Genomic DNA, 60948 nt, shown 5'->3' on the forward strand with positions numbered 1-60948 from the left:
GGAGAGCTTGGATATCAGACCACTAACATTTCTACATATTAAAATTGTAGTTATGCTAAACAAGGTCAGAAATAAAGCACCAAAATGTTTTTCAGCTATGGGAATTACCGAATTCAAAGACAAAAAAGTTGAAGACATTTAGATATTTAAGTAGCTGAGAGTATCAACATTCACTGCTTTTGTCCTTTATTTCTCTGCCTAGGTCAGAAAAGCCTCTGCATATGCATTCGGCCTTGTTCTGACAAGCTGTTAAGGATAAATGCTTACAGACAGCTTTTTCTGAAACAGGTATTTCTTGTGTAACCCTCTCAGTACAGGAGTGTGTTATGACACCGAAAGTGCTGCTTCTTTCTACAGCTGACCACCTTTGTCAAGTTCTCTCCTCTAGAGTCTTTAAAAGTTTTCCCTTCCCAAGGTGCCCAGGGAAGGTGTTGCTTTGCCAGCTTGAGGCATGCTTGGAATGGGTAACGATGGTCTGCAAGACCTCTCCAGCAGTGCTTGCTGCGCTAACCTTCCCTCTCGTCTTCCCACTAAGACATACATTTACACATTTATGGGTATATTTATGAGAAAGAGTAGTTTATTATTCATGTCCAGCCTCACACACAGCTTCTCTGCTAAGCTAAAGATGCCAGGAATGGTCCTGTTTGAGACAACCGATGGCTCCCCAGGTGAAGGCTGGGGATGGCATCGTTTTCACAAGCAGCTCACAGGAGACATTCAACTTCAAGGGAGCTGCCCCTGGACCATCCAGACCTACAGCCTCAGGTCAGCATCTGAGCAACAGCTCCTGCAAGTCATCCTGCTGTTTCTTCAATGCAACCACGGAGTGTTTTTGTAGTGGTGAGATCATTTATTTGATAAAATTGCCTATGTCCGGTTCTTTCCTGATTACTGCAGTTCTTCACTAACAGCCTCATTTCCCCTTTTCCCTCTACATGTTGACTCCTCAGACTAGAGAGGTGCTTACTTTGCTTCATTCTTCACAGCATCTGCAAGAACTTGGGATTGGTGCAGCCATTATCTGGGCTTTCTATAGAGGTTTATTCTGACAAGCCTTCTTCAAAATTGTTGACATAGACCCAGTTTTGGAAAAGGCAATTTGTCTTCATTGCCAAGAAACAAAACATACCATGAACTAATCAGCACTGACGAATTCTGTGGCCTCATACTTTCACATCAGTCTGGCTGGGACAGCTGGGAAGAGATGTGTCTGTGCTAGTGGCATTTCCCCAATTAACGCCAGCCAAAGCCTGGCCCTGGCACATTCATCCAGGTGCAAAGGGAAGAGGAAAGCAAGAAGAGATATTTTAGTCATGGCAAGGCAAGTGTGATGCAACTGCTGCACAGAGATAGTTTAGCAATCCCTGGCAGCATCTGCTTGCCCTAGTACCCAGTCCAACTTAGTGTGCTGACAACCTACCATCAAAGGACACCAGAGGGACCCTCATCCTGCAGCCTGGTGGCCAGATACAACCCTGGCAATGCAACCGATGGGACCATAGGGCCCTCTGAATTTGAGAGCAACAAAGAGAACATATTTCTTTTATTACTGGAAGCCCCTCCCCACCCCCATCATGTTCAAATGAGCACTCAGTTCTGCAATCCTTCTAAAAGCAGAAATGCAACTGTGCCCGGTGCCAGAGTGATTTTGGGGAAGCACTGTGCCACACTAACCATTTAAGGTCAAACAGCTCATTAGCCAGCCCAGACAAGCACTCAGAGAGGGCTCAGCTCACATCTCAGCCTGATTAAATGCCATGATAGATGCCTTAGTAAGCACACGTGCATTTCTGGGGACGGCCTGGCTGGATCAGCACTCAGGGGCCGGGCTCCTGCGGTCTGCCCACACGGGCACCGTGCACGTGCTCCTGAGGCCGGCGGGCGTGTATTCCCACTCCTACTCCTTCCAACCACCCTCATGAGCCACACATCTTTCTCAGGCTTTCCTGAGCCCCAGGAACTCGAGCACTAGCGGCTGGGGAGAGGTAGAGGAGGTGCACACGGTGCGGGAAAGGCAGCTGGGGGGGGGGGGGGGGAGGGGGGGGGGGAGGGGGGGTGACCGGCAGGCACCCCCTGCGGGGCAGGGCCGGGCCGCGGCTCGCCCGGCGCCCACAGCCCGAACACGAGCGTCCCGCGCCACCCCTCAGCGCACCGCGCTTTGCCACCACCACGCGCCTAGCCGCCCTCTTATATAGCGCCCTAAAAATAGCTCGCCGCGCGCCGCCTCGCGAGCCTCGGGGAAGGGGCGGGAGCAGCGCTCCCGGCCAATCGCCGCCGGCGCCTGCGTTCCGGCCCCGCCTCCCGCGCCCCTCGCGGCTCCGCCATTGGGCCACAGCGTCTTCAGGCGCGCGGCGGGCCCGCCCCTCCCGCCCCGCCGTTTACCCTACATGGCCACGCGCTGCCTGAGCGGGGCCGCGCGGCTGCGCGCGCGGGGGGGCCGGGCCGGGCTTGCTGAGGGAGGGTGAGAGGGAAGCGGGGAGGGAAGCGGGGCGAGGGGGGGCGGGATGTGGGATGTGGTGTCCCGAAAATAAAGAGGGGAGGGGGCGGCGGGGAAGGCGGTCGCGAACGCGCATGGCCGCGGCGCGGGGCTGCGCGGAGCGCGGCGGGGACGTGCCCCGGTGCGGCGGCCGCGGGGTGCTCGGTGCGCGCCGGCGCCGCTCGTCCTCCTCGGCCCGGCCCCCGAACCTCGCCGTCCCTCCGCGCTGATCCTCTTTCTCTCTCTCTTTTTTTAAAGTGTGACTGAAACAAAACAAAGCCAAAGGGACGCTGGATCTATCATTGGTTGATTTTCCTCCTCCTTTTTTTTTTTATGACCAAAAACAACCCCCCACCCGAGCAAACAAACACACACAAAAGCAGAAAGAAAGGGTCTTGCTCAGCAGCAGCATGGATGTCTTGGCTAGTTATAGTATATTCCAGGAACTCCAGCTTGTCCACGACACCGGCTACTTCTCAGCTTTGCCATCCTTGGAGGAAAACTGGCAGCAGGTGAATCATTTAAATTACTCCTGTAAATCTCTTAAGCGCAGACAGTCGATGCATTGAGGCTGCATTTCTGACTTTATTTTATTTTTGTTCTTTAATTCAGGGTTGGGTTTTTTTGGTGGTTCTTTCTTTTTTTTTTTTTTTTTTTTTTTTTTGCCGCGTGGGTAGACCTTTAAATCTCTGTATTTTTTACCGTGACAAACTGAGCAGTCCATTCAAATCTGTCTGCCTTCAGTCCTTTCTGAGCACACCCGACAGTACCTGAGATCCGGTGGCATTCTTTAGGGTTTTGTTTTTTATGGCGACTACTATTTATTTTATTTTTGAGCTTAGATTTTTTTTATTTTTCTTTGTCTTGTTCTTTTAAACAATCCTACTCGCTTCTAGCCAGTGCTGATAACTGGCAGCTGGTGGAAATGGAATAGATCGTTCTTATTTTCAGGTAATTAGTATATGTCAATAAAAATCGTAGCTTAAGTCAGAGGTGGAGGGTGGGCAGGTGCCTGGAAGCACTAGCAGAAGCTTCAAGGCTAAGTTCAGTAACTAGGAATGTGACTTATTTTTCTTTTTCTTTTTTTTCCTTTTTTTTTTCCTTGGAAGATGAGTAGAAACGCACACTTCTCGCTGTCTTGAAACAATGACGCCTTAGGCTGGTTCCAGTAAACCAGTGTGTTTTGAGGCACTGTAGGGTTAATATGCAGAATAAAGAGAAAGATGGAAATCAATTCTTATGAATGCATTAAAATGATGACTGGCAGCATGAATACAAGTAAGACCAAGGGGAAGAGTAGGTTACAGAGAAGAGCTGTATAAAATACACGATGCACCCAGTTGTTAACTGTAAATAGTTATCAGCTGGGATATTGAAAGAAAAGGAAAGACAGCATTTCTATTTACAACCAAATCTTGTGAGGTAGTCCTGTTTCTTGATGTGATTTTCTGGCAGAGGTGAAACACCAGGTGAAATTCTGGAGACTGGTGTCTCTTTAAAAGAAAAAAAAAACATCTGCTGGTGGGTAGAAATAGTGGAGTGTGGCTGGGATGACATGTGGTGCTATTGCAGCGCACGGACCGTGGCACTATCAGTGTGAGAATAATGAGCCACAGGATTTCATCTTGCCAGCCTTCACCTGAGTCTTGGCTAGTGTAAGGGTAGCCTGTCAGTTTTGGGATGTTCATTTAATTTTTCCTCAGAAGTGTGCATGGGTAGAAGCGTGGATGGCAGAGCTGCTGGGGAGTACTCGGGCTGTAGCTTTGTCAGCCAGCTGGACGGGGCTGGATCTTCAAAGCTTTACCCATAGTAGAATCATTCTGGCTTCAGCTTTGTATGAGTGTGCACACAAAGCAGAGCTTCATTGTCAGCTACAGGGTGAACACATTCAGGGTTTATTTTGCAAAATGACCGAACCAACTTTGCTTTATCCTCCAAGGGGGAGGGGATGCTTTTTGTTATTAATATTCAGTGCACACATCCATGATGGTCACATCTGCTTTCCTTTTATATTTTTAACATGCTAATTAAACTGAAGAGGTTAATATAATTTAATTAAAAAAATATTTCATAGGATCGTTGTTGGATCGGTTGCATATTACTAACAGTCCAAGCAGTCCAAAGCGACATAGTGTGTTGACATAGCCAGCATGCTTCAGGCAGTGCTGCGAGTGATACTCTGTCTCCTTCTGCCTTCTTTTATGTGTGGAAGAGCAGCAGTTTGTTTTATACAGTAGCACGTACCTACTCAATCCCACGGTTACCATTGCAGAATTTAAAGTCCTACTCCTGGTTAAACCCCATTGATTCTTCACGTGTGTTAAAAAGAGAAGCTGAAAATAATTTGCAGCATTTTCCCTTATTTCCTCTGAAATCCTGCAACCAGTGCCCAATGTTTCATAATGCATCCTGTATTTACGGTTTGTTCCCCTGTTGCTGCCTGGACTCTCCTTGCAAACAACAGGCAGCAAAACTGATGTGTCAGTGGTGGGAGCAGCTGAAGCTGGCTGTGCAGACACCGTGCTGTTACACAAGCTTGGCAGACCCACTGACACAGAGACCCCAATTTAATTCTTCTGAATCACTTGCAAGGTAATCAAGTATTGGGGATTTACTTATTTTAGGCAAACTGTAGCAACTTGGAGACAAAGAATGTACGTGTTTCTAAAGTATCCTTTAAAACTAAAGGCTACAGTTGAGACTCCGGGGAAGAGAGCTGACAGGGTAGTGACTGATTCCTGTGGGATGTGTCAGAAGAGAGAAACAGCAGCTTCAATTTTGAGTAAAAACACTTGAACGAGTCCTGCCTCGGCTCCAGTGGTGCTACAGAGGCTCCAGAGCAGTGCTTCTCCCAGCAGCAGAGCAGCGCCCCAGGAGATTACTTCAGTCTCTTAAAAAGGCACGGGTTGAGGGGGAAAATAGATGTGTGGGTTAAGAGCAAGCTTCTTTATCACATTGTAAGCTCCAGTTTTGTGATTAGCAGCCACTAGTGTGTGATGTGCAGAGGCTGGTCAGGACCAGGTCCTGCTCTGACAAACGATGCTTACTGTGGTACCATGAAAGATGCACCTGCCCCACTGAAAATCAGAGCGTGCCTTGGGGTGAAAGTGTTGACACAGTCCTGTCTTCCTTTTCTCCTGAGCCTGGAAAACAGTCTGGTAGCTGCTGGCTGAGGAACATACAGCTGGGCCAGTTGCTCGTATTTCAGATTGTGAAACACCCATTACTCACAGAGGGCACTGACAGCACAGGCAGGTTGGTAAATGCTTGCACACAGTCAGCTGATCTCCCGTTTTCCCTTCCCACTGCTAGAGGAACGTGAGCAAGTTTGGTATCTGTGTTTTTGACAATTAGCGTTGGAGTTGAATAAGTGCAACCCAGCAATATGTACAAAACAAACAGATTTTGTGGAGGAACAAATTGTCTCCTTTTGTGTAGGTTTCTGTTTTAGAAGGCAAAAATGCAAACAAAGAAACCCTTATTCCACCCTGGACATAATTTGCATTGTGGAAGTAGAAATACCTGAAGTGGAAGCTGGAAATGAACCTGTGATGCGTTTGATGTTTTTTAAAAACACAGTTTGGGAAGGGAGAGCTTGATTTTTAGGCAACAAAAGCTGAGCTCCTCTCTGATCTTTGGGTGTACTCCTTCAGGTGAAACACTTTTGAGGTGAGGAGGATTTTTCTTGGAGTGGGGATGTCAGAATCTAACAAGTAATCAATAGCACAATTTCATCAGGAGAGAGAACTTTGTTTAGTTTTTCCACAGTGCTGAGCCTCCATGGCAGTGAGGAGGGATTTAAGGAAGAGGTGGGCTGTGTGCATTGGGAAATGAGTCGTTTGCTCTAAGTCAGCTGGCTGGTACCTCGTGTTTCTGCCTGGTGCTTCATCCTGACTCTGACTGAACCGTCCTAGTTCTCTCTGTCCCTGTGAGCTGACTCTGCAGTTCAGGACAGGGCGGGGGGAGATTTCAGCACCTGGTGGCTGCTGCGCTGCTGCAGGGGGACCTCTGGCCACATATGCCATTGCTCTGGGGTGGCTTTCTTGTGTGGCATCCCTGACATTGGAACCAGACTGCTGGGAGAGGCAGCACAAGGCTGAAGGGCACCTCATTACTCTGCAGAGGAAGGAAGTGGGTAGGAGGCTGGTTTTGAGGGAGATAACTCTGAGGAGTATAGCCTGTGCAGCTGCACGTGGTCCCACTTCGTGTGCCAGGCTGCAGAGAGGGGGAGAGCGGGGCTGAGAGTTTGGAAGGGGTGGACATGGGGCTTCCCTCTGTTCTTCCTGCTGGGCCTTCACAATGTCATTTAGGGGACCATTGAAAGATCAGGGTGCAGAAGGCATCTTTTGTAATCAGATATGCCTCTTCCTAGGGGTGACATTTTAGATAGGCCTATTGTCCTCTGTAGGCCCCTTGGTGGACTCAGAACTCACTGTGCTGTTGTGCAACAGGGGTCTGATCAGGACATTTTGGGGCTGTCTTCATATTCATGGGGAGCATAGGGCAGTGTCTACCATTGCAGTTCCCATAATGTCAGAGTATGGGAGCACAAAGAGCAGGTGGATGCACAGAGCCATCCTGTGTAGCTGATGCAGCTGCATGAAAGCAGCAGGGCTTAGGTGCCAAGCCCTGGTTTATTCCGGAGGAGATAGCCTTTCCCACGTGTCAGCAGGCAGCACAGGTCTAATTGGCTGGCAGAAGTGGAAATGGCATTATATTGTTTGCTGATAACCATTGCCTGATAACATTTCCTTTTGCCTTGGCTGACCCAGCTGCTCTCAGCTGCAGCAAACAATGATCCTTTCAAGAAAGATGCACATTTCCTGTAAAGCATAGGCTCGAGGAAGCCTTTGTTTTTCTGTTGATCCTTTCATATAGCCTTCTTTGCCTGTTTTTAATCAATTCTTCAAGCCTCAGTTTCCCTCTTTTCAAAATGACTGACAACAGCAATACTAAGGCCTAATGGTTTTTGTGGAGCTCAGAAGGCTGAGTTTTGACTTATCCTGGAAGAGGGCTTTGAGATCCCTGTGCTGTGTGAGAGCAGAGTATCCCAGGGTGACTAATCTAGTAGAATTCTTATATCTTAATGCTGACTTTTGTTTGGCAGACAGGGTCATTTTCAGGCCTATAGGAAAAATTTCCACTCCTACTGGAAAGGAATAAATCACACTGAAGAACATTCCTGCCTCCCCATCATCTCCATTGTTCTAGTTTAATGGCATAGTTGGCCACTACATAAACTAAACCATCTCTTTTAATATTGCTATTTCATCTTTGTTCCAGTCACAGGGTAACAGATTTCTTAAGTGCTTATAGTACATCATGCCTCTTGGGAATAACTTTCAGAAATGGTTGACTTCCAAGAACAGCCACATGTGTAATGCAGTGTATTTCAGACTCTGAACGCCGCTCCATTTATACCTGCCGTCCCTCTGCTTGTTCCATGTGCTGAAAGCATGCTCCTGTCACCTTACAGAAAGAGGTGGACAAAGAGAGGAAAGACAAACTTGAAACTGCTGTCTCTGTTGTTACATGATTTCTTAATTGTAGAATGTATTGTTAAAAGTGATTATTTTTTGGCATTCTGAAAGCATGGAGTCCTGCAATCCACGTTACAGGTCTTAAAATAGCAGATTATGTGAATGACTTGTATCAAGTGATTTTGAAATGGGGTAAATACCTTTAAGCAATGCACAATCATAATGTGGGTACTCAGCTAGAAAATATTTTCTCTTATTTGTTTGGGATGCTTAAATCTACCCTTCCCAAGCCTGTACATTTCCGTATGTCCTACTGAATAGGCAGTGCATAAATTAGAATAGGCTTCATGAAAATCATGGTATATAGCTAGTCTGCAGTGTGGTACTTCCATGTAGAAAGGGCAGAAGGTTTTCAGTTCCAGATAGTAATTTCATACTTAAGCTTTTCAGGGTTGAGGCAAATGCTATTTTCTGGATATTCTTAGGGGATATTTTGAGGGTTTGTCAAATGATTCTCCACTGAGAAACATCCAGTGTGTTGTTTCTCCATTCTGAGTTAGGAAACATTATAGGGAAACAAGAAGGAAGCTGCTTCTCTTTGATTGTAGCTGCATGTGAACGACCTTGATTGCAGTTGTCTTAATGAAACAAAGGGATTTTGCTCACTGACTGAGCAGTACTACTGTTTAGTACATTAAGCAATAGGTTAGTAGTACACCTTATCTCCTATCAAGTTTGTCACATTTTGCATAGGGAAGAAATATTGTAGACTTTTGATCATCATGCTCAAAACCTCACTAAAAGTTATGCTCAGGCATTGGTAATTGATGGTGGTTTTCTTTTTTGATGCTAAACCTGAATTTTTGGAGAGCTAATAAAGGTGTTTTCAAGAGTAGTCCTGAGTTCCTCTTTCTGCTTCCCTGGACTCTCAAGTGCCTCCTGTCCATTCCCTACATTTACAATGTCCCCACAGTTTCCAAACTCCTGGCAGTGCTCAGGAGCTGGGAGTGCCATTTTTGTGGTGTCTTTGAGACTGACGTTGCAGGAATCACTCACCTGAATTACTGAATTTCTTCTCCCCACATGGTCCTTTTTGTACTGTGGGTGCTTCTGCCCTGGTCAAAATTAGTGTGGATTCACTCAAACTGCAGAGTTCAGTGGATTCTGTAGCAAGCAAACAAAACAAATCTGCCAGCAAAAGAGCTTCCTCCCAACATTGCCACTGCGAGTTAAAAAATTGTGCCTGGTTCCCAAGACACTGAGATGGTCTTTAAAGTCACAGACCTTTTATTTTTAAATTTTATATTCTTTATACTTTCTTTGCATTTGAGCCACTGAAGACTTATTTTGTTGTCTTTTGTTATTAAAAAAAATCCCAAACATCCTTGGATTTCTGACTCTTCCTTGATTCCAGCAGCATTGAGAAAATGCTAGTAAGTGGCATTTATAGGTGTGTACATCAGAAAAAGCTTTGGTCACCAGGCTGTGTTTACCATTCCTGCTCTGGCAGCAGCTGGTGAGGAAGACTGCTTGGCTGCTCAGGTTGTTAGGCTGCCTGTGAGAGTAAGCTGCCTGTGAGTTCATGTTTCAGCCTTTATGCTCAAAGGTACTTAGACATCTTGGATTTAATCAGGACACCAAACCTTTGCTTCTCAGTTCTTCAGTTACAAGATGTGTTGGCAGCTCTTGTGTTCTGATCTGCTGCTCTGGGGATTCCTGCTCTGGGTTTGTGGTGCTTAGGCACAGTGCCTGGGGCAGGGGAGGGTTGTGTGAAGCCATGGGGATGTGGGCTCCAGCCCCCCTGGAGCTGCAGGCCCAGATCCTGCCACACCAGCCACCAGGACAGCTCCTGGGCAGAGAAGCTGTTGGTGGGCTGGGGTGTTGCCTCAATGAAAAAATCAAAAGAAGATTCTGGAAGGTAAGCTTAAATTCCCCTTCCCAGAGTTCTGGGTTGTCTTTGTGACAACCTGTGCGTGGCACTGATTTGACCCTTCTCAATTCTTTAATAGGGGTTGGAGTTGAGTGTAGGATGGTTGGGCAGAAGGTATTTAATTTTTTTTTCTTTTAAAGGTTTAATATATCAACTGTGATTTAGTAAGCTGCTCTGAAGCTGTTAATCCTTTTGAAGTAGGTACCCATCCACTCCTTGTTCTTGTATGTGAAGGATCCTTTCCAATCCACAGCATTTCCACTCAATGCAACTGTGTATTCATTACATGTGTTACTTTTTGGAGAAGTGTTAAGAGGTGTGTAGTGTACTGTACAATGCACACCAAAGAGTCCCAGTCGTTTACACAGGGATGTTTACATCATTTATGCTTGCTGAAGGCCCACCAACCATACTTAAATAAGTGTCATACTGGTTTTTTTGATCATGATGCTTACAGGCAGCATGTCACATGTCCTAATCCTCTTGTTATTTCCCAGCATTGTGGACCTGAGTGCAAAGCTGGAGTTTAAATCATACATGAGGTCAACAGCTCATACTCTGCAAGGGATAGAGAGGTAAACAGTGACACAGGCAAGCTTGGGAGACAGGGTGATTTATGGGAAAGGATGTGAAGGAGAAGGACACTGGCTTGTGAGAGGCTCTTCTGAGACATTCCAATTAGAGTCTTGATTTGCAAATCCTGCCCTTTAAACCTGTAGCCTCAGAAGATCAGTTTTAAGGGGATGCTGACATAGGGTTGATGTTTGACCATAAAGGACCTTTGTAAGGTAGCATATTCTGACAGAAACTGCAGTCAATGGAAGTATCTTCACCTAGATAATCCAAAAAGCCCTGGAGATAGGGTTTGTGTTTTTTGGACAGGATTATCTAGCCCACCTTCTGCCTTGCAGCTCTGTCACTGCAGCCTTTCTTCTGGTACCACTGAAGTGACTGGGAATCACAGTGAAAATAAATGCTTATTTAGATTGTGCAGTGAGGAAACAGGCATGTGTCAGGACAAGTAAATTAGATTTAAAAAATGCTTTCATTACTAATAGGCTACTGTGGTGTTAGGCATTTGGTTTTAATCCTGATTCTTGAGTGGGCAAAGTCAACTTCCATGTATAAGGAAAGTTCTTGAGGTCTTGGGAACATTTGCAATTTTTGCTGACTTGCCTTGCTCCAGCCCAGGAGGGGAATCAGCATTGTGCTGAATTGCTTTGTGCTGGTGGGGGTGAAGTATGGACTGCCTTTAATCGCCTGCCTTTGTTTTCCACCAGGGCTAGATGGAAAACAAAGGTTCTAGTGATCAAAGGCCACGGTGAAATTTGTTCTTTGGGTGGCAGAGTTGAAGGGGGTGAGAGATGCTGCTGTCTGCTTGCTTTTTACACTCAAAACACACATCACAGCCCTTAGGTGTGGGACCCAGATTTGAGTCACTGCGTGGCTTGATTCAAGTCTGCCCTTACAGATTACATCTTGGATGTATGACATTTCAGTGGATAGCATGTTGACTCCAAAATGAATATATATTCCAATAAAAGATTGGGCAAAAATGTAATTCTTTTCTGAGAACGTTTGGTAGAAATGTTTCAATGAGTTGTACTTACTAGAATTTCCTGAGGGCCTGGCACTTTTCCGTGTGAGAGACTCAGTTTGGGTGACATCTTCCACTTTGTTGTCAATTTTAGCTTTTCATTTCAGGTCTTGCACCCCTAAAAGTTGATTAATTTTTCCCAGCTATTAGCAATTTGGTTAGTCAAAGGTATCCAGACTCTCTGCATCCTGTGGCTGTTGCATCTTTGGAGAACTGCATCCACAGCATTATGTGATGCCAGGAGCAGTATCTGGATACTTCTGGTCTCTTACCTGGGTATGTGCTCTCCTTTCCTCAGGGCAAGGCCTGTTGATACACAAGATGCACAAAAGCAGTGCAGTCACACTGTTCCTTGTCTCCTGGCAGCTGCTGCTCTCTCCTCTCTCCTTTGCTCAGCTGCTGCTGCTGCTGAGATGCTGTGCTGGTTTGGAGTCAGTGCAGTTGCCCTGCCTTGGCACCTCTGGCTTACTGCTGGATTCTGGATCTGAGGTGCCCCACATCCCTGGATGCAGGGTGGGCTGAGTGGCTCAGGGGCTTTGTTCTTTTCCTGTGCAGTGGTTTGAAGTGTGCCAAGCCTGCAGAGCTTGCTGCCTGCTCCAAGCTGATGAAAAGTACTAAATAATTCTTGGTGGGGTTTTGTTTTTTCTTTTCTTTCTTTTTGCCTTCCCTGTCAGCCTGGAAATTTTGTGCTGCTTTGAAGAAAACATTTCGCTCATCTGCAACCTACTACAGCTGCTGTGTGAGTAATTAAGTATGGAAAGGAGGAATGCAGAGGGGAGAAGAAAGATGGGATCTAGTGTTTCATATGGAAAGCATCAGGCCAGAAGTGGCTTTGTTTCTGACACGTGGACGGTGGAGAGGCTGCATTTGCTACGCAGTGGAAAATCAGTGCTAGTGGAAAAAGCCTCCCTCATTAGTGTCTACATCAGATGGGGGTGAACTTCAGTGTCTCTTGGTTTTATTTTTAAATTTATCTACATTTTAAGGTAATAAGGGAGAAGCAAAGAGCAGTGGACTGATTTGAGAATACAGTCAGTTTGGGTAAAATATCTCTTTTCTGGCTCCACCTGATGCTGCTGTCCCAGTTCATTCTGATGGTGTCACAGTCCTCCCCCAATTGTTCATAAGCTATGCCAGCACCTCAGAGTGGTTGTGATCATCTGAAGGTTGCTGTCCATCAGATCCTTACCAAGGTATGTGTTTCTTCTATTTGTTTTTGCATTTTGATCTCTCAGAGTAGTGTCAGTTATGTTTGTAGGCTTTCCTGGACAATTACGAAACTGGGAGCTTGGCTTTGGTGCTGAGAAAGGTGCTTCTGGTGTAAGCAGAAGTCTCTGAGAGTTGGGGTTCTAAGAAACCTGTGAAAGAGCAGGGGGGTTCAAGTCAAATAGAGAGAGTAAGGCATGTTTCTGTCTGGTCAGACCAGAGGAAGAAAGCATTTAGAGTTTTGGAGGTCTCCAGTATCTTGGAGGACAGGGCAGACTGCTTTAAGTGATGTGACCCAGTGGAAGAGCTTGTAAGGTGCTTTTCTTTCAGGGTTGAGAGTCTCAGGGTAAGTGGATGTCACCCGGAGAAGTTTCCTACTTTTGACTGGAGGAAAACAGTGTAGACTTCCTTACTGGTGCTTCTCTTACCTCTCCTGTGTTTTTAAAGGACAAAGAAAGATTCTTTTAGGCAATGTTTGAAAATGGACGGACCTGGTTTCACCTGAGGGGCTTTTTTAGAGGGAATGAGTCAGTTAAGGTCAGTGGGAGCTTTGGTGCTTGTTACATTGGTTACAGATTGAAACCTTCCACACACAGGCTAAAATACCTGTCTCCAGTGCCTCCTGGATGAAGTTGTGTGCTTAAACCCCCTCAGAATCTGGGTATTTAAAAGATAGTACGAGGGCCTTGGCACCACATTGTACTTCTGAGCTGGCTGCAGAGCTCATGCTTCTCTTCAGGCAGCCTTGATTTCCTGCTCACTCAAGACAGTTTTCTGTTTTCAGGGAGTGATTTCTTTATTAATCTTTCTTGGATGCTGGCAAATAAAGGTGCCCAGTTTAAATACTCTTTACTGACTGTGCCTAGCTTGTCTTGGGCTTTCAGAGTTCTGGGGGTTTGTTTAAAACATGAATAAACCCCAGTAGTTTGAGAGAGAACAGAAGAATTCCAGTGTGGAGTTGCTTTTTGGTGTGAGAGGCTTGGTAGACAGGTGACTGTCTGGGTGACTTCCAGCATTGTTTCTGAGGGCTGAGAATGCCAGTAGGTGCAGAGAGCTCTACAAAGCTGCACTGGGATTGCTTTTTCTCACATGAGAAGTGCATTTCTTATAAGAATACATTTGAGGGAGAGCAAGGGAAGCAAGGTGTGGATGGCTTCTTACTCCCAAATACTCTAGTGTATGTGGTTCCAAGTGCTGAGTGCCATAGCTGCATACTGAGTGGATGCTCTAGGCTGAAGGCTTCTCCTCACTGAGACTGTCTCATGTGAATTATTTCATGCAGTGAGTGCTATGCCATATACCACTCAGTTTTGTTTGAGCAAGCTGCATCTCTGGTCAGGTGATGTTCCAGTATGGTGTAAGATGGGAATTTCTGTCTCATTTCAATTTCTTTAAGTAGAATAGGTCAGGGAGACCTTTGGCATTCAGTTGTGAATAGTTTTTCTCTTTGTAAATGGAAAGAATAGTATCCACATCACATTGGGGATTTCAGATCAGTCAGTGAGTGCAGATCTGCCAAAGTTACAGTGAATTTGCACTGGCCCAGTGTCCACAAAGTCACTTGACACCTTTCAGGAGAATAGATTATACAAATCCCAGATCTTGTCAGGACTTGGACTAAATATCAGGATGTAGGCAGAAAACAGCACACCCATGTTAATGATCTGATTAAAAGAATCTTGCTGCTCCATAGCTCTCATAAATGTATTTTCACTGGTGTTGGGGAGGAGATACTCTCAAGTGCTGTAATGAGAATGCATTTTTTAAAATATTGCACAATAGGCCACTAAGTTGTGCTGTAGCTATATTGACTTACTCTGTTTTATAGTGAGCATGGCCTTAGGCATCCTATAAATACCATTTCTCCCCCGACCTTCAGCTAATAAATAATGGAAACTGTACAGAAAGAAATTTTCTTTCCATGAAGGAATGAGAGGTCCTGAGCTGCCCTCTATAAAACTGAAGGTGAAGCATGATTTGTTTTCACTGGTTTTATAAATGAAGAAAATGTGGGTGTGGGAGGGAACTAGAAAATGCCTCTAAGAGCTAAATGTGGCCTCCCCAACAGTGCAAGGTAGGATAATGTCTGGTGTAGGCACAGCTTCCCCCAGGACAGTCATACCCATCTGTGAAATGATGACAGGTGAGAGAAGTCTCTTGAAAGTCTCAGTGCATGGATAGAAGGAAGGTTCCCATTCTGATTTTTTCCCATTCTGAAGGTTCCCAGACTTTCATATCTAACAGGGGAAACCAACCTGAAAGTGGTTATAAATGAGTGTTCAAGGCAGCTCTTTGTGCACTTCAGTGAACTATGTCATCCAGAGGTGAGACTAAATTACCAGAGTGGCCTTTTTTGACATTAAAATCCACTTCTGTACGCAAGTCCTTTTTGAGGCCTTTTTGCTCTGTTTTAATGATGTTGAAGTGCTGCAGTATAAACATGAGTCATGAAGGGTCCCTCTGTGTGCACACAAGGATGGCCAGACATGTTTCATTTTGAGAACCCATCACATGTGTGCTCTGTGTCAGGTTGGAAACGTGTCTCAGAGGAGAGACCAGGTTCATGGAAGCGGGGTCTTCCTCCTCTCCTGGCTGGAATCCAGCATGAGTCTGTGTCATGTTATGTTATATCATGGGGAAAAGCACACATTCACACTGCAGCTTGGTCTCTAAGGTTAGAGAAGGGTCAGAGAAGACCTTGTGTTCAGCACGTGGGTTTTACTGGCTAATTTTGAAGGCAAATGAGATTCAAGAGCAGGGTGCACATGATGAAAAGCATTTTTGGTCTGTCTTCATCCAGCAGCAATAAACTGCATATAAGCAGATCTCATCCAGAAAACCAACCAAATTCTGGGAATCGGCATTGTTAGATCATGAAATTCTGCCCGGGTAGCATTTCTTAATGTATGTCTCAGTGGTGCTTTCCAATGTCCTTTGAAATCTACCTGGTGTGAAGCCTTGTATTCCTTGGAAGCCTGTGCTAAAACCTAATTTAGGGGAGGGATATCTAACAGACTCTTGTCTTTTGCTGCCCAAGTCTTTTCCCTCACATATTCTCTCTGTTCTCCATGAGCAAGTCCGTTGCTTTGTTTGGATTCACTGTGTTTATAGTTGCACAAAGCTGTGACGCTTTTTCCCATCATCATCTATATCACCTATTTAATGGATTTTTTATCTAAATGTGAAATGAGACCCCTGCTCATTGACTGGAGATTACAACTCTGACTGCAGAACAGATGTGATAAATAGTAATAAAGGTGCATGTCCCTTGGAGTTTTGTCATACTTTCCATATCTCTGTTCCCTCCAGTTTTCCTGTGTATCAGATGCTTAGAATGTGTCCTCGAAGCTATATTGGTCTTCTCTGTGTCTTATCTGTTCTAGGACTCTTGTCAGCCTTACTGGATCTCTCCTTTGTGTTAGGGGTGCATGTTGTGTTGCTGTTTCTTCTATAAATGCATTAATTTGTGTTTTTCCAAATTCAGTCTCAAGGATTTATTTCCTGCCACTATGTGGTTTTCTTTATAAACTGCCTCTTTCTGCTGGCATCACAGAAAAATGTAGCATTTCCTCCTTAAGCCCTTTTCCCTGCTTTTCTTCACAATCAGAGCTTTTTATGAGTTTCCTTAGTTTTCCAATTTGTTTTTATTAAGCATGTTTTTATAACAAGGGCTGTGATCCATCAGAGTAAAGGGAAACAAAAAAAAATTATGCCAAATTTGTGTTTGTTTGTTTAATGAAACAGAATTTAAATGGGATGAAGTCAAATTGGTGTTGATGATTTGACTTGATGGTAGCTGGTTCTAAGTGCTGGCTTTTGAGAGTGAGTCATGAAAGATCTCAGCATTTCAAAGCACAAATATAACTGTGGGGTGGTATTAGTATTGGGGAAAACTGTTGGGGCGGCTGTGCATTGTTGATCTTTGTTTGGGAAAAAGTATCTTTGTGTTGGTTAGTTAGTTAAACAGCACAGGCTTTTTGGTGGATAGATTTGAAACAGTGTTTAACCTGGACCATAGTTGAAGAGTAAAGGCCCCTTGAATTTGGGTGCCCATCCAGCACACCTCTATCCTTCTCTTCACAGAATGACAGAGTGGGTAAGGTTGCAAAGGACCACAGTCTGTCATCTGGTTTAATCCAGGGTCATCCTGGAGCACATAGCACAGGACTGTGTCCAGGTGGTTCTTGAATATCTCCAGTGAGGGAGGCTCCCCAACCCCGAACTCCCTCAGCCTTTCCTCATAATAGAGATGTTCCAGTTCCTTGATCATCTTTGTTGCCATCCTCTGGACTGGCTCCAGGAGCTCCCTGTCTCTCTTGTGCTGAGGAGCCCAGAACTGGTCACAGCACTCCAGATGTGCCTCACCAGGGCTGAGCAGCGGGGCAGGATCACCTCCTGTGACCTGCTGGCAATGCTCTTCCTAATGCACCCAGGATCCCATTGGCCTTCTCAGCCACAGGGGCTCACTGATGGCTCAGGAACAGCTCATTGTCCACCAGGACCCCAAGGCTCCTTTTCCACAGAGCTGCTCCAGCAGGCAGTCCCCAGCCTGTGCTGGTATGTGGGGCTGTTCCTCCCCAGGTGCAGGACCTTGCCTTTGTTGAACTTCTGATTGTTCTTCACTCATTTGAAATGCTGAGATCTTTGTTGAACTTCTGATTGTTCTCCACCTCTCCAGCCTGTCCAGGTCCTTCCAAGGGCTGCACAGCTCTTCAGAAAGGGAGTTGCTCCAATGTGGGCAGGGAGCAGCCTGCCTGAAATGCTGTGTGGTCAGTAGTGGGGTCCCACTCTTGTCCCTCTGGAGGGTCCCCCCACTCTGCCACTGTGCACTGTAGTGGCCTTGAGCAGTGTGGCTCCCAGTGCCCTGGCCATGCACGTTAAAAGAGGGTTTGCCAAAGCCCCTCACATAAGGCAGAGGAGCCTGCCTGAGCCAGGGGAGGGATAGAAAGGGGACCCATGAACCTCAGCTGCTCTGGGCTGTGAGGTGCTCTCCATTTGCTTGTCGGGACACCCTGGACTCTGGGCCTTCCTACTGTGTTTGTCAACTGTGCTGCTTAACCATCCTTTGAATCAGCCTGGGCTGCTTGCATGACAAAGAAATATTTTCCTGGTGTTTCAGAACCTTCCTGGTGTTTCTTTCCTGTGTGGGGGGAAGCTGCTGACTCCATGCAGGATCTGCTGGGGTTATAACAAAACAATGGGGCCTCGTCAAACAGCAGGGAGGCACACAGCTGGCTGCAGGCACCAGGGCTCTCTGGGTTCTTGGTTCTGCCTCTGAAAACTTTTCTCAAAAACTGTAGTCTACCTCCCCTTTATTATGAAAGCTCTTAAACTGCGGGTATCTGTGAGGGATTTTTGTGTGGAACATAAGGACTGTAAAAATACAGGTCCTAAGCCATGTGCAATTGCTAATGATTCTGCAGGCCTGTAAAAAGCCAAATATTTTAACAGAAATTGAGGAGTGAAAACAAAGGACCTGCTACAATGAGAGATCACATGGCACCTTCCTTATGACTTGATCATGTGATTGCACTGGTCTGCATCCTGGGTATATTTTTTCATCTAATGGCTTCCTGAAAGAGTTGAATATGCAGAAAATTCACTGTCCTCCCAGATGCTAATCAGAACAAAAGTGGGAGTTCAGAAATATGAATGATAAAATTGTGGGAAAGCAGTACTCTCTGCCTAACTCTTACTTCAGTACCAGAACTGTGCTGGCAAGTTTGAGCAGTCTGTAGCAGCAAAAATCCTCACCAGTACCCCAATAAGTCGGAGAGCCTGACACCTACAGTCTTGGAAGCAAAACTTGCAAGTTGACTTTTTAAAGATCACATTTTCCAAGAGCAATGGCAGAGCTGTTTCAGCAGAGAAAAAATACATGCCCTTTCATCCAAGAGCTGGTGGTTAGAGCATTCAGATATCTGTTTGATTTGATGGCTGGGCTTTGAATAGATAGGATGCTTCACAGCCATTGTCCTCAGAAAGCAGAGAAGCTGTAGCATGCTGATTTTACAGGCTGGGAAACTAGGACACCCAAGCTCTCAGTTGTTGGAGAGACGAAGTCAAGAGCAGAGCTTGAAAAGGATACCAGCTCCCTGATCTCCATTTTAATTAAATTATTTCTGCAATTGTCTTCCCTGGCAGTTTGACTGGTGGAATGTGGTCTAGCAGAGGAATTTTTGGCTGCAAAGTTTACAGGAATATTTTTCTGCGCCAGATCCTTGCCCAGTGTAAATTAAGATGACTCCACTAGCTACGATTATGGCACCAGCTATTTACTCCTCCCTCTGAGAATCTGTCCTGCTGTGCAGACAGTGGGCAGTGTCATATAAGTTGTTCTTTTTAATTTTAGTCTGTCTAGACACTTCTGCAGCACCCCTTTCCGGAAGAACTTTGTGCCAGTAGCTCTAAGCAGCACCACACTTCTCTGGTGAGAAACACTTAGCAGATACAATGTGGAGGTGCTCTGGTGTGCTCAAACTCAGCATTTTTAGCCGTCATGGATCTGATGGTCTCAGTGTATTTTGGTGGAGAGGTGGCAGAGGGAAAGAACAGCAGCATTTCAGAGGGAGCGAGTCTGTTGTTTTCTGGTTTTTGACAATGTGTTGTTCCAGATGAGTGCTGGAGAAAGGTGGCTGGTGCAGATGCACCATTCCTATGGCAGGTTTTTCCCAGCAGTGGGTGACACCTCTGTGGGTAAGAAGGTCTTTTTCATGGTTTTAAAGGCTATTTGCTGGCCTTTTTTATTATTAGTCAGTTCTTCCTCCCATGCAATTTACTACCATTTAACCTTCAGCTTCTCTGATACAGTTTGAGTCACATGGCATATGGGGGTGGTACCTCTCCAGCTTTCTGCAAACTTGTCACCAGGCACACACAGGACCTAGTTTGTACAAAATTCTCAGGTTTGTTGGCTGTGGTGAAGCAGGTGATAGGCTAGGACTGTTTTTCTTTGCCTTCTCATTCTCTTGTCATTCCCAAGCTACCAGAACTGTCTATAAATGTGTTTCTCAAGAGCCAAACACAGAAAGGCCATGACTCTGGCTGGGGCTCAGAAGCAGCAGCAAGACATATGTATATGTATCTATATATATAGAGATATGCCTTTTTGCTACTAATACTTCTGCTTGAATCCAAATGAACTTAAGTGCTAATTCTCATAATAATTTAAAAATATTTGCTAACCATTAAGTCCTACCTTCTGTTGTTAACCACCTACATTTGTGTCTGTACCCAGCCCCCACAATGGAGGGTATTCATGGCTGCAGAAACAAAAGCCTGAAGATAGAGATCCTAAGTTGTTGAAAACAAAATTTCTTTTTGAGAAAACCATAAAGCACATACTATTTCTAGGATTCCACCCGAGCTTGATCAATACTAGTGAAGCAGAAAAGCAAAAAAGGCAGCTCCCAAAAAAGCAGCTTCCATGAAAATGGGTAAGAGATTCTTTGTGCAGGCTTAATGATTTTGAGAGAGACGTTTCCCCTGTGAATTGTTGTAGGAGTTTGCACCCCTTCCCCCACTCTCAGCAGAGGCAAGAACATATGACTATCCTCATGTAAGGCAGTGCAGTGTTAATAATGCTGCTGTATTGATCAAATTGGGCTGCTTTGTCACCAGGGACATCTGGGAGGATTTATTCTGACTCCTAAGGCTGTGCCTCCTAAAGTGCATTTTCCAGGCCTTTCACTAGTAAAGGGTGTGCTGTGCTTGTTGTCTAAGCCTGCAGGAGCAACATTTTCAAAAGATTTCATGGTGTCCCGTCATCCACTGCCTCTATCACAGGGCTCCCACCTCACTCCCACTCACAGCTGGATGTGGCTCAAGTTCAAAATTGCATTGTGGCAAGATCCAGTTGTTGTTTGCCCTTGGAGAGCCCCTGGAGGAGCAGCCACTGATTGCTGGAATGTGGATAAACATGGGGTGATGGGAACAGGAGAGGCTTCCTCTTTGCTTAGAAAGTGAGCAAAACCTCACTAAAAAAACAGCACAGAAGGGAAAACATGTGCAGGATGGTTTTATTTCTCCTCCTGTGCCCTCAGCTGATATCCATGACCTTGTTGAAAAGATCACGCTGCTTCAGAGACTGCACGTGGTCATTTTTAAGTGTAGGGAGAAACCGAATGTGGCTTTTATTTTTCCATCTGATAAATTGCCAATTGCAGGTTTTACTTACAGAACACTCTTGAGTAGTCTGAGAAGAACACAATCACCTTGATATTATATTTATGAGTAAAAATGGTATGAGACAAAGAAAGCTCTTAGCTCACATGTAAAGAGGACTTTTAATGCAGTTTTTGCTTCCAGGAATGCATCATTACTCGTGGCAGAGAAGGGACACATTAGCAAGCTTGACAGGAGGACTGAAATGCCTGGGGGTACTCAGAGGCCTGGAGGAGCAATTTGCTATCATGCTTCTTTGACAGGTGTCGGGAGCTTGATGCTGGGGAGTGATGGGACATCTGCAGAGCAGGGAAGGGTTAGAGACACTTGAAATGGAGGAAGTCCGTTGTAGATGTGGTCACGGTCAGAGCGCCTCCAAGGTGTTCAGAATTGCTGCCATGTATCCTGCAGGGGCTCAGAATGACAAAAGGCGTGCCTGGAAAATGATCCTGAATGCATAGGCTGCCGGTAGTGCTGGCTATAGCTAAAGAAACACACTTTGAGAGTGTTTCTGTCTCTCTCTGAGTTCCAGTTCCTGGACTGCAGGATCTGAAGCAGATCACTCCAGCAGACTAGGCCACCACAAGGCTTTCCCTTGAGCTGTAATATAATGCAGCTGCTTGGGAAGTGCAACTGCTTGGGAAGCTAAGCACTTGGGAAGCAGAGCTGTTTGGAGGTGAAGCAGTAGAGTACTACCAGGAATGTTCCTGTGATGCAAAGACTCAGCCTGTGGTCTCACATGTGGCTCCTCTCCCACCATAAAGGCTACCTTTGTATGTTTATAACCAAAATAAAATTGCAGTTCCTGAAAGCTGTAATTTGTACTTGGAGGAACATAATGTTTATGTTTGCAACTGCAGGGATTGTACCAAAGCATGGGGACAGAGGTCTGCAGTGTTTGGGATGACAGGAGCTGGCTGCAGACTCCACCTTTGAGGGCTACTAAAAAACAGCTTTAGATACACAGTGTTAATGATAAACAAAATGCCAGGAAGCATTGGCTGTACCATGAGAGGACCCCTCTCCTGCAGCTGGATAGAGGCTGTCCTTCCTCGGTTCCCACCCATCCCCTTCCTGCAAACCATGCCAAGGAACCTGGCTGTAGTCTTCCAAGTTGTGACATTGGAGACTTCCATCACATCTCAGAAAGACAATAGAGGGAAGGAGTGATATAAAGCCAACCCACAAAGGCAGGCTTATCTTGGGAGATGCTGTATGGACTTAAGTAGACTAGAAAAAGGAAACTAGGAAAAATAGGACACTTAAGGTAAACTAGCTACATTTTTTAAATGTCCGAGTTGGAAATAAGCCAGATAACATGTCCACTGCTGGGCTTATAATGACTACAATATGTTTCCTCTTTTCCTTGTTGCTAAGTGGGTTTTGTTTGTTTCCTTTTTTGAGTGTAGTGGGGGACTGCAGTTCCTTGCAATGCATTTTCAGTAGTGAGCTGGAGCTCTCTATGGTGGTTTAGTGGGTAATGCTGTAGTACTGTGAACATGACATCTTCCAATTCCTGTCATCATCATCTGGTCCTTTTCCTCTTAGGGAAAGATGCAATGCTGAGTTTCATTTGGTTTGCTCAAGGAGGATACTTAAGGATGGGGCTGGAAAGCTGAAAGCCATACAGAGAGCCTCTCAGCTGTGTGGGTGCAGGCAGAAGGGATGCCAAGAGCCTTGCCAGTGGAGAGATGCCTTCCTGTGGTATCATTCCTGCAAGGTGTTGCTGAGTGTTGTGCTCAGTGATGCACCTGGAATTAATTTGGACCCTCCCATTTAATTTTCGGGGGAAAATTGCCAACACAAACGAGTCGGGGTCTGGTGTTTTCCACAGTATTCTCCAATACATTTCCAAGGATATTTTTCTAGGAGAAACAGAATCTTTAAAAGAGAACATGAGAGGGGACAGTGACTTGCCTTGACTATGAAACTCCTGCCCAAGTAAAGAGTGTTGTTGAGGAAATGCAGTATGAATAAACAAGGAAAGGAAAGAGTGCTGATAGGGGAAGAGAGGTTGAAAATTAAGAGTCTTTCTGAGGTCCTGGAGGCAGACAGGTTTCTGAGAAGGGCTTAAACAGGTCCTGTTCCATTCTTGTCCTTCTGGAAGAGAAGAGCTTTTCCTAACCTTTTCCTACTGATGCTTTGTCACAGCACCCAGCCTCTGCTTTTCACCAGCCTACTTAAAGTAACAAAGTACCAGCTTTTGGGCCTTTCTGCATTGTAGTCTCTGTGGACTGCTGCAGTGTGCAGGTCCTATGAAATTATGTCATGATGGCTTATCATGCAGTGAAAAAATACAGGCTTGTGCACAGGAACATCTTGAATTAACCCTGATGGGTTCTTGGATGCAGGGAAGTCATCCTATCTTCCAGGAATGCCAAAACATTGCATTCCTTCTAGACTATTTTCTGGCTGCTTTGCTATTAATAACTTTGTCCTGAAATAGCACTTTCATATTGCAGCATATTAAAATCATAACAACTGGGTGGGTGTCCACAGTCAACAGACTGAAGCAAGTGAGCCAGAGTGCGAGCTGTGGTTGTGTCAATTGGCTCACAGAGGTGTGCTGACTCTGAGCAGCTGGGCTCTGACCTGCTGAGCTTTCTCCAGGCAGCAAATGGCAGGGCCCTCAATGGGATCTCCTGGCTTCCCGTGCCATCTGCAGCCGGTACCGTACAGCCTGCTGGGAGCTGAGCGAGGCTGAGCTGTGATCCTTCCACGGGGACTGAGCAGTGCCTCGTCCGGTTCTGACAGCACACCTTGTGATGCTAGTGATATCCACAAAAGGCTGTGCCAGATCCCCTCTCTTTTTTGGATCTAATGCATTTTGGGGATACAGATCTCAGATGCCTGTGAGTGGCTGCCTGGGTTGCTGTTGAGCATTTGAGCCAATACTGGCAGGCTCTTAACCAGTGTGCTCTCACAGATTGCTGTTAAAGAGGACCATGCTGCTTTTATCAGGGTGTGTAACAGCCTGAGTCCATTGCTTGTGAGATTTCGAGGCTGATCAAAATCACTGTTGGCTAAGGGTTTTGGAACAAGAGCCTTGGCAGAACAGTGTAGAAATGAAAAGCAATGGAAAAACACCTTTGACTGTAATGTAGTATCCTTTGGAAGGTACCAGGCTTTAAAGTGAGATGCACATTTACCTGCAATGGGATATTCAAGCATGGAGGCTGTTATTTCTGTGCACAGATGATGAAAACTCTGGCCTAGAAGTGGCAGAAACCAGTTTGTGAATACCTCTTATAGAGGACCCAAACTTTAAACAAAAGAGAGAGACAAGAAACAAATCCAAGCATCAGGATGTCTGAGAGTTGTTGTTTTTAAATTCTTCCTATTTTTCCATTTAGGTCACACTGTCCCTAATAAAGTAGACAAGATTTGTAATAGAAAATAACCATCTCCAGCCATCAAAAAACATGTTGAATTCTTTTTAATGTAAGCCACAGAGTTAAGTGGTGCTAATCAAGAGCAGTATTTCATGGATTTTGAGTGTTGGCAAGGTCCCAAGCTGATGTAAACAGGAACCATGAAATCGGGGCTGCTCTGTGCTGATTTACCCCAACTGAGAATCCGGTTGTGCTTTCCATCACTTTGTTTCTAGTCTGAATTTTTTTTTTTCTTGGTGCAACAGCAAAACTCAAGTCTGTTGTCTTCTCTTTTCCTTGCCCAGATTGGCGTATTTATCACAGTAGCACACGCATCTTCTTGCTCTTGTAAGATAACAAATTGCCCAAATGATTAAAAGGAAATCAAAGAAAAAGGCAGCAAATGACTTTTTGTAAAAGCACTTGGACAGTTGCTGTGCTCCCAATAAAGTCTAAACTTCAGGCAAACAGCCCAGTGCTCCTCACATGGCTGGAGGCAGGCTTTGGTCCTATATGTTTATTATCATTTAGAAATGGTATAAATGCTCCTTTATTCTTTCTTGTTTGGCCCTTATTCTCCAACGCATTCCCCTCCTGCTTCCTGTTTCCCAGACAGGTCCCCACCTCTTCCTCCCCACAGCCAAAAATAATACAAAAGGGAACATACAAAAGATTTTTTGAGCCCTGAGATGTGATAATGAATGGGCAGGGTAGACACAGTAGTCCCAGCACAAAAATGTTGATCACGCAAAGTCAGTATGAGGAATTGCACGTTTGGGGTTAGGAATTCAGTGTTATGCATCCTCTTGTTTAATATATTTTTAGGTCAGAGCAGACGAGATGACTCACAACCCAGGACTCTTAGGAAATGTGTGTGTACTGAGTGTATTGATCACATCTCCAGGTTTGGTTTAATAAGCTCATTGTGACAGACTGTGCTTATGAACATGCTGTTGTTGCCTGAGAGTGCGTGAATGCAGCTGCTGTGTACGTTTGTGTCAGCTGTTGGGAAAGAAATGTTAAGATACCTCTGAATGCTAATAAAATGTCTCTAAAGAATACATTTTTTCATTCATGAACCTAACTAGAGTAATTACAAGGAATCCAATTCTGCTGTGTAACCTCCTTGCAATACTTTCTAAGGATGAATCTTAATTGAGGATCGAGACCTAAAATATTGCTCTTGCTTTGTACATTCCACAGTCGTCAGCATTTGCTCTTGCGTATCCATTTCCTGTGAGAAGTTTACCACACTCTGGGGCATGCTTTGAACCTGATCCTTTGATTTCAGTGGGAGCTAGGATTGACAATTCAAGGAACTAATTGTGATTTTTTGCTGTTTATAATGCTAAACCAAAGCTGCTTCCAAACTGGATGACAACAGGTTAAATACAGGCTTGATGAAGTTTGGAGAAAAGTTTGCAGTGAGGGCCACTAGCCAGCTCACTGAAAGCCATCCAAGGTTGTTATATAAATAAATGCTCTCTTCAGAAACATTTTGAAACATTCTTACTTTATATATAATTTTTCAAATGGTCATTATATGGCTACTTGCTGTCTTGACTGTATGGCAGCATGCAGGGTATGTGATGGTGTGCCAGCACACATGGCTTTTATCATATTTTGATACTAGCACAATGGATTGCTCGCACTTTTGAATTCTTGGTTTGGCTATCCTTAATCATTTGCTGACATTGATGCTATTTTTTGTTGTTGTGACTGGTCGCAGATATTTTTTCTGTCTTTTTTAAATGATCAAAAAAACCCAACAAAAGCCCTCCAAAGCCCTGGTTCAGTGTTTGCAGATTTCTTTCATCCTTTTTTTTTTCCTATCTAGATGCCTATCAAATTCAGCCACGCTTAGCTGCAGTCCTTTGTTCAGTATCTCATAACCAGTGCACTGCCATTCTCTATGCTTAAGGCCCAAATACCACAGATTTTTATTGAAAAAATTCGGCTTGTCCATTCAAAAGAATATTAGTTAGATAAAGCTGTATTTCATTATCACCAAGTTAGGGAACAAAGCCTGATTTTTACTCCTTGGTCAGAGTTATGGGTTCAGACTTTTTTCCTATTTGAGACATTTGTTACCTCCCATTTCTGCTGGTGAAAATTGGTAATTTCTGGTAAAGTTGATTTTGATCTTTTGATCTTTAGAGTCTGATTAAAATCTTTGATAACCCTGGTTACATCATGCTCCAGAGCAACAGGAAAATGAGTCATGTTTATATGAAAGTAGTGATTCTGTCCTTTATATCCACATTTTTACTTTAAAATTATCTTTGCTGAATGCAGTTGAGGCTTCTGATTTCAGCATTTCTAACACACTGAAGAAGTATAAGAAGAGAAGATCCAGGGACAAAGCCATCTGGGTCATGGTAGGAGGGTTTATTGAGAGTGCTGTTGTGCATGAATAACAGTGAATGGGCTGGTTTGGCTAAATACACTTCCTTAACGGTTCATTCTTTGGGCTGAGACCAAGAGGGAAAATGGGCACAGGCCATTATTGTATTGAAGAAATTAGCACACAGAGACTTCAGTCCTGTGTAGGGGAGTCAAGAATTAATAGACTTGTCCATTTCAGACTGGTGGCTGGTGTGACCCATTCGGACAGTGTTAGGGAGGACTGGCCTGATGCCTGAGGCATATGTTGAAGTTATGACAGGAAAACAAGTCTTTCATATCATATGTTCTTTCCTTGCTGACTGTGCCTGTGCCTGCTTTTTGCACTTGGCAAAAGCCTGTTTGCTGAGCATCCAGTTAACTTGATTTCCTTAGTATATACAAGGGATTAGGAACATGCATACAAAAATGTACCACAAGTGAGCTGTCAATAAGTATCTTATTGTGGTACCTGAAAAGTGGTTTTAGCTCTCTTTTTTTTCAATGAACTATACAACACATAGGCAAGACGTGCTGTGAAGACATGCGACATGCAAGACATGTGAATAGTTTTGTCTTAAAACGTTTGCAATAGAAATTATTTGCTATTGCCTGAAACTTTCTTATATACTTTCATTTCAGGCTGCAGTTTTCCATTTTTTCCCAAGTGTATTTTGCAAAACTACTTATTTTAATACTAAAACTCTGTTTATTTTATTCTGTCCCAAATGTTAAGCTTCTGATGTGCTGCAGCTTTTTCATGACTAGCAACTGCCCAGTAAAAGTTGCCAAGAGGAAAAGCTGGAGGTTTTGGCAGCTGGGTGGGAACAGATGACAATCTTGGAATAGATGGGCAAGAGTACTGGGCTTTGTTGTTGTTGTTCAGGAAGCAATGAAGGCCTTTGGCAGTGGGAAGAAGATCTATCATTCAAATCTTGGTTTAGGGTTAAGGATAAAAATAGCACGGCATTTCAGGGGAGGCAGGTAAGTTTTGAATCTTTTATTCCTCTTAACTTCAGGGCTGCCCCACAACATCCAGTTCAATTTCTGCCTGTGGTATCAGCAATGCAAGTGTTGGTGTCACTCAGAGCTTTTGCTGTTTTGGTGCACAATGAAACACTGATACTGGCACTGGAGCTGGTGCCACTGTTTGCTCTGAGCCTGAGAGAACAGCAGTGGCACTGACCTTACTGTTACTGTTTTGGGTTGTCTTCAGTTGGAGACACTTTCTCCTCCAATGCAGTCTTGATATTTTCACTGTTTTTTTACAGATGAAGCCCCTTTTTTACATGCCAGTGGAAAGCAATGGGGTCATGATGGAAGTTGAAATTTGACCTTCGCTATTGCATATGTAACTCTGCTTTGCTTGTGTAAATTACAAAGAGAATCCTTTCAAGTATTGTAAACAGACCTGGTAGATCAGACTTGCTTGTCAGCCACATTAGACATTTTCATTTTCTGTCACAGCCTGATCTAAGTATCCAACTTCCTAATTAGGTTTTGGATAGCTTCCAAGTTCAGTGCTTGATGTCCAATTATATCTGCAGTAAAATGGCACTTAGAAGTAACTAGCACTTCCAGATAGGAACTTCTGATGATCTGCTAGAAAAATTCAGAAACAAGACATTATAAAATACTTCAGCATCAATAAAACAGAGGAAGCCAATGAACATATTGATACAGTGCCTTCCCTAATGTGTCTGTCCTCAAATTATTATAAGTGCTTGGCCTTTTTTTTTTACCCTTGACAGAACTTTACTGTTGCTATATTGTCCTATCTTTACCTGTGCAAAGCACCCAGAAGTTTGAGTGCTTTAAAGACTTCACAACATGGGCAGGTGCTTCTCAAGCGACCTGTTATTTTTCAAAAGTCTGTATGGATGGATGAAATTCCAGTACATAACATGGCTGTCAACCAAGACTAGTTCTTTGCATTTCATTGGAGCAAGTTTAGATTCATAGCCTGAGAACTAGGTGTATATTTTGGTTCATCGGGTGGAATTAGGTTTTCCAGAGCTGTCTGGACCTGAACGTAGATGCCAAACTTGTGTCCCTGCAAAAGCTCCTGGCCTTTGGGCATGACTTTCCCCTGTCATTCTCTAAAGGGGAGATACACTGCCTTGAGACTTGGCACATTGGTAATGCTGGTGGTCCCAGCTAGAACCTTCCTTCTGGTTCCTCTCTGGGGGAGAGAGATGAAGTCAAACATCAGCATCATGAGTGGTGACTCCAGTTCCTTCATGTCTGGAGTTTGAATGTTCTGGATCAACTTTAACCTGGATAGCTGATAGACATCTTAAAATACAGACTCTGAACCAAGTCAAGTATCTGCAAGTCTGGGAGGGATGCAGAGTCTGAGGTTTGTTTTCCTTGTTGCAGTTAGTGGCAAAACAATCTTGACTTCTGCTGGCTGTAGAGTTAGGTGAGTACTAAGCTCTGCTGAAAATGGTACACATGTATCACATCTCTGCTGTCAGAGGCACACACTGGATTTCTCTTGAGTTGTATTTCATAGTGGTGAGCATACTCAATGTGTTTCATAAATAATCTTTACTTTCATTCTATGAGCTTTAGAGGTAAGAATCCAACTAGATTAGAGCTCATACCCTTCTCAATTGACAAACGTACTGAGCACTGAATTTTCCTGGACCAGTGACTGCCATCTCTGAAAGGACTAACAAGTAGGTCCTTAGCAGGCATAGGACAGCTCTACAGTGCCTGTCCTGTGTGAAGGATCTGGTACTGCACATGGAAGTGTCATGGAATGCAGTTCATGTGTATTCTGCCACTACATGTGCCCCAGAGGACTTGGATGATAGTGTAATATGGGGAGCAAAGAGATGTTTTTAATTACTGGGAGGGAACACACTTTTCTTGCAGGTGATGGAAATGTTCCTTTGTTGGGGAAGTGAGATTTTTTGCAACTGTATCTGAAACTGAAAAATCAGACAAAGGTCTTGACAGGATTGTCCATATGCCAAACTGTTGGCCTTTTCTATCTGGCTTACTTCAAGTATGTGGGGTCTCACAAAGTCACATCCTATTATTTGTCAGCCATGAATCATCATTTCTTTTAACTGGTTAAACTGAGGAGCAAGGTGCAAGGAGAATGACCCTCATTAATCAGGGCAGATGGGTTGAATTAGTGGGTCACACTTTTTTATCCCTCGCCAGTGGAACTGGCTTGACAGCCAACAGCAGTCTTATGGCTCTTCCTCTTTTGTTCCTGAAGGGAGCCATTTTCTTCTTCCCTTGGCAATTTTTAGAGTCTTTATTGCTGTGTATCATACAGACATTGGATAAAAAGTTTAATACCCACCACATTGCCTGCAGTGTAGCAACTAAAGGGCAGTGGGAATGCCTGTCCTGTGTGGTGTACTCCATCCTTACACAAAGCTCCCTCTCTTGCACCACTGGTGAGGAGAAGCTGGATGTCCAGCAGAACTTTGATAAGAGCATGACAAGAGCAGCTCACTCCTGTCTGAGATATTCTTGAACTATTTTCCTACCAGGCTGGTAGTGGAAGTGGAGATCTATAGGGATTCACCATCATTCAGCAGTTTGGGTTCGTGTCTCTGTAGACAGTAGTCCTGCTCCTCCCACAAAAAAAAAAAAAATTCCAAAACAAAACAACAGCTACAACAACAACAACAAAAAACCCAGTAGCTTTTTATGTGCTCAGTAGCAAAAAGCTTTGTGAGAATGATGACCAAAGAACTTTTCTGCCCCTCCTGGTGGTCTACCAGCCTGGAGTGGGGACTTTGGTGGTCTCAGCCTGACTGGTTTCTCTAGGTCAGTGCTCAAGACAAGGTGGTGGGCTTAGTTGGCCTAAAAATTGTCATGCCAGGGCAAGGAGTGAAGAAAGCAGGCTGGTTTCTAAACCCTTCCTCACCACTCCCTGGGAGATTGGGACCACAAGAAGAGAAGGTCACATAGGTTACTTGGAATAAGCTGGGAAGTGCATATAGGGAAAGATTCTTTGTTTCTGCCACCAAAAAAAAGGTGCAGCAGCAGGTAGGGCCCTGGCGGGAGGTGAGGGAAGGGCTGTGGCCATAGCCCCTCGCCAGGCTTTGTCTGCCATGCAGATTAGGTGCAGGGCTTTTCTGGCTCAGCAGTTGCTAGGCTCTTCCCTGCTATTGACTTGGTGGAGAGGCTGAGGGGGGTGGGTGGGAGGGACTGCATTACATTGTTTCTTTGAGTTGTTTTTCTCCCCCCTTCTATGGGGAGATGGGCTTGATCCTCTGGTTTTGGATTTCAGAGGCAGAAGGCAAGACATGACCAGCTGGTGTCTTGAAATGGCACAGGTGCAGTGGCTGCGGGAGGGGGGAGCCAGGAATAATTACAGGTTTGTGAAGCATCGGGCTCTGCCTGAAAAGGGCTCATCGAGAAACCGCTCTTTATGGAAAATTAATGGTGAAGCTGGAAAAACTGTCAGGCCCACTATTGTTGTCATGGGGTAGTGATGCCTTAAAGGAGCAGCACCTCCTGCTCGCCTCCCCTCCATGGGCAGCCCAGAGCTGGCATGCAGCTTTCTGATCCCACAGCAATTGAAATTTCATGTCACTGTCATCAGATTTAATGGCCTTGAGTCCTTGTCTCTTCTCCCTGCGCTGCCCTCCCCCTTTCCACCCCTAATTTGTGATTATGCTTGCTCTTTCCTTTGGAAGCCTTTTATTTATTTGGCCCCTAAACCTGTTTCTGCCCCATTGGATGAAGGCTAAGTGGACCAGAAAGCCCAAATTACATGATGTGAAGAACTCAAAAGCATTGCCTCTCCTGGTGGTGGGGGTTATTACTGAAAGACTATGTGGCATGTTGGAAAGCTTCTCCCAAACCCATTAGGATTTATCTGGGGAGAGACCAGACTCCCAGCTAAAGCTCTTTCTCATAGTCCCAGAAATGCACCTTATAAAGAAAACAGAAAGGTTGCTGAGGCAAGTACAATTGATTGCGTCCCACACCCAGGCCTGTGTACAGACAGTCTCATACCTCTGACTATAACATACATGCTAAAGTGTAGCATATCTCACCTGCATATATTCTGTTCTCTTGCTTTTTGTCCATCTCTACAGATCAGATCTATAATCAGCTATTATTTAAAAAAGAAACAACAGTGTGGCAGATATTGTGGTGAACTTGAAAGCCATCCCACCACATTGTATCTCTGCAACCAATAGTGCTGTTTGTGGGAGCTTTGAAAGTAATAATCTCAAATTACCTGCCAGTTCCTAGAGAGCTGTCAGTGGGGCCTCCTTACATTCCTGTTGATGAGACCTTTGTACTCAGAAGGCAGAAGTCTCTGTCTCTCCTCTGGTCATATGAAGCTTTTATTTCTTGATCAGATGCTGGACTCTCCAGATTGAGATGTAGTTGGGTCACCAGCTCCCATAGATTAAAAATTTTCGTCTAAAACCCCTTTCTTAATATTGGTAGAAGTGTTCTCTGAGGAGTAGTTTTTAGAGGTTTCTAAAATGTATTAGTTAGAATGTCTCTTTCTCCAAGCCCTGTGAAATCACAGTGGTGGTATTAAACTAGCTATCCTTTCAAGCTGCAAGAAATGAAAAACAGTGCTAATAAACTCCATTAAAAGCTCCTGAAACTACAGCAAATGGTTCTCTATAAACAATAAAAGTTTTTAGTGTTGGCTGTGGAGGACACTGGGGCAGTGCTTTGGTGGCTGAAGGCTTTATTGGAGCAAGCTCAGGACACTTCATAATAAGACACATTCACATAGGAGGTTCATCCCATCCTTGTGCTGATGATCACTGCTGTGGAGGTGCAGGAGCACGTTTTTATGTGAAAGCATCTTTGACTGCAACTTCACCTACTTTTTAATAAAGGGGTGAGTGTGTGTTTGTGTGCAAGTCTGGTGTCCTGTACACAGGAAGCTCCATTTGACCAGATGTGCCAAAACTCCCTCTAAAACTGACAGAAGTTAGGGTTTTTTTCTGTCACCTTTCCTTCTCTCAGGCCCTTTAAACAAGCTGTGGTCTCACTGGAAGCTTTTCTACCTCCTATCTTAAAATGTCACACTTCAGAATTGTGTTGTTCAAGGATGATTAGGTCCCAGCCAACTACACTGAGTTAAATTTGGAGAGAAAGTTAATGTTTGTGAAGGAAGAGGAAGCAGTTATTTGGAAAGGTTACTTTTTTGTTTGTAAGTGCCAAATGATGAGTCTATTAGGATAGTTTCATATGGAAGTGACAGATTATACTTTAAGTTGGGAAGGCCCTGGTGCCCATGGAACAACAATGTACAAGACTTTAATGAAAATGTAGTGGATACTTTCTGGTTGTTGATCTTCACTTCTAGTATAATACCTGCTACTATATGTGGTTATTCCCAGACTATCTCTGAGCAGCCTCAAAGGAGTGACAAATCTTCATGTCTCCCAGGGTGTGACTATCTCACTGGAAGATGCTGCTGTTGATGAGTTCTGTCTTGGAATGCCTCTGGACCATGTTCTGCCCTCAGTGGCAGCTAAGCTGCAATCTCTCTCTAACAGCGATTTCTCTCCCTCCCATCTCCCTTTCCCTTCTGCAGACATGCCTGGAGTTGGAGCGATACCTTCAGACTGAGCCACGGAAGATCTCTGAGACCTTTGGTGAGGAGTTGGACTGTTTCCTTCATGCCTCCTCAGCCCCAGATGCAGAGGACAATATACGGCGGCTGGAGCCCATCCTTTTACCAGTGGAGACGAGTACGTGTGACAAAAGCGCCAACATGGACATCATCCTCTCCCGTGACAAGCTGCTGTCTGAGACGTGCCTCAGCTCACAGTCCACCAGCTCTTCCACAGAAGCCTACACAGCCGTCAACCAGGCCCAGCTCAATGCAGTGACCTCATTAACCCCCCCTTCCTCTCCGGAGCTCAGCCGCCACCTCGTCAAAACCCCACAGACTCTCTCAGCGGTGGATGGCACAGTGACATTGAAACTGGTAGCCAAGAAAACTTCACTCAGCTCTGTGAAAGTGGGTGTAGCAACAGCGACTGCGGGGACAATAAAAAGTGGGCAAAGTGACAGTGAGCAAGGAGGTGCAGGGACAGAAGCATCCCCAGAAAACAAGAAGAGGGTTCATCGCTGTCAATTTAATGGGTGCCGGAAAGTTTATACAAAGAGCTCCCACTTAAAGGCTCACCAGAGGACTCATACAGGTACTTATGCAGGATGCTTCTCACATCTTGTCCTGTCACCTACCCATAACCATCTCTTTTTATTCTCATTTAGAAAAGAAAAAAAAAATCTCTTCTGAAAGTCCAAGCTTTTGTCTATGAAACAGAACAGTGGAAAATATGGTAGTCCAGCAAATGTACCCATTATTCAATAGAACAGAGTTCACCATCTACCATTGACCTGTTGGGGTTTCATATGTCTTATGGGGCTTGATGCAGAGTAATTTTAGGATACTTAAGGGATGTAGATGTATCATTCATGTTAAAACTATGTGCATGTCACTTCGGGTTTTTGGCACTCACTTCCCCAAGACAACTTTAAAAATGTAGAGTTTAGTCAAGTGTTATTTTCTTCAAATAGAAAATAGCGTGGGTAGGTTTTTGGTGCCTTTTGTATGGGAGAAAGAGAAATGTGTTTCAGATCTTAAATATGTGGTTGAGGAATAATCTGTGCATGAGGCAGCGTGTGCATATTCAGATGTGTAGGCATGCAGAGACACATACCCTTCAGACACTCATGATCTTGGACTTCTCCAGTGCTAAAATATAGTGAGAACAAATAAAAGAATGACATGGAGTTTGAATGAAATAGTGTAGGTAGAGAGGGAATGGGCTGTACGGATAGATGTGAGGCTGTTATTTTGGGTAACATTTACAAATCTTATATATATATCTGTGTGTAAGCTGGTTGAAGCATACCAAATTGGCTTAGGCTGGCTGTTCAGGTTCCCTCCTCTCATTTGTTCATAGTCTCCAGCAGCTCTTCAGCTGGTACTCATTGGCATTAATAGCTATGCAGTTCACACATGTTGCTGCTTTGTTCTAAGCTTCACACGTGATGAGAGATGATAAATTCCCATTAGCACTGTCTTATCATGTGATTATTCTTGTTTCCAGAGGGATTGCTATAATCAGTTTTCTCAATTTTACTGTAAAATGTGTGGTCTCTTACAATAACTGCACATTTAGTTCACGATCTTATCATGCAGGCAGATTCCTAGAAGCAAGGTTGTTCTTGCAAGGTAGAAAATAACACGTTGGACCAACACAGTAAATCAGATAAATATGTGGGTTGTTAAGAGAGCTGCATCCATCACATACTAGGCAGCACTGTAAAAGTTACATGGTCTGAAGTATAAATCATAGTAAGACATAAAAGGCATTGATCTTTTTATATGGGCTTTCTAGTGCTTTTACTGGGGATAGCTGCCTTGCCAGGAGTGACCTCACCTGTGATTCAGTGATTTGAAAGCCAGTGAAAGTAGTACAATAATTTTAAAATCAGCATCAACATGGTCAGAATGCTGGTTCCTTGTAGCGCCGATGCTGCTGTGAGGGCTTCTCCCTGCTGGGGCTGGCCAGTGGGACATCCCACCCAAGGCCTTCCAGCAGACGATGGAGCTTCCATGAAAGCACAAATGAAGAGTGTGAGAGTTGTTGACCCAGTGATCTTGTCTCTTCAGATATGATCCCCATGTTCGTTCTCAGGCTGGAAGTGATGGGTCTTACACAGCTTTTCCTGAAGTTAGTCAGGGATATTTTACACAATAGTGTGGAAAGGGTGAACTTGTGAAGTTTTACTGGTGTAGTCATGCAAATGGGGATATAGACAAGGAATCATGAGGAGCACTTAAAATAACTTCTAATCTCTCAGCACCTCAACCATTTGCTGTCAAAATCTTGTAAGAGTTTGCATGCTTTTGATCCCAGCCTTAGGCCTGGTTGAATTTTCTGAGGCCCAAACCTTTTCCCCTCTAACATTACCATATGAAATCTTACATTTTACAATTAATCCACAATGAGAAACATTTTTCACTGGCCCTGTGATCTTTCTCTCGAATAGCCTTGGATTGTAGGTGGTGTCATGGCGTGCTGAGCCTGCCCATCCACAGCAGTGTTTCATGTGGTGAGAGAGGCACGTCTGCCTTCCTTGGCAGAGAGGGAAGACCTTTATCAGATGATTAGACTGCAGCTGCCTGGGTGCAGAGCCCAGGCCTCCCATTCCCAGCACTTCACCTGGTGGGATCAGCTAGCTCTGATATTGCCAATTAAACCGTCAGTGGTTTAAACAACCCCAAATTATGGCAGTGTTTCTGTTTCCATTCACCATGTCCTGAGCTGATAGCTTAGGTTGTTAGGAAAGCAGGAAGGCAAAAAACAAGAGGGAATACAAGCTTGGAATTATGTCTTCTCCTCTCCTAACAGCTGTAAAACCACCCTGCCCCTACCCATGTCCTAGATGTGCATGGCTTTGTGGAAAGCATGGTGATGAGGACTGAATGCAGCCTTGTTGTTAAAACACATCTCTGATGCAGAACCTGGGAGCAGGAAACCTGTCTCATTTTGTCTGTGGAAAGCAGGTTGTCTAAATACCTGTGAACATTTACGTCCTGGGAGCAACCTGAGTAAATTGAGGGAAGGAGTGTGATAGGCTTACCTAAACAGCTTATTTGAGTCTGGAGCACAAAGTCATTCAGACTCCTTCATACTGCTTGCGTGCTCTGTTCCCTAAAAACACACTGACTGCTGGATGCCTTAAATGAGAGCTGGTACAATCAAGACATCTAATGTGTTCACACTGACCTCTTCAGTGGGGTTCCCCACAGGCAGCTCCTGTCTCTGGTGAAAATGTGGGACAGAGAGGAGTAGCTATGGATATTTGGGACTGAATTATAAATATCAGAGCTGTGTCCTTTCCCATGCAGCCTTCAGGGCATGGGACAAGGGACAAGGGACAAGGAGCCCTTTTTTCCATGGGTGCTTTGTTTTTTTCACGCCTGAACTGAGTGTGCTGTGGGTTGCAAATGCACCCAGCAGTGCCAATGGCTAGTAGCCACTTGGCTTAGTCAGTGGCTGGGCCAGAGGGCCTGAAATGATTGCAAGATATTTTCCTTTGGCTGGTGGTTTGTTAGTGTGTCATGCGAGAGCAGTGTGCCAGTGTGAGCTCTGTGGAACGAGTGTGAGCGCCCCACACACAAAGAGCTCCCAGTGTGGGGCTCCCAGGCACAGAGGCAGATGTGGGCTGGTCACTCAGCTTGCACGTGCAAAGTCCACTTGCTGGATCAAAGGGATTTACTGCAGTGCATGAAAACAAGCAGCCATGGGCTGGGGAGCGGCTGAGGGGTGGAAGGCAGCGGAAGGAGGCTGCATTCCTTTCATTCATATGTAAGGCTGACCAGACAGACGCTGGCTGCTGTTCCTGCTGCTGCGGGATGAGCCAGGCTGGGCTGCAGGCAATGCCGGCTGATAGCAGCTTGCTAGGTTGGGAACAATCCTCTCTTGGGGTTTTACTTTGCTGGGAAGCCCAGGGACCATCAAACCCCACATTTCACTTGGTGCATCTTCCACGTTACTTGTCCCACATCTCATCTGCAAGAGAATCAGGACAGCACTCTAAGGCCCATCAGTGGTCGAACTGGTTATGAAACCACCTTCTGGATGACCTTTGGAGAGGGAAAAACAATCATCTGTGTGGGAGAGAATTTAATCTGGAAGGGAAAGGGAAAAACATTGTCTGTATGGAAAGGGAAATGAAAATATTTGACTGAACTCAAAGCAAGCTGGGGCATCTAAAGTTAAGGGTGTGTGAAGGAACTAAGAGCAGTGGTGGGACTGACTGTCAGAGTGCAGTAAAGAAGCCCCTCGGGGAAGAAATAGTAGCTGGGCCTGTAAACAGGAAGAAAAGGTGAGCTAGAGGTTTGGGAAAACCACACTGCTAGTGTAAGGGTGCAGTAAAAATATCTAAAGAAGGAGCAACCAGGACTGTCATGGTAATTCAACTCTGGCACATTCTCTCACAGTTATTCGGGGAGCAGACATCAGTGCAAACAATGGCATTTTCTCTCTTTTGAGAGAGGAAAATTTTCATCCTGCCTTCACACATGCATGGAGATGAATTGTCAATGTAATGGAGAGTGGAGAGGAAAGGAATTCCAATGAGCCAAACCCCATGTATAATCGTCAGTACTTCCTAAATTAGAAAACAGGATATTGCTGGAGAGTGTTGAATGCAAATAAGTCTAAGGGTGAGCTGGCCTGTGACCTATGGAAAGATTAGTCATGGGATGTGACTGTCTCCCAGATCAGAGACTGCTGGAGATTTCTATCTCCTGACAAAACCATTCCTATCAGCCTTCCTTGCAGTAATTTGCAGGGAAAGGTATAAGATGGCATGGGTACTTTCTAACTGGGGATGATGCAGCATGTAAAAACTGGCCAGGAAATCCTTAAGATTGGGATTATGATTAAAAAAATTACCCTTATGGGGTTCTGCTAGGATTTGCATTTTACAAGTATCAGAAGGTTTGCTTTTTTTTTTTTTTTCTTTATCCATCCAAAACCAGGATTGGATACAACTGGAGCTCAAGTCTGAGAAACAACAGTTGGGCACCACAGATCTGTATTTAGGTTTCTAAGGGCTAAACAAGTGGGAAATACCCATGTAAATAGATGTTACTAGTCTACATGTGATCTTAAGATAGCGCTTCTTAAGTGGGGCTTGTTTCACATTGTCAGGACATCTTATTTTAAATTATAGAGTTCTTTGATCCAAAATGCTGGGTGAGAGTAACTAAAACAAACAAATCACCCTGCAGGAAAACAAAGTACTACATTTGCAAGAAAAAGATGAGACACAAGAGATTAGAAAGAGCATTTACCAACAGAAGGTTTTTGAGATGGCGTATCAAATAATAGAGAACTTTCACCAAGTGTTGGAGATGAAAGAGAAAATATCTGGAATCTGAAAATTATTGGAGGGGACAAAGTTGAGGAGAGTAGTCTGGGTGATAGGAAAGAAGATTAATACAAAGGAAAGGAATAACAGAGAAAATAAAGACTCTGTGTCAGTGATAGCACATGAATGGGAAGCTGCATTGCTGTATTGTTTTAGTGTAGTAGCATCTGTGAACAGAAAGCCAATGAAGAGAAGGAAAAAACAAGTAGCCAAGCACAGCACCAATTCTGCAGGATTCAAGACTGAATAATGACTTAGGGAAAAGCATTTGGGAGAACAGTATTGGTGACATAGGAGAAATTAAGGCCAAAGCCCAAGGTGTTTTGTTGTACAGAGACCCATGGCTTTGTGGTGAGTCCACAGCTCTGTGTGCAGGACTGAATGTCCCTCCAAGGGGACATGGAGGGACATGGAGGATCCTGAAGCTCCAATGGCAGCAGCTGAAGCAACAGATGAATACACTGCTGGAAGTGAGAGACAGGGAATTGAAGGAGGAAGGGTATGTGAAAGACCTTCATTCAGGGCTGCATTTCTTGGGGAGTATGGTTGCTGAGCCACTTTGGAAAGATTTGTTGTGATGTTGGACTTTTAAAAAGTTTTTTTTTGTGTAAAAACATAACAAGTCTTTATCAAAGCTGATTAAAATAAGCCCAGCTTGATCCTAAACTCCCTATAACTTTCTGATCTTGAAACCTTTTAGCCATTTGGCAAGTTTGGAGGGGAGTGTTGTGACTTTGTTGTGGAGAGTCAGAGCCTCACTTCATTATTACAGCAAGATCATAGACTTAAAAAATTATCTTTGAGAACCACCCAGGCAGCAGGAGGATGGCCCCTGCCAAAAGCAGCCCTTGCCATTTAAAACACCATTGGTGTTCATCCATAGGTTAGTTGTCAATACCTGAATTCTCACTCCTGTGTTTCTGCTCCATCATTTGCCAAATCAATAGCATGGGGCAATCTTAGTGTTTGGGTTTGAAAATGTAAATAGGTGTTATTTGTTTGCCATGTGAGAAGATTTCTGGCACAAGGTAGACCTAGAAATTGATATTTTCTGTCTGTTCGGCTGCAGGAGGGCAAGTGCAGGTGCCTCCAAGTGTTACGGCAGTCTACCTTGGTAAGGTGCAGAGAAGCCTTCTTGAATTTGTAATTTGGTGTTTTCTTTATACTCATCCACCTGCTCCTGAGCCACTGTGAAGCACCCAGCCAGTGGGCAAATGATAGAGATGACAAAAAGAGACTCAAAGAAAAACCCACCAATTTGTCTTCTGCCAGTTTCCCTTTGTGTTGCTGCTGTCCCGCACTGGTTAGAATTGGCAAGTTAACAAGGAGAAGCTATGATTTTCTTGTCCATTTGTCCAAAAGCACTGTCATTTCTAAACTATTTGAGGTCACGCCAGGGATGAATTGGAGATGCGTCCTCAGAAATGCTGTTTTAGGCTGAGGTGGGCATGACTGGGAGACCTGAAGTGCTCTGGGCAGGAAAAGCCAAGTGTGCTACCTCTCATCTTAAAGGCAGGTGCTGGGTTAGAGGCTTTTCCTAAGCACAGTGTGGGTGTTTGAGTCTGGGTCATATCTGGGCAGATAGTAGCCAGCAGCCTGGATGGACCTCTCCCAATGCAGAGCCTGTCTTTCCCACCCCATGTGGACACGGTCCCACACACCTGCATACCAGCAGCAGCAACTTGAAAGCAGGAGCAGATGGACTACAAGGTTTCATGGAAGCTGACCTAAATACAGCAGAAGTGTCCATGCTTTTGCCAAGGGTGGCGGGGTCCCAAATAAAACCATGGGCACAATGGCATAAACAGTGCCCACCTTACAGCAAAAAACAGCTGCAGGCAGAGAACCAGCCTGATAGGGATAGGGGATGTGAGATACCCATTCAGTCCCATGCTCTCTGGTCAGGTGTCTGTGAGGCTATTTCTGAAATAAGTTCCATTGTCTGAGTCAGGTTCCATGCCACCACAGGACTTGCTTTTCAATGCCCAGGATGGTGTTCTGGGTAGCGGTGTGAGGCACAGGGTACGTCTCCAGCCATCCAGTGGTTGTGTCCACCACTGTCAGCATCTAGTGCCTGGCTTGGTGGGTTTGTGGGAGTGTGATGTAATTGATCTGCCAGGCCTCCCCATACTTATATTTCAGCCATTGTGCCCTTATCACAAGGGCTTTATGCTTGGCCTGCTTGATTGCAGCACATGTTTCATAGTTACTGTCTGTGGTTAAGTCCACCCCTTGGTCATGAGCCCACCATGTTGCATCTCTTCCCTGATGACCTGAGCCATCATGGACCCACCAAGCCAAAATTAATTCACCTTTATGTTGCCAGTCCTGATCCATCTGAGACACTTTCATCTTGGCAGCCTGATCCACCTGTTCATTGTTGCAATATTCTTCAGTAGCCTGACTCTTGGGTATGTGGACATCTGCATGGGGTACTTTTACAGGCAGCTTCTCTACCTGTGGCAGTGTCTTGCCACAATTCAGCAGCCTACATGCACTGGGTTTACCTCTACGCGGCCAGTTGTCTAGGCAGTCCCACAGAACATTTGACAGGAACAAGGCATTAAAATTCCTTGGCTACAAGACATAGTTCATATTATTAATTAATTATTATTCAATCTTCTTTTGGTTAAATTATTTGTTCCTTTTGCACACTCTTCTCCTTTTGAGTTTTTGAATCTGTGCACCGTGAGTCGATGATCATAATCTCCTTCTGCTAAAATTACCCTTTCCCTAGTTTGATGAGTTGGCATTGTTTTTCCTTGTAATCTGGTCTTATCTTGGTTGTTTTGTCAATTGTCTTTGGTTCCTTGATTTAGAAGAGCACTTTCATGTAGAGGTGGTAGAAAAGCCTCATGGCCCTGTGGGGCAGGCTGGTGTTGGCCTCCACCCTGTAGAACAGTTTGGACCACCTCAAGGTGCTCTTTTCCCAGCAGTCTGTCCGTACTGAAGATGAGGATGTCCATCACCTTCCTTGTCCCTGAGGTTTCTTCACATTTCTCCAGATGCAGAAGGCAATACAACCCGTGCTGAGCAGCCCCACAGGTTGCCAGGCTGTACAGAGCAACCAGCTCACGTCAAGGGGGAAGGTGGTTCCAAAACCGGCACAAAGGATAGGGCAGGCTGGAGGCCGCACTCTCTGGGATAATGGGCGATTGCTTCAGTCACTCAGGAGCGATGTCCAGCCTCTCCCTGACCTGGTGCTGGCATTTGCAAAGGCCAGTGGTGCTGGTCCATGCAGAAGTCATGCTCTTGGCGACAGCAGACGGTTTCTTTGGACCCTCAGGAATGATGCCCATCCTGAACCTCACCCAGTCTGTGGGATTGCAGGGGTCTAGGCTGCTGGTGTGTTCTTTGGCCGTACATGTGGAGGCAGTGAATGACAGAGACAGCCTGTGGAGCACTATGGTCAGGAAAACCACCAGGATGAGCCTCATTCTGGTCCTTTGCAAGGGTGACACCTTGACACGTGAGCTGCCTTGGCGTGCCATGTTGGTCGCAGCTCAGGCTGTGATGTTCCAGGCTGCCCAGTCTCCATGTGCTTGCACGTGTTGGCATTGTGACATCATGGGCCGCTGTCACACAGGGCTCCATGATGTCACAACACATTTTCCGCCTGGCTGGCAGGCAATGAAAGCCAAAATGGAGCTGGGAAGCACGTGGGTGGATGGATTTGGAAGCCTGTCCCACTGCTATGACTGCTGGCAGGCACTGAGCCCAGCAGGGGAGTGGCACTGTGTCCCACAGGATTTGCACTGTGAGCTGTGCCCAGCCTCCATCCAAGCTGCATTCAGTGCTGTGCCCCAGCTGGGCAGCCATGATATGTTTCCACACAAAATCCTCTTGAGGGCAAAGTGTCAACCCATCTTAAGAGGAAAGCCAAATTTCATGCATTTTGACAAAACATCTTAACCCCTCTTGAGCAGGGTCTTGGACCAACTGACCTGTAAGAGGAATAGCAGATCATTCTCAGCCTTTTACCCCACAATGTCAATTGGATACAGTCTACCATATAAAATTTCAAAGGGGCTTACTCCCTTCATAACACATGTTATGATTCAGATTCTCACTAAAGCAATAGGTAACACATTTACACTCTCCTTTGTGGATTTGCCACCCAGCACCCCTTTCTGCACAGAACTGTAAATAAGTATCTTGACTCTGTGTGTGGATCAACTTCTTGCACAGTGGGTGAAGCCACCTGTTTCAGGACAATGATGGCAGAACCAAAATCTTTCCACTGGTCAGATTTAGACATGATAAGAAGGCTTAATAAGAATCAAAGTCTTTAAAACACTGCAGGCCAGTTTGCAATCCCAGAAGTCCCCATTTGCAGATAAGCAGACGCATGTTGTGTTAGGTAGATTTGTTCCTGAAGATGTCTGCCTTTCAAAACTCAGAACTGAAAATTGTGGCTGCAAAAACTGAATGCTGAAAAAATATTTGCAAGCATGCTAGCTAAGCTAATGATGACAAACATGAGTTTCAAGATAAAAGCTGATGCCCAGCTGAGTTCTGAAAGAAAGGTGTACTCAACTGTATGGCCGTGCACATTCAGAGGCTTAGTGGGGATTTATTCCTTCCTCCTGTACATCTGGACTCTCACCACACACAGAGAGGTCTTAATAGCTTAGTTAATATAAACTTCCATTTGTACATCTTGTTGGTCACCTGTAAAGTTTGCAAAGCCTTTCCTTCTTCAGAGTGAAATTTTCCACATTTGGGTTTTTTCCAGTATGGTTGTTGTTTGTTATTTTAGAAATTGGAGCATGTGTGTTGGAGAGAGACAGGGAGAAAAGAACTGTGCACAGTGTAAAAAGTTTAGCTAAAAACTTGGCCCATGTGGTTGAAAATAATGGAAGACTTCTATCTGTGAATATCTGGGTAAAAATTAACTTGAATTGATTAAGCTGTGATCCGTTGTAAACTGACTTCCATATGAGTGATATTTTATCATTAATTCTTTGTGAGACCGGTACAAAAGATGATGTTTTTCTTGGGCTTTGCTTGGCTTTGAATGTGTGTTAGTAAACATGTTTCATACAGAAAACCTCTTTATTTTTTGATTTTTCTCCCTGAAGACACAGTGTCACCCAGCAACGGAATGTTGTAATACATTTGTGTTCTCCTTTGGTTGCTTGCACTCACCTGGCAGCATAAATGATCTGGGTGCTTTCCAGGTGGTTGCATGTAACCCCCTTAGAGCTAAGGACAGGCAATCCTTTGTGCCTTTCTGAAATCCAGATGGGGAATCTTCCTAGCTGGTAAAATTAATTGTCTTTACTTGCTGCCTTGTGCTCTTGAGATTAGTCTGCTTGGTTCACCAAGGGCTGCCCAGCAGCTCTGCCAAGGCCTTTCTGCTGAGCCCTGCTCAGTGTGGAGCAGCTGGGTGCCCCCTGCCAGCTGTGCCCAAGGACAGAGAAAGCACCAGGAAGGGTGGCATCTCCTTCAGCCCGTGCCTGCCAGCATGTAGGTAACTCTGCCTTGGCACCAGGGCAGCCTTTAGTGAGAGAACTTGCCCAGTGTATTCTTTAAACCCAGGTACATTATTTCCCATTTGCATCTATCCTCAAATCAGATTCAGTATCTGAATGATTGAGATCCTGGATCTTTTTCCATTTTTGTTGTTGACAAAAGTGGGAAATCAGAAGGAATGTATGTTCTTTTCCCCTCGTGTTTTATTCCTGTGCTGTCTCTGCCAGTCTGCATCATCTTTTGGGCATCTTTTCTCTGATTTTCTAGTGACTAAAAGGAGAAGATGATAAATGCTGAAAAACATCATCACTGCAATAATTTGAACAAGCAAACTCATATTCATTAGCAAAAATATGGAGCAAAACCATTAAAAATGTTAGCATCTGGAAAAGGGGAGTCTGTTCCTCTTAAATTTTTTGTCATTTCTCAACAAAGTCCATGGTACATGCATCTCATATTTTTCCTGGTCTATTTGCCTTTATCTATAGTCTGGAATTTCTCAGAAACTCTTGACCTAAACTATAGGTTTCCAAGGAACACATCTTTGATACACTGCTCTGGATTATGTAAATATGCACCATGTCCCTTAAAGGCTATCTCATTGTCCACCCTCTAAGATGAGTTACAAAAAACAAAGGGAAGAGAACATGTTTCAGAGTGCTGGAAAAATCTGATCCAGTGAGCTGCTGAATTTTTTTCCTTTTTCTTCTGTTCCTTCTGCCGCTGCCACCTTGCTTTGCATCTTTGAGCTTGCAGAGCTCCATAGAATCTGAAACTAGACGCCCTTATTAGAGGACATTTAAAAAATGTCTTGCTGCTCCTCTGGGGACCGAAGTAATGGCAGCTTGAAGCAGCAGAGAATGTGTAATTAGGGCAAACAGCGGTGCCTCGCGTGATCGGGAGGAACAGGAGGAGAGGAGGGGAAGCGCAACAGCGCGGCGTGCACAGGCTGTTACTAGGAGACCCCGGCACGAAATGCAGGAGATGCGGGGCGCTAATGGGCCGGCCCCGCCGCCTGGGTACCAGCCGGACCTGCCGCACAGCTGCCTCTGCCTGCCTGTTGCCAAGCAACTCAATTCCTTTTCCTTTTCCTTTTCCTTTTCCTTTTCCTTTTCCTTTTCCCTTTCCCTTTCCCTTCCTTCTTTTTTTCTTTTTTAAAATTTTCCTCCCCCTCCCCACTCACTTACTCTGGAGGTTTAATTGGGTAATGTTGCTGCTGGTGTTGCTGCCGGGTGCTTGAATGTCCCTATTGCTCTGCTTCTGTCCCCAGGGCCCGGCCCAGGGGAGGATGTGCTGGCAATTAATGGGGCACAAGCTGGGCTTGTGTGCTCAGGCTGGCACCAGCAACTGTACACCAGCCCTGCTCCCCACCATGGAGGAGCTTCTTTCAAAGAGGAGCTGTGGAGAGGGGTTTGAACGGGGAGCACATTGCAAAGGCTTTATCACTCTCAATGGGAGTCGTGCTCAGACCCAAAGAGATAAAGCCGGGCGCTCCTCCCTTCCTTCAGGGCTCAGTATGGAGGGCAATGTGTGCTTGTTAAATGCAGCCTCTTGAGTAGAAAATGGAACATTTCCATTTCTTTGAATGTTGCTACATGCTTTGCTTTTCTCTTCTTTTCAGCTAGGCAAGTGGGCTTTGTGGATGTGTGTTAGGTGCTTGTGTGTGTGTAAGACATAATGCTGCAAAAATTGGATTCTTTTTGTGTCCTGAATGGCTACATGCTGAAAACTGCTGCTGGCTTGGTAGACGAGCCTTGGCAAGGCCCTTAGGAACTAATCCGGAGCTTTGAAGTTTGTAGAAAGACTGATTGGACGTTGGGTCTCCTTCTTAACCTCTTTTCCCCCATCTCTAATATAAATATAATCAGAGTCACCTCTCTATAAGGGCATTTCTGACCTTTTTGGATTAAAGGAGCTGTACATCATTCATGGAAATGTACTGCTTTTACACTTGATCATCCCTGCCCTTCTAAAAATAGGTACAACCTTCTCACATTGTGTATTTCACAATCCTGTCACATTCCTCTTCTGCCCCATACTGTCTTCTGCCAGCTTTTCTCTTGTGCTTTGTCATCCTTTCAAAGGCTTTTCCATTTTTCCAGCAGGTGGCAAAACTGAATAAAATGCCAATTTTAATTTTTTTTCTCTTTTTTTTTTTTTGTGTAGAAAACATTGGCGGACCAGTTAAGCACTCACCATTGCCCCCTCCTTTGCATTCTTTTAAATAATAAAAATATTAATTAGGCTTTCTATTCTCCAACAAAAATCAATTAGGAGTATATTGAGGAATGAAAGGCTCAGAAAAGTATCTGAAATTGATTTTTGTAATTAGTTTTACTGGTTGATGGGTTGCATGCGCATACACTTAGATATTAGCATTGATCTCCAGAGGATGTGTGTATTAAATAGCCTGCTCTTCCTTTTTGCTAAAGAAATGAACTTATTAATCTTAAAAAGAGGCTGATATTGTTGTGCTCTGGACTGCAGCTGCTCACCAGCTTTTTGGTAACCTCCCCAGCAGAGCAGCTGCCTGAGCCATGTGATGGTAATGTGCTGAATGTGGTGTGAAAGTGGGGAGCAGGTCTGGGGCAGCTCCTCTTCTGTGTCTCATATTTGACAAAGTGTGTATATGTAATGAGGGAAGACAGGCACTGGTGTTAAGGAGACCTGTCTTGTTAGACTTCATTTTTCAGTGGTCCTTAACCCCAAATGTCCTTCTGAGATATGTTTCTATTAAATCTCATATAGCACTTGACATAGGAAGAGAGGAGTGACCAGTAACATTTCTGTTGTGCCATGTGCTGTGTGCTGATGTTCAGCTAATTAGAAGAATTATGGCTTGGCTTCATTGGTATGCCATGTATGCAGCTTGTAAAGCTCTCAGGGACCCTTGGAGATGAAGAGTGCTACATAAATATAAAATATTGGTAATGTGAAGTTCCACATTAGGGTTCTCATTGTGCTGAGGCAGACTTTCATCATAAACTGCAGAGCAGCTAGGAATGCCTGCCTGGCATTTCTCTGCTCTGGGGGGCTGCTTCTCCCCCAAAACCACACCAGCTTCTGGCACTTCTGAGTGACTCCTGTTTGCAGCAGCAGCATCCCCACAGGCACTGGCCTCTGAAGGATGCCTGGGTTCATCCTGCAGTGACACTGCTGCTCCTGCAACAGCATGGTCTCACTCCCCAGCCCAGGAGCAGTAGGTCCCAAAGGAGTTTCTCAGGAAGGGTAGCAAGAAAAATCATTAAAACACTCTAAGGGTAGCATACAAAGTTATTAAAACACTCTTAAAAAGCACTTGATTCTTCACACATATCAGACCCCCAGAGCTTCCTTATAGGAAAAATACACGCAAGAAATCTTGCATTTAATCCCTTTTTTCAGTTATAATTTTATAGTTTGTCTAGTTCTCTGGGAACATCAATCTTGAAACATGTGTAGCTGAAAGTGTCTTTCAATACATACTTTTAGAATTTGAGACTTTTAGAACTAGTTTCATTTTAAATGGTTTTTAAATTACAGATTATAAAAAGGAAGGAAATATTTGTGTTTCTTTCAGACAACTTTTCTTGGATTTTGAAACTATATATGAAAAATTCTCTGTGGATTATAACACATGCTAGTTTTTTCCTCTTGTTTTCTTAAATCCACTTTCACATGCTAGCTTTGTGTAGCTATGTAATATTAAGGAGCTCTTCAAACATAGTGCAACTAATGTTTGCTTCGAATAGCCTTCAAAATATGCATATAGGCAGAATTTGGGGGTTTTCCTTCAGTTTCTTTAAACATTTTTGGCTGAATCAAAAAGGAGTGTCAAGGGGCTAAAGGAGTCCCATGACACTACCACATTTTAGCACAGAGAAGTATCAGCAAGGATTTTGACTGTGATTCTCCTCTGAAGCTCACTGCAGGACTGGGAGCTTAAACTACTTGATTGTTTTACTAAGTGCCCTGCAGGAGAGTGCCCGGGAGGGTAAGGAAATAGATATGGATGGATGGATGGATGGATGGATGGATGGATGGATGGATGGATGGATGGATGGATGGATGGATAATCATAATATCTTTGTTTCAATTCCATAAAGATACAGGGTGAAACTTGAGCCTAATGAATATTTTTCCAATGACTTGGATGGAGCCAGGGTTTCACTCATCACACTGGAACTCTGTGATCTTATTGTGCACATCCCTAAATCGGGAGGGTTTTCTTTTTAAAGTCCCTGCTGTTGAAATTTGGGGAATAGAGAGCAAATTTCTTCCTCTGTATTTCAAAATAAATGTTCCTAGCCTGCAGGGCTGCTTTACAGGTTTAAAACCATGGCCCTAGGTTATCTCCAAAGCAGAAGGCAAATGATGTCTGAATATTATTGTTTTCTTCTTTAAAATCTCATTATTTCTGTAGAAGAGTGCACTTGACTTTTTAACCCTTGGGACTGGCAATAAATAATGCAGCTATAAGAAGTATAATGTGCCCATTATGTGCTGTAGTTTTGTGGTTGTGTCCTCAGCTGATCTTGAGTAGGTACCTCTGTGTCCTGTAACCTAATGTTTCTACTAATCACTCTGCTGAAACAGCCTCTCTGAGATGTCTTAGCAAACACTGTCTTACTTCTTGGACAAGAAAAATCTGTCTGGGACCTAGAGGGTGCCTGTGGGATGTAGGTGGCAAGGACAGGGGATCTCTGGATCTTGAGAAGAGACAACATCTCCATTGCTGTGTTTTGTGAGGAAATATTTATTGGGAAGGTTTGTACAGGGTTTATAATTTAAATATGTGTTGGAGCAAAAACCTGATGTTCTCTGGTTTGTGGCTGGAGAGCAAAGATACCGGTGCACGCAGCTGAGCTGCTTGCCTGGCGCCCTGCACCATCAAAGCAGAGAAATTTACCTCCAATTCCAGACTGCCTGGGTATGATGTGTCACAGCCCACCCATGCCTTTGCCTCCCCATTAACTTGAAAAAGAATGCCATAGGTGGCAGTATCAGATGTTGGCTTTCAATATCTAGAGCTGCATGAGACAAAACTCACCAAGAATTCCTGAGGCTGGAAAACGGAGAGAGAAGGTCCAAATTCCGCTGTGGTGGTCATTAGAGAACCAGCCCTGCTATATCCATCGTGTTTTGCTGGAAACCTAGTGGGTGTTTGCCACAGGAGTGTAAATGGGATTGTGTGCTTGGCTTTTCATACTTCCAAATGATAAATACTTGGCTTTCAAGAAAAAGCTGTACCAATAATTTATTTCTGTAACTAGATGCCTAATATTTAGTCTTGCATTCATCTTAGTCACAAAAGGAACAGTGACCCGATTTCAGGGCTGCCAGAGTCTGATGGACTTTTTGTTATGATTTTATATAATTTTAGCTTCGCTATTGTGTGTTTTCCATAAATTTTCAAAGGTCTTTGCCCCCCAGTTACCAGATTGGACCAGGCTGGATGAAATAGAAGATGGAGGGCCAGACTGTACTGAAGTGTGCTTTGGGGGTACTTTAGAAGAAGAGCTCAGTTGGGTGAGGTGCCATAAACAGAAGTGGAACAGAGAGCCTACTCCCCAGGCATCCCAGTCTCAGGATATAAAATGTACTCTAGGAACATGAAAAGGTTAAAATGAGGTATGGACCACAGGACACAGCCACAGGGAAGAGAGGCTGCTTCACAGAAGTGTGCAGTCATGATGGACTGAAACCCTAAAGTATATCTGAAGGGCTAATAGCATTTCTGTAGGACTGTTTTGGGGAGTGTGTTTGTAGAAATGTGGATTTATGGATTTGTTTAAGGACTGCATAGATCTTTATGTTAGATAAAGGTGACTTAAGGAGTAGAGCCTCCTTCCTGGGAGTGGCTTGCAGGCACAAGTTTTGAATGTGGTTTTTAATTTGAGAAATTAGAAAAAAGTCAGCGTGGCACAACTCCGTGATGTTCCTATTTTAATTGGATTTGCAGCTCATAATTAATTTCTTAAAAAGAGGGAGATCCTGGCCCTGTAGAAGTGAGTAGGAGTTTGCCATTCCCTTCAGCAGAAGATTTCATCATCTATCTTTTTAGTATCACTAATCCTCTGAACAGGAGAAGAGCAGCCTAAGACATGGAAAGGATCCTTCCCATTTTTCCTCCCTGCTATTGCCAGTAGTGAGGTAGGAGGACCCTCCCCCCTTTTTCATTCCTATGCTTTCTACATATGTGCACCTTGGCAAGACACACTTCCATTTCATCTTCATGTAAGGTGACAGCAGCCATTGAAGGAACAGTTTGTTTTTAGTCTTCACATGCAGAGACAGGCAGGTCTCTCTTCTCCTTCCCTCTTGTGTTTTTGAGTAGCTGCAGGAGGGCAGGAAATAAAACCTCTTCGAGGTCTCTGGGTCAAGGAGCTGTCTGACATGGCTTTAAAGGTCACCGTGCTCCTTTGCATTTACCTTGTGCACTGGCAGCCCTGCTATGGCAGCGTGCAGTCTGCAGCCCTGAGAGGTACTGTCTGACATTTTGCTGAACAGGGCTTGGGTTACAAAGGAAAAACAAAACTCAGCTCAGGGCTGTGCAAGGCCAAAGCTGGAACACTTGGGAGAGGAGCCCCTGCAGCAAGTAACAGAGATATGTGTCATTCTGTGGGTTCCCCAGTAATCGTGCTTGGCTTTTCTGTCTCTTGTAACCTATATATATATATATATATATATAGCACTGTCTATTTTCAAAGTTCTTGACAAATTTTAACAAGCCAAACTCCACTTCTGTCCTAGTAGCCTATATAGTTTCCCAGAAAGCCCAGGATGCTTTTTCTTCACTCTTCTGCTCTGTAGATGACTGTATCCTTCAGACAGGCTGTACCTGCCAGATTTGGCTGAGCAGTCATCTTCTGCATTTGCTTTGCAGCATGTGTGTGGCAAATGTGCTGCAAGGCAGTTTCCCTGCCTGGCTGTCTCTGCTCTAAGGTAGGCACTAGAGAGCGTCAGAGAACCAAGGAACTACATTATCATCGAGGCTTGTTTACTGACAGCTTTTTAAAATAATCCATGAAATGTTCAGACAAACTGGTGCTCCATCACAGGCACAGGCACAGGCACAGGCCTGAGAAATCCCTTTTTTCTGAGGAGAGCAGATGCTGCTTGACAGGTAGGGTGCAAAGGGCCGGGGGAGACTGCTGCAACTGTAGCTCCAGTGCATGGGGCCAGCACTGGTGACAGTGTTTAAGGTACAGTTGAGTAACCAGCCCAGAAACAAGACACCAGCACCCTGCTCACTAAGAAGATTCTAACTTCTTATTTTCCTGAAGAAATCCTGTCCAAAGAATAAAGGGACAAGAGGTGAGTCTGCAGAAATGACCAAGCAGGCACATTCTAAGTGGGGCAGTGTTATTGTTGGCTCAGTTCCTTGTCCTGTTGGGCATTTTCCCATGGGGGACTGTGACTCACAGCAGGGACATCCAGGATGGCCTTTCTTCATTCAGGGACTCTGGGATAAATGGATATTTTGGTCTAGTCTTGCCAGTTGCTGCCCCTTCTTCACAACTTCATCCCAATGAATCCTTTAATTGAACTACTGAGCCAAATAAACTTCTCAAAGGCCAATAAAATGGCTCAACTTCAGTTGAGTTCTCAGCCCATTCTGCTGTTCTTTCTGGGGCAGATGACCACTGTGCAGCAGAGCTGCCTGTGCAGCACGAAGTCTGCAGAAACTCACAAACCAGAGAATAGCACTTTTTCATGTATTTTGCTGTAATTTTCTTTCCCTTTTCACTTTTCTTGCTCTTTTTGCCTCTCCAGTTCATCATCATGATATACATAGGTTTCCCATATCCAGATCTCACTCTTATACTTGCTGAATAGACACACTAAATATAGCAATCTGTGTCTTTGCTGTGGTCAACTGATTGTTTCATGTGACTGGTCTAGAGATTGCAGCCTCAGTGTGGCCTGTGGTGGGTTTTTTAAGATTACCTTCTTAGCAATTTTAAGAACAAATAAATAAGTAATAATCCACTTAAAAGCTTGGTAGCGAAAGTGATTTCTGTCTGACTTTTATCTCAACTGACTGCATGGGGAAGAGTGACATGGAGTTTCTATAGGAGGAGATGCACTGGAGCATTTCTTGTGTGGGGAGATGTTAAATTTGAATGCACACCAATGCATGCGCACTGAAAAGGAAAAGGGAGTCATGATTTGGGATTCTTCATCAGAAGGTGTTAATGACTCCACAGATGTTACACCACAGCAGACTTTGATCTGCAGAGACTGATGTGCATTAGGAGATAGTTAGATATGAGCACAGAATCATGAAATATCCTGAGTTGGAAGGGACCCACAAGAATCATTGAGTCCAACTCCTACCAGCAGACTAGAATCTCTCTTGTCTTACCACTACACCATTTCACTGCCTTCAATGGTATTGTTAATATTTTAGGGCAGAATAACAGCTGATGAAGGTGTAGTGCAAGAAGCCTGAAGGACCAGCCAATTCAAAGAAATAAAAATGTATCCTCTCACATAATTTCTTGGTCCCAGGAGTAGATTTTGTTGTCAGAAGCAAGTAAAAAAGGTGCAGTCCTTGGGGACAGCAGGCATGAATGCTTGAGGGGAGCAGATGTGAGGCTGGCCACACAAGGGGTAAACAGAATCACAAGGGGTAAATAGAATCGGGGTAAAGCGTGTGATGCAGTAGTGGTGGTCACTCAGCAGTAGTGCACTCAGTCACTCAGTGTCCAGGTGTTAATACAATCACTCAAATACTGCAGTAATACATCTGACAAGGTTGGAGTGAGCTGAAAAGCTGTTTGAAAATCAAGCTTCAACCACACAGCTGCTTAGACATTTGAGGACACTCAAGGCTTCTTCAAAGGCCAGCTGGCTGGTTTTGTTAGAAACAAGATAAAAGGTTGTGCGAGAATTTTAGCTGTGGTAAAATCTGGACTGGAACTATCCCCAGTATACAAGCCCTAAGTTATTTGCATGCCACGCTGACCATGAATTGTGTGAAGGGCTATCTGACTCGAATGGGTTAGAGGCCGGGTGGGAGGACACGGGGCTTTGAAGCTGAGTGCTCAGTAATGCTGCTGCTGCCGCGCTGACTGTTCTCTCCTCCCCCCTGCAGGTGAGAAGCCTTACAAGTGCTCGTGGGAAGGGTGCGAGTGGCGTTTTGCACGGAGCGACGAGCTCACGAGGCATTACAGAAAGCACACGGGTGCAAAGCCCTTTAAATGCAACCATTGTGACAGGTAATGCAGCTCCTAGCATGGTGTTCAAGAAACCTGTGGACTTTTGTGACTAGCATGGAGCTGCCAGCTCCTAGAGACAAGAGACCTGGCTCCCAGCAAAGAGGCCCCTTCTGTCCCACTGCCTGGACCCCTGAACCATGGAGGGACCCTCTGCTCAGCTCCTGTCCTCTCTGCCTTAGTGGCCAGGCAGGCTGGCAGATGGGGAATTCTTCCTAAGCAGTCTAATCCCCCAGCACACAATAACATGTAGGACCAGGTGTAGGCCTGACTGAACCCTGCTGGTGTCTGTTGTGGGCACAGGATTCAGTTCATAGGGCAGGTCTTGTTAATACTCTTAAAGCAGAGAAGACATCCAGAGGGCCTTAGACCATTTCAGTGATGGACCTCTCCACAAAGCATCTCCCCAGCTTTCTGTCTCCTGATCCTGTAAGCCTGCTGTGCTCACAAAGGCAAAGCTCCCTCTATTTGCTCTGCTTCAAGGACTACCCCAAGCACCACTGCTGGCTACCCACATTTTGGCAGGGTGGGCCTCACAAAAACATTGGTGTATGGCAGGAGGAATGGGGAGTGTGTGGCTGTGTGCCACAAGTGGCCCAAATCTATAAGAAACCTTTAGGAAAAAGCATTCAGTTTCCGTAACATGGTTGTCTTCTCTCAGCACTGACTCCAGGGCTCCTAAAGAAAAGACAACAAAGGGCACCATTCTCAAAAGCCCAAGCGCGATTTAGACACATTTTACCGTTCAAGTTCAGGGGGTTGTTTTGTGAAGATCAATGATCTCTGCACATTCCTGCTAATTAGTGAATCTTTTCCTACAGTTTTAAATCTCACTCTTGACATCTGTTTGAAGTGGGAGATACTCTGCACCTTCATTGTGAGAGGGCCCAGATGTGAAAGCCTGACAGGTGCACAGGGCCGAGGTTCCCGAGGAGCCTGTCAGCAGCAGCCGCAGCGCTCTGGGACTCGGAAATGTGGTGTGAGCTGAGCAGCTCCTGCCAGAGCCGCCCTTGCAGCTCTCACCGTGGCTCGTTTCTGCAGCCTCACTGCTCCAGCTGCTTCAGTAAATACTGAGCTGCTCTGAAAAATCTGCTCGTCCTTGCTTGGTGCTGAGCGTTTTTGAAAGCTGGGTTCTTTCAATTTAGAAACAAAACCAAAAGAACACCCTTTTCCACATCCCCAATCCCAACTGATAAGAAATCAGGGTGGAGCAAAAGCAATTACCCCTGTAATGACTCTTGACAGCACTGACAGCATCGAACAATGAGCACTTCTCCCCCACTCACCCCCCCAGCTGAAGATTGGCAGTGCCCTGGGTGAAACCTGGATCCACTATTGAGTAATCAAATAATGTGCTTGCATCTGAACATGTTATCCAGCTAATCCTATTTATATATATTTTTAAAAGAGGCTTAAGAAAATTACCCATCTTTTTAATGCAGCACTAAGGTTCTCGACTGTGATAAGGAAACGTTTTGTAATACAATAAAGCCTTTAGGAAGCCTGTGGGTTCACCAGACCAACAGAGAATATGCGTGGAGAGAGGATGTGTGGGACATAAACAAGGGACCCCATCCTTTTATGGGAAGGAAATTTGATCATTTTCACATCCTGTCTTTCCAAGAGCTTCATCTCCTTAAGTGCTCTTCTGCCCTTGTCTCCCCTCTTCCCGTCCCCCTTCCCCCAGGGAGGGCTTCCTCTTGGATTATCTTTTGTTTTATCCTTGGATCATCTTTTGTTTGCTTAGAATGAGGGACAGGATAAGCCAAGTAGGGACCTCTGCAGTTCTGCTTTTGTTTAAGCACTTCTGTGAATGAGAACAATTATATCCTCTGTTTTAAATGTAAAGCATTGCCTTTCTCTTTTCTTTCCTCAAGTGGCCCCACAAACACACACACACATACAGCCCTAGGGTTTCTGTGTCAGGACAAACAATATTTTTAGCAGAGATCTAGAGAAATACAGCTGGTATTTTCAACTCCTTGGTCTCTTTCAGCCATTTGTTAAGTGTTCATTATTCTCCCTCCACATATTATCCCTTTCTACCTGGCTTTTCTCTTTGGCAGCAAACTCAGTCACTGCAGTCAAGAGATATATTCCTGTAATCATCTAATGCATTTTTGCTCTTCTGCTGAATCTGTAGATGAAGGGAAAACATTATTAATAAAATTTGGAGTGCTGAGGATTGTGCACTGTTAAACGCTATGCCCGTACTATTTGTGTGTGGTGATAGGAGGCAGATTTGTCCTTATTCCCCCAGTTAATTGTTACAAGCTTTTAGAGTGACAGTGCCTGTTCTTTTACCCCACTCTGCCATACTACTGTTTTTCATTTTTTTCTCATTCGCAGGCCTCTTTGCTACCACCTACTGCAGAGGTCACCTCAAGCAAGCACTGAAACATGAGCCCAAAACTGCCTTTAGCCATTTAGGCAGGCTTTTAAAGATGTGCCTTCCTGAGCCAGGGTTCCAGCTGGAGAACAGTTTCTCTGTATTTGAACTGCTACTCTTTATTGCACTCCCTCTTATCAGCAGAAGCTGTGACCACTCTCTCAGACATGCTGCCTTGTTAGGTTTTAAGGAGCTGATTGGAGCTGTTTTAACAACACTGATGTAGCACAAATCCTGTGCCTGTTGTTCAGAGCTGAAGGCTGTATCTTGGCAAACAGAGCATGGAAGGGGTGATTCAGATAGCAGAGGGGCATGATGTTCACACAGTCTGGCTGCAGTTCCCTTCCAAGACTGTTTTTAGATGTGCTTGTGTCTCTCACCCTCTGACCAATGTCAAAGGAGTATTAATGTCCTCTGTGTATAAGTAAATTTTATAACAAAAGAGATAAGATAAGATGAGATTCTCTTCTCCTGCTGTCCCAGCCCTATCCCAACACCATGCAGCCCACAGATCACATTGTTAGTCACAGCTGGCAAACTACCACTGCTTTGAGTAACATCATCTTATGTACTGCAAGTGGTGTGTGGCTTTGTGGCAGCAGAAGAGAAAGGAGAAAAGGCTAAAGTGGTGTGGAAGGCACCCCAGGAAAGTCCTTAGTGCCTTCCAGATGCCAGGGTAATGCTGGTTGTTAGCATTCCCCAGGAATTTTGCTCTTCAGAAATGCAGGCTAGGGTTGTTCCTCACACCGTGCAAGCCCTCAGCACTTCAAGGGGAAGAGTTTGACAGGGTAGTGGCACTTGCTGGTTCTGGATAAATAGGTGTTTAGGAGACAGCAGCTTAGTGCCAGACTGTTGGGATGCATATTCTTCTCTGCATATGTGCACATGTGCTCATGGTTTCCTTGTTGATAGCAAGCTGAGAGTGCACTTAGCTGGAATGAACACATCCCACAGTGAAAAATCTACAGCTGGTAGGAAAGATGGCTGAGCAATATATTCTCTCTCATTGTACTTACCTTCCCTTTTTCCTCCTTCAGAGGCTTCAGTGCCAAGCAGTATTGTGTTGCTAAGGAGATACAGCAAAAAGAGAAAGGAAGGAATCATGTCTGGGAGCAGGGAATTTGTGTATCACACATCCCTGCATGAGTTTTATAATTAGAGTGTCTTATTCTAGCATAAACTGTTCTTTCTAGGAAGAGCTAGACTGAGGGGGGATGACAGAGAAGGCTGTGATGGGCCCACGTGTGATGTGCAGAGCTGGTCTGGAACTGAAAGAGGTGTAGAGCCAGAGGTGCAGAACAAAGTCTCATGCCATAGGCAGGACTAGAGACCAGCAAGCCCCTGTTCCTTGATTTCTGAAGAGTAGTTTCCTTTGACAGCTTATCCTGTGGAGCCTCTTCCACTGCTGCCTCTAGTTCCAGAAAGAAAAAAAAAGAAGTGTGTCCAGTAATCAATAGGATTTTTGACAGTGTGATTTAGCTGCAAAAATTTTGTATGGACTGTTTTACAGTTGAAAATAAATATCCACATCCACCAGCCTTACCAAGAGATAGAAATAATCAAATTAGTCAGCGGGAGTATGTGAAGAATTAGTATTGTACCACTTTATTAGCTATAAACTAGCAAATATGGCACTATTTTATTACCTATAAAAATATTATGGGTGCTAATATGGTAGTTACTGATGTGAAGCAATGTACTGAATCTATAATTTTAACAGATCTGGCTGTGGTGTGACTCAGCATACACTTTCCTGGGTTGCATCTGTAAAAGAGACAACTGGAGAGGAAAAGCTGTACTTGGGTGGGGGTCTTATGACTAGTCCTAGGCTGAAGTGCCAGCTGGTGCATGTCTTTTTGGCAGCCACTCAAGCTGTTGTTTTGTTTTGGCAGCCCTTGTAGCCAGAGCATGCTGCTTTCTCAGTTTAAGACTGATGAGAGAGACATTGGTCCCAGGATGTATTTTGTCACTCTAGGGCTAGAAAATTCTAGCTGTGCAGAGCCTGCTGTGTTGAAAGCCCAGTGTCCAGTGTCAGATTCACGAGTGCCTTGCTGTGCCTCATGTAGGACCTTGGGGGAATGCCTCCTCCATCCTATTTGAAGTCTCATTTTTGCCATTCTGAAGGTATTAACTCCCTTGTAAGCCCTGCAAGTAGAGAAGAGATGACTTGAGCAGAGCTATGCTCATTGCTCATTCACAGAAGATGAGTAAATGACTTTTCTTGTGGAAGTTGTCTTGTTTTAAGGTTTCTTTGTCTTAAAAATGTACCTCTTGATCACCCATTTCTGTGTGTAGATGCTGATTGATCACATGTGCAGTGGAATACTTCAGCAGGACAGAAATGAAACTATTTAAAATAGTTTCATTTTTATAGTTCTCTTTCTCAGCCTTTCTCTGCTTAGGTTGTTTGTCCTTTGGGTGTTTAGATTGACTGTTCTTTTTTTAATCTATCATTATTAGCTTTTGGGGGGGGTTGTTCACTTTGTTCCTCTGCTTCTTCTTTCTGAAAACTACAAAACACCCAACTACTCCTTTTTAAAAAATGCACTTGGTGCCCATATATGAGCTATCTTGATTCTTACAATAAGCCATTTGGATATTCTTCAGACCATTATTGGTGGCTGCTTTATACTCTAGTTCTGTGGAGCACTGAAAAGATGTGCCAGGCAAATCAGTTCTGTAAGTAGCTTTTCCTAGTGTTCTTGGAGCCTACAGAACCAGTTTACTCAAAAGCCACAGGTATATGGGGGTTGGTGTGATATTTGTAGTAAATGTTTTTAAAATAAATAAGCCAGTATCTTGTGGCTTAAGGTGGAAAGAAGGTAAGCCAGAATTTGCAGGGAACTTGAAAACCTCCTGATTTTAAATGCTCAGCTGAAGTTTCTAGTAGAAGTTTAATTTCTGAGTGTGTCTGAGTCCTGCCACTGTGACAGGCTCCATTTTAGAGCTGTGGGGTAGGAGCCAGAACCACTGCCTGCTTCTCCTGTGGTTTGCTGCCGGTGCTGTACTATCTGAAATGGCACTGTGATGGTGGGTGTAATGGATCGGTGCTTTCAATCCCATATCTAATGGCCATGGAGTCTATCTCATCAGGATCCAGCTACATGTTCAGAATGACAAAACATTATGTTTTATTATGAGATGGGAAAGTCTTTGTGGATAAAGAACAGAAGTTGAAATCTCAAGTCCTGGCTTTCTTTTTTTTTCCTCTGGTTTTACCACACCTGTGTGATTTACAGCTTCCTTGCCTTCTCTGTCTTTCAATTGTCACTCCTATAAAATAGGCATAATATTTTCTGTCAACATCCTTCAGGGAGATAATATTCATCAGAATCCACATATTACCACCCAGATTCCCAGCTGAGAGGAAGGGAGAGATATGAACCCCGATGGATTGTTAGCCTCCAAATTCTGAGAGCCAGATTTCCTTCCAGTTTGGAGTTAGAAATGAGAATTCAGCTTTCAAAACTAGCATCATTCTTTGGTGCTTTTTGCAAGGAGTGGGCACTTGAGAAAGCTGGTATTCTGAAAAATGGTGTTGCTGAATTAAAGTGATTTGTTTTAATTATTTTTTTAATATGCAAACATATGCATGCTGAATATTTGGTTTTATAGTACAGCTGCATAGATGAGCACTCTTCCCTGATATATGACTCAGTGAAAGAAGTGAGAGGGAGAGGAACAGGGAAGGTATAAAAGTCATCTCTTTAGGTGCTGAAGAGCCAGGATAGTTGCCTATCTGTGGTCACAGCGGTCGATCACACAGGCTTTGGTGGCAATCCATGGATAGCTCCAGGAATGTCTCTAAACTGGGATATGTATTTTCTCCTGTACATAACAAGGAAGAAGCAGAATCCCTGTTTTCCAGAATCCTATACTTATTTCATTTCCTGCTTGCTTTATGTTGCAGATGTTTTTCCAGGTCGGATCACCTCGCCCTCCACATGAAGAGACACATCTAAATATCAGTCAGCTTGGCATGGATGTCATCTGGGCTAAGTGTTGTGAGATGAAAGTGGAACTCAAGTTACAACGTGCTACCTTACAGGAGAAGAGAACTTGATCCCGTGTAACCCTCTGTACAGGGACCACATGCTCACAGTGTCATGTTCCCAGTTACACTTCAGTACCTACATCGGTTCTTTTATGCCTTGCCCCAGCTGGATGGGAGAAGATGCAGGCAAGGAATTGGTATAGAGGTGAAGTCAGTGAAAAAGAACAATTACTTACAGTACTTCATCCCTCTTGGATTTGTTTCCTGTTTTTGCCAGTGGAAATCAAAGAAAACAGAGGAGGCTTCCCTGCAGGTGGACGGCAGTAAGAGGGGCTTATCTAACTTGCTTCTCAGTGCAACTCAGTAGAAGAATATGTCGTCTTGAAGTTGCATATTTGTAGCACTAACTTTCTTTTTAAATAGATGGGATGAAAACAATGACCTAGAAAACCAAATCCCAGTTTGGTAGCCAAAATTAACCTCTTGGTTTTTTTGTTCTTTCTCTGAGAATTCCTAATTTTCAGTGCATCAGACTTCTCACAGACACTTTGACCTGCCTTGGTTTTGGTTCTTCTTCCCAGAACTGAGCTATTGAGATCCTTTTAAGTCAATACCAGTGGCCTTAATGGCAGTAGACTGTGGAGTGACACTTGTGACACAAACATCCTCTTTTTGGCCTGAGTTTATGTAGACTTCATGGAGGATTATATTTTTGTTGGTTGTTTTTTTTTTTTTTTTTTTTTTTTTTTTTGGCAATTGCACAACATATGCACTAGGGACTCTGGAAGCTGCTGCCACGATGGCTAAGTAGCCAAGGGATAAACCCCTGAGATACAGCACCTAATATCTCTGTAAGCCTCACCTTATTGCCATAGCTAGGACTTCTTGTTTATTTTTTGAACAAAAAACTTTAAAAACTTGTTTGGAAGCTTAAACCTTTTTTCTCTTTTCTCCACAAACAAGTGATCTTCAGAACTCCTTGTCTTCACCTGGATATCAGTCTGGGACTGGCCACACAGGCATGACTACAGGATTCCTTCCACATCATGTGAGCAGATTAGCCACAACCCACGATGATTTAGTGGTGAATTATGTTGCTTTTTCTTGCAGTTCTTCTATTAACCAATTTAAAACATTAGCCTTTTGTTTCTGTAAAGAGCACCTGCAGATGTTTTAATTTAAATCTGTTTGTTGAGCATCTTACACACAAAAAACAACCCCCAAGCCAAAAATCCTACTCCAGTCTCTGAGTAGGAAATCAAGAACCTCTTCCAAGTACAATGGCTTCATTCAGCATTAGCCTGTTAAAGAAAATATCAAAGTCCTGCTTTTCTGTTCATCAAGTTGATGCTGTAGCCCACTCCTATATGAA

At 44.4% G+C, this 60948-nt stretch overlaps 1 protein-coding gene across 2 annotated transcripts; it reads left to right on the plus strand.

Moving 5' to 3' along the window:
- The first annotated feature begins 2395 nt into the window (after window positions 1–2395).
- On the plus strand, window positions 2396–60302 carry KLF7 (KLF transcription factor 7). Of its 2 annotated transcripts, XM_036387233.1 has the most exons (5): window positions 2396–2464; window positions 2738–2991; window positions 33153–33765; window positions 53073–53196; window positions 59493–60302. In XM_036387233.1, exons 2-5 carry the CDS (start codon window positions 2890–2892, stop codon window positions 59542–59544), a joined length of 891 nt encoding a protein of 296 aa, XP_036243126.1. In that variant the 5' UTR covers window positions 2396–2464; window positions 2738–2889; the 3' UTR covers window positions 59545–60302. The 2 variants fall into 2 exon arrangements, with proteins under 2 accessions (XP_036243126.1, XP_036243125.1); XM_036387232.1 differs by lacking the exon at window positions 2396–2464 and having other exon boundaries at window positions 2637–2991.
- The last annotated feature ends 646 nt before the right edge of the window (window positions 60303–60948 follow it).

The sequence above is a fragment of the Molothrus ater genome, chromosome 7, assembly GCF_012460135.2.
Source record: "Molothrus ater isolate BHLD 08-10-18 breed brown headed cowbird chromosome 7, BPBGC_Mater_1.1, whole genome shotgun sequence".
NCBI classification, from domain to species: domain Eukaryota; kingdom Metazoa; phylum Chordata; class Aves; order Passeriformes; family Icteridae; genus Molothrus; species Molothrus ater.

Excerpts from the sequence above, each read along its gene's own strand:
- KLF7 (XM_036387233.1), top strand. The coding sequence starts at position 2,890 with ATGGATGTCTTGGCTAGTTATAGTATATTCCAGGAACTCCAGCTTGTC. Across the intron at positions 2,992-33,152 it reads TGGAGGAAAACTGGCAGCAG|ACATGCCTGGAGTTGGAGCG; the intron begins GTGAATCATTTA and ends TCCCTTCTGCAG. Across the intron at positions 53,197-59,492 it reads AAATGCAACCATTGTGACAG|ATGTTTTTCCAGGTCGGATC; the intron begins GTAATGCAGCTC and ends TTTATGTTGCAG.